Source organism: Sorex araneus, chromosome 5 (assembly GCF_027595985.1).
Source record: "Sorex araneus isolate mSorAra2 chromosome 5, mSorAra2.pri, whole genome shotgun sequence".
Taxonomy (NCBI): domain Eukaryota; kingdom Metazoa; phylum Chordata; class Mammalia; order Eulipotyphla; family Soricidae; genus Sorex; species Sorex araneus.
Genome location: NC_073306.1, coordinates 48,932,821 through 49,002,103, shown reverse-complemented (window position 1 = coordinate 49,002,103; position 69,283 = coordinate 48,932,821). Strand labels below are relative to the sequence as shown.

The 69,283-nt window shown below is 50.7% G+C and overlaps 4 protein-coding genes across 5 annotated transcripts in view; 1 reads left to right on the top strand and 3 right to left on the bottom strand.

The window, feature by feature from the left end:
• The window catches only part of PAFAH2 (platelet activating factor acetylhydrolase 2), a 34,180-nt gene extending 33,380 nt beyond the window's left edge, over positions 1 to 800 (bottom strand). The window contains exon 1 of the mRNA XM_004603461.2: positions 660 to 800. The gene's annotated coding sequence lies outside the window, so the exon portion shown is untranslated. The remainder of the gene's footprint in view (positions 1 to 659) is intronic.
• A 15,661-nt stretch (positions 801 to 16,461) lies between these two features.
• Positions 16,462 to 30,639, top strand: EXTL1 (exostosin like glycosyltransferase 1). 2 transcript variants are annotated; one of them, XM_012931590.2, is made up of 11 exons: positions 16,462 to 17,876; positions 23,461 to 23,551; positions 23,815 to 23,922; positions 24,921 to 25,040; positions 25,544 to 25,676; positions 25,872 to 25,978; positions 27,021 to 27,110; positions 27,747 to 27,833; positions 28,063 to 28,223; positions 29,123 to 29,297; positions 29,446 to 29,737. In XM_012931590.2, the coding sequence occupies exons 1-11, from the start codon at positions 17,104 to 17,106 to the stop codon at positions 29,602 to 29,604; spliced, it is 2,004 nt and encodes a 667-aa protein (XP_012787044.2). In that variant the 5' UTR covers positions 16,462 to 17,103; the 3' UTR covers positions 29,605 to 29,737. The 2 variants fall into 2 exon arrangements, with proteins under 2 accessions (XP_012787044.2, XP_054994596.1); XM_055138621.1 differs by lacking the exons at positions 27,021 to 27,110; positions 29,123 to 29,297 and having other exon boundaries at positions 29,446 to 30,639.
• Positions 30,640 to 32,795: 2,156 nt separating this feature from the next.
• Positions 32,796 to 41,339, bottom strand: SLC30A2 (solute carrier family 30 member 2). The gene is made up of 9 exons (XM_004603706.2): positions 41,332 to 41,339; positions 39,158 to 39,358; positions 38,313 to 38,533; positions 37,290 to 37,436; positions 36,031 to 36,184; positions 35,181 to 35,352; positions 34,231 to 34,336; positions 33,658 to 33,792; positions 32,796 to 33,170 (listed from the first exon to the last, which is right to left on the bottom strand). Exons 1-9 carry the CDS (start codon positions 41,337 to 41,339, stop codon positions 33,025 to 33,027), a joined length of 1,290 nt encoding a protein of 429 aa, XP_004603763.2. The 3' UTR covers positions 32,796 to 33,024.
• Positions 41,340 to 47,708: 6,369 nt separating this feature from the next.
• Positions 47,709 to 66,965, bottom strand: TRIM63 (tripartite motif containing 63). Its single transcript, XM_055139857.1, has 9 exons — positions 66,706 to 66,965; positions 65,769 to 65,941; positions 62,409 to 62,577; positions 61,073 to 61,168; positions 57,841 to 58,074; positions 57,236 to 57,258; positions 56,628 to 56,752; positions 53,703 to 53,774; positions 47,709 to 47,755 (listed from the first exon to the last, which is right to left on the bottom strand). The coding sequence occupies exons 1-9, from the start codon at positions 66,862 to 66,864 to the stop codon at positions 47,733 to 47,735; spliced, it is 1,074 nt and encodes a 357-aa protein (XP_054995832.1). The 5' UTR covers positions 66,865 to 66,965; the 3' UTR covers positions 47,709 to 47,732.
• Positions 66,966 to 69,283: the final 2,318 nt, after the last annotated feature.

The following is a 69,283-nucleotide window of genomic DNA, read 5'->3' as shown; positions in this document are numbered from 1 at the left end:
ATGGAGGAATCAAACCCGGGTTGGCTATTACATACACATAATACAAATACATTTGATTTGTGAGCCACACCCAGGGGTGCTGGGGGGAAAGGGCTTATTCCTGGCTCTACGCTCAGGGATGGCTCCGGTGGGGCCCGTGCTAGGCAGGCAAGCGCGTTACCTGGACTCTGGCTCCAGCCCCTGTCGGCTGCCCTTTATAGGAGACAGTGAGCCCCAGAGAGGTTGTCCCACCAGCCCAAGGTCACCCGGGAAGGGAACTGCGGGCAGGACTGCAGCCAGGTCGGCTGGCTCCGAGTGCGCGGGCTGGGAAGAAGGCAGGGCGAGAGGCGGCCAGGGTTAGAAACAGGGAAGCGAGGGTGAGAGGAAGGCACGCAGCAGGTGCGGGCAGCCCGGAGACGTGAGGCGAGGCTGCGGGCTCAGGCGTAGGCGGGGAGTCCCCAGACCAGGGCGCAAGGTGGAGTCCGGTGAAAGGGCTGGAAGACAGGGGGAAAGTGAAGGGTGCTGTAAGTGCTGGGAGTGACTGAGGAGCCAACAGATCGGACGAAAAAAACGAACGTGGAGCTTCCGGGACTGAGCCGAGGGGGCCCCAAAGCGGGCTGGAATACGCCAACGTCTGCAGACCTCGCCTTCGAGTGGGAGTTTTCTCCAGGCAAACTTACCCAGCCAAGGGGACTCCGCGGGGGCGGCCCACACGCTCAACGCTAGGGAAACCAGAGAGTCCCCGGGCCGCCGAGGCCCGTCGGTAGTTGTAGTCTGCACAAGTCAGTAGGGCGCGACCCGGCGCGGGCCGCCCCCGCGCCCCGAACAGTAACTCCCGAGCTGCACCGCGGGGCCTGCACGCTGCCACCCTGACTACAAATCCCAGAGTCCTCCGCGGCCCTCGGGGCGGAACCCGCTCTGGGCCCCGGGACGCGGTACGAGCCCGCCCCCTGGCGGTCAGAGAAGCCGCGGCCACTCCTGCAAGGCTGGCGCAGAGGGCACTTCTCACCCAGTAAACAACCCTCGCCTGCATCCTCAGATAATTCCCCGTCGACCGTGCCTGGACTAGACGAGCCTTGGTTTTGCTTTTTGCTTTATTCTGTGCGTGTGTGTGTGTGTGTGTGTGTGTGTGTGTGTGTGTGTGTGTGTGTGTTTCCCCACGCCCCACCTTGCTTTATTCTTTTTTTTTTTGAGTGTTAAAGAGATACCCTTTTTTAAAAATTGAATCACTGTGAGCCGCAGTTACAAAGCTTTCATGTTTGAGTTTCAGTCAATGATGAAACACCCATCCCTCCGTCAGTGTACATTTTCCACCACCAATGTTCCCAGTATCCCTCCCCTCCCCTTTATTCTCATAAGGAGGCAGTCCTAGGTCTGAGCTTGTTTTGTTTATCTTCCCCCTTACCCCACTTAGTTTTCCCTGAGTGTGGCCCATCAGTCTCATTAAGGGCACATTTCCTACTAACCTGTACTTGATAACTAGTTTTTCACTGCTGTCCAGTGGCTCACTGGCCCTACAACAAGGAGAAACCTGAGAGATGAGAAGATTACCTCCATTCCCACCCTCTTACCACCCGCACCCCCAGCCCCATCACTTCTATACTGGCCTTCTCAGAGCTGTTCTGGTTGATGAATAAGATGTTTTTCCTAACTTGAAAGTTCTTAGAATATAGTGGAGGATTCTGACAAATTAATAATTATAGCATAATGATGGGCTGGAGCAGTTAGGTGTTTGCCTTTCATGCGGCTGACTGCCTTTCATGCGGTTCGATTCCTCCATCCCTCTCAGAGAGCCCGGCAAGCTACCAAGAGTATCGAGCCCACACGGCAGAGCCTGGCAGGCTACCCGTGCGTATTGGATATGCCAAAAACAGTAACAATAAGTCTCTCAATGAGAGATGTTACTGGTGTCCACTTGAACAAATCGATGAGCAATGGGATGACAGTGACAGTGACAGCATATTGATATGTGATCTACTATGGGGACCAGACGGTGTGAGAGACTGGAAACGGGTACCTACCCAGGTTGGGGGAAAGGGGTGGTGTCATCAAGGCTTCCATATAAACACTGAGAACTGAGGAATAGGATTTACTCAAGAGTACAGGGAGCGTGAAGAAGGTTTAACACTGGCTGGAATGGATTGTGAGGGATGGAATGGAGACAGTGGGACCTGGAGGGAGGCAGGATCCTGTCCTCAAGAACCCCAAAAATGTGCATAATAAAATTAAATTATAGGGGTCAGGTAGGGCACTTGCCTCGCATACAGCCAACCTGGGTTTGATACCATATATTCCTCTAGCCCACCAGCAGTAAGCCCTGAGCATGATCTAATGTGAGGGGAAAAACTGGAGAAATAAAAGAGTTAAAGTGAGAAAATTCAATTATTAAGGCAGTTCACAAATTTAACTTCAAACTCATTTCATCATGATTTCCTATGATTGACCAGTGAGGTCCCAACTTATGCCTGCTGTTTAAAAGCCACCTCTTCCAGGATCCCCTTATCTCCCCAGAAGTGTTGTTCAGGTTTTTCCCTGACAGGAATCCCCTCTCCTCTGACAGGAAACCCAGCTACATCCTCAGGATATGTCATGTTCTGCTTCCTTGTCCTCCACGAGAAACAGTGCCCTGTCTGGTGAATGGTCTAATCCAGTTCTTTTGTTTGTTTGTGGTTTGTCTTTTGTTAGTTTTTGTTTGTGACAGCACCAGGGGATGCTCAGGGGTTACTCCTGGCTCTGCAATCGGAAATTACTCTTGGCAAGACTCTGGGGGGCATATAGCGTGCCAGGATTAAACCCCAGTTGGCCACATGCAAGGCATGCGCTCTCTCTGGTCCGAGATACTATCTTTCCCGCCCTAATCCTGTTCTTTATCTAGCACTGTAGCACCGTAGCACTGTCGTCCTGTTGTTCATCGTTTGCTCGAGCGGATACCAGTAACGTCTCCATTGTGAAACTTGTTGTTACTGTTTTTGGCATATTGAATGTGCACGGGTAGCTTGCCAGGCTCTGCCGTGCGGGCGGGATGCTCTCAGTAGCTTGCCGGCCTCTCTGAAAGGGACGGAGAAACAGAACCCGGGTTGGCCGTGTGCAAGGCAAACGCCCTACCTGCTGTGCCATCACTGTTACCTTCTTTATCTAAAGTTCCCTAAATCCTTCTTGATCCTTCCCATCCTAAGGGACCTTTGCCTCCTCTCCATTGCTGAAATGTTTGTGTGCATCCACAGGCCTTAGGCCTTCCCAGTGAGTAGTCTTAACTCTCCCTAACTCTCCAACAAACTGAGTCTCTTGTACTCCCTCAGCTGAGTACCTCCACATACCCAGGAATTCTCACATCTAAAAACAAAATGTGTTAGTGGTTTATCACAGAAAATACTAGCTTAAAAGAAAATGAAAATGGAAGCAGAGAAATAGTACAGAGGACAGGGTCTTGCCATCTTGCACGCTGGCCGTCTTGCACGCAGCCAACAGTGTTTAGGCTTCACTTCAGCTCTCTCGGCAGTCACCAGTGCGAGGAGTCAGGATAAAGTCATCAGGAGAGAGGCAGGGCAGCTGCTGTGGTAATTAAGCTCTGGATTTAATTAAAGCTGTGGTTAGTGGGAACAGTGATCACAGAACATAAAAGGCTTAGCACAGATCAGAGTGGCTCCTTTTTGGCAAATTAAACAGTGTTCTGTGGCTGGCCCAGACCTCCATGACTAACCAAGAGCTCCTGGTCGTGAGAGGGGCAGCTGGCAAGTGCCAAACCAGGTCAGACCAGGCCACACAGGGGACACTTGAGTGGACCCAACCTTTAAACTTGCCAGAGAGAGAGTCTATTTTACCTTCACTGTCAGTGTTAGGAAAACCCACCCAAACTCTCTCTCATTACAAAAGAAAATACTCCAGTTCCATTTCATTGGGGGTGAGTGGGGTGGGGAGCACCCCTGGCTCTGCTCAGGGCTGACTCCTGGCTCTGTGCTCAGGGATCACTCCTGGCAGTGCTTCGGGGACCATCTGTGGTGCTGAGAGTGAAACCTGGGTTGGCTGCATGCCCACTGTACTATCTCTCTGGTTTCATTCTTTCCTTTGAAGCGAGTATTTTCTGTGAGAAACCACTAAAGCACTTGAAGTTTTTAGCAAGCAATTGATTTTCCAGGCTTTTCATCATCTCACCCAGGGAGGGTTCTCTTGATAACATTCCCACTCTGGCCTGCTTCCAAAGTTACTTAGGTATTTGAGAAACTGGTTTGGGTATTTTTTTTTCTCTCCCCTTTACTACCTAAGTAGGTGGACAACACATTTTTTTTTCAAAGTATAATATGCATGTAATAAAGTGTGTTGAGTGCACTAATAAATGCACAACTTAACCTTTCTTGAAAAAAACATTTGGATACAACACACACTCACCTAGCTGCAAATGTAGAATATTTCCTGAGAGTTGCCTCAAGTTCCTTATCAGTTTATAAACATCCATCCCATCTCGCAAGGAAACCTCTATTATAATTTTCTTTCTATCATCAACTATTTGGGTGGGACAACATTTTATAATTTTTTTTTTTGCTTTTTTTGGGTCACACCCAGCTATGCTCAGGGGTTACTCCTGGCTTTACACTCAGGAATTGTTCCTGGCAGTGCTTGGGGGACCATATGGGATGCCGGGGATCGAACCCAGGTCGGCTGCGTGCAAGGCAAATGCCCTACCTGCTGTGCTATTGCTCCGGCCCCAACATTTTATAATTTTTGACAATGATATTTTGTGGGAGCTGGAGCGATAGCACAGTGGTTGGGTGTTTGCCTTTCACCCAACCCGAGTTCGACTCCTCCGCCCCTCTTGGAGAGCCTGGCAAGCTACCGAGAGTATTGAGCCTGCGCGGCAGAGCCTGGCCAGCTACCCGTGCATATTGGATATGCCAGAAACAGTAACAATAAGTCTCTCAACGTTACTGGTGCCCACTCGAACAAATAGATGACAGTGACAGTGACAGTGATATTTTATAAGCCAGAATACGTCAGTGGACAATACCTGGGCCAATGCCACAAGCATGAGTCCTGGGTTAAATCTCTAGCACAACAAAAAAGCAACAAAATCCACCAGAAGTATGAGATAACATAGTCCCTAACTGAGGGGGTGAAGACAGGCAGAGGGGCTGGAGTGATAGTGTAGTGGGTAGGATGCTTGCCTCGCGCGCAGCTGATCCAGATTCAATCCATGGAATTCCAATGGTCCCCCAAGTCCTGTCAGGAGTGATTCCTGAGCACAGAGCCAGGAGTCAGCCCTGAACCTTGCCAGTTGTGGCTCCAAAACCAAAAACAAACAAAATTTTTTTAAAAAGAATAAAAGGCCGGCGTGAATGCTCTCAGAAATAGGGACAACATGGGCGTTGATTTGCCTCAGTGTCCTCATTCCTGCTGGCCTCCCCATCAAATCAACACTGCACTAGTGCCCCCTTCCTGCCATCACTTTGCACCCAGACAGTGGCATAAGCCTGTGACCTCTGCTTTCCTCTTATCTGATAAAATACTGCCTCTCCCAGCAGCCAAATAATCTTGTCCACCACAAGACTCCTGGTGTTTGCAGTGCTGTGCTGACACTCCTGTCACAAGAAGCTGTGATTTTGCTGTGATGTATATTTGGCATCCCTGATGAGAGGCCAACAGCTTTGAGTTCTGTTTGCTGTAACTGTCTGAGACACATCCCTAGTTCACTCTTCCGATGTCATCATAAAGGACTCTAGGAGCTGATCCTTTCAGATTAAAGAATTAAAATAGGGATGCTCTCATAACTCCTAAATAAAACCATTTTACCTCACTACAAAAAAAATGAATGAAAATAAGTAATATAATGCCTGGCACATAGTAGGCACTCAATAAACAGTGGCCTTTTCTTCCAAAAGGTAGAGCCAAAGGTCTAGCTGAACTGAGGTTAGAAGATAAGGTCTGGTCCCAGCTCTGCCACTCTGGAGCAGGGAAAATACCTAGAGTGCTAATCCTCCTCTACATCAATCTTCCCTCATCAGGAATCTGAGTGAGGACACTTCCTGCTCTTCTGAAATCGGAGAGGCCGACAAGCTACCGAGAGTATCTCGCCCGCATGGCAGAGCCTGGCAAGCTACCCATGGCATATGCCAAAAACAGTAACAAGTCTCACAATGGAGACATTACTGGTACCCTCTTGAGCAAATCGATGAGCAAGGGGATGACAGTGACAGCAATAGAAATAAGGTGATGAATGGGGTGGTGATTTTCTCAATTATAGCAATCTTTATTACGTCTTAAGGACCCTGAGTCTGACCAGGATCTTGAGGTGAAGCCCAGTGCCCAAGAAACAGTCCTTTCTCTCCCCTTTGTCTCCTCCAAACCGATTTCTGGGCCTGATTCCTGACGCCAGCTCCCACCCCATAGCTAGGCAGCTCCTCAAGGAGTGAACAGAAAGCTGTGTTTACTCTGCCAAGAGTTTCCCTGGGGAGGGAGGAGAGGCCAAACAAATCTCCTTGCTCTGGTTTGGGAAAGCAGGCAGTTAATTACCTGGAGTTAGAGCCGGGGCAGCCTGCTAGGTAAACATTTGCCAAGTTGGCCCCACTGGTTAACCTCTTGGCTCCCAAAGTTGAGGTGGCAGTGTCTGGGTCTGGGCTGCTGAGAAGGATCAGGAACTTGGGGGAGGGTGGGCCTGGCTTCTGGGGCCTGACAGAGAGGACCTGATTCAGAGGAAACCTTTAAAAAAATGCAGTAGGGGCAGGAGAGATAGTACAGGGGTAGGGCATTTGCCTGTACACAGCCAACCCAGGTTTGATCCCTGGCACCCCATACTGTCCTTTGAGCCCACCAGGAGTGATTCCTGAGTGCAGAGCCAGGGGTAAGCCCTGAGTGCTGCTAGGTGTGGCAAAGAAAAATAAAAACAAAACAAAAAAAACCTAATTATTATTATTATAATAATGGAACTGAATGCCTGGGTTAACATGCATTTTACTTGACTTATCTAGTCTTTCTCTCCCCTGTTGGTCACGGAGCAGGGCAGGAGCAACTGCATCATGCCTGGTTCCTGCTTCACATTTTGTTTTACTTAAACCGTTTTGTTTTTGTTTTTCTTTTCTTTCTTTCTTCCTTTCTTTCTTCCTTCCTTCCTTTCTTTCTTTCTTTCTTTCTTTCTTTCTTTCTTTCTTTCTTTCTTTCTTTCTTTCTTTCTTTCTTTCTTTCTTTCTTTCTTTCTTTCTTTCTTTCTTTCTTTCTTTCTTTCTTTCTTTCTTTCTTTCTTTCTTTTTCTTTCTGCTGTTTTGGGTCACACCCAGCAATGCTCAGGGGTTACTCCTGGCTTTGCACTCAGGAATCACTCCTGGCGGTGCTCGGGGCACCATATGGGATGCTGGGAATCGAACCTGGGTCTGCCACATGCAAGGCAAACGCCCTACCTGCTGTGCTATCACTCCAGTCCTGATCATTTTGTTTTTCTTAAAACCCCGGTTCTCCTCCCTGGCCATCTGTGAGGGAAGGTCATTTGGGCTGAAAACTCGGCCTTGGCAAATAGTTTCATAACCGCTATTCACGGTCTGTAGAAGCCACCCAGACACAAGCAGTGTGGGTAGCTGCCAGAACGTTCTGAAAACATGTCTAGATCACCTATCTGTAACTGCTTGTTTGTACTATTTGAAAGTATGTTTTCTTCTGAATAATGAAACTTGCAATATTTACTTACGTTTTTGTTTGAATTTGTAAGCAGCAATAACTATAAAACTAGCAACTTTTCCCTTGCTCAGGGTCTTGTTTTGGCCTGCGTGCCTGAAAGCTTGACCCTAGCTAGCTGGCTTAATAAACTCCGCTTGTGTGTTACATTACTGGCTGAACTCTTTGTGCAGATTCGGAGGGGGAAATTATCGATAGCAGACCCTAACACCCCAAGTCTCAGTCCATAGAAGTGGCCAGGCTGAAAACTCAGCCTGCCGGCAGTTTCAGGCAGGGACATTGTCTTGTATGGGTGAGGCCTGGCCGGATACCCGCCTCCTTGATTCCCTCTGGCTCTGGAAAGCTGAATTTCCCACAACTGTGCTGATAGCAGAAATCCACCTCTTTGGGAGAAGGGAGCCCAGGGTCTGGGCCTGTCTGACTACGCATGGCTAGGAAGGAGGGAGTCTTGGGGGTCTATAATTATTCATATGTTGCATAATTATGTGGCAGAAGGAAACAGTTTTCTCCCACCCTTTGAGGTTCTTTGGCTGGTCCAATAATTGACATAAGACAGAGCAACAGGAGTAAAACAAATTGGTTCCTATGGAATATGAGGGTCAAAGGCAAGTTGGACACGATGCAGTGTATCTGCCATCCTGAGCTCAAGGAGGAAAATGTGGGTTCCAATTTTTTGTTTTTGTTTTGTTTTGTTTTCATTTTAGGGCTGCACCTGGTAGAGCATGGGACAGTCCAGGTGCCCTGACAGAACCCAACCTCCCTGGGGTCTCCACAGACCAAGGGTCTGGCTGCAGAGAGGAGGAGGGATATTGATGGGAAGAAGAGCCGAAGTTTGGTAATCAGATGTTTGCTCAGCCATGCAGATAGGTCATGTGGATAAGAACTTATCTCTGACTAGAGCACTCTATCTAGGTCAGGCTCTCATTACTAATCCTTTTAGGTAATTGAGCAAGAGATAAGAGTTTCTCTCGAATCTGTTGCATCTTGATTGCCTTGAGGTCAAAACAATCCACATGCCAAAGGGCCTGTTTTGCTTCTCTTCACCTATGCAGTTTCCAAGCACCCTCCCATGTGCCAGTTCATTCAACAGCCCCATAATAAACCTGTGGAACAGGTACGGGCCCCCTGTGATGCAGTGGGGGGAAGGAGAGAGAACACAACACCACAGGTCCTGCACAAGCTCTGCATGCAGGAAGCCTGGGGTTGATCCCCAGCCCCTCATGCCCTGAGTAATCTCTCAACACCAAGCTGGGAGTAACCTCTGAGCACTACTGGGTGTGACCCAAAAATCAAAATCAAAACCAACCAACAACAACCAAATAAAACATCCTTGGGCTGAAGCAATTGTACAATACGTAGGACGTTTGCCTTGCACGTGGCTGATCTGAGCCCGGTCCTTAGAACCCCGATGTGGTGGTCTGAGCCCTGCTAGGAGTGATTCCTGAGTGCAGAGCCAGGAATGAGCCCTGAGCCCTGTCAGAAGTGGCCCTCAAACAAAATAAAACAAACAAAAAACCAACACCCCACATCAAATCCAAGCCATTAGCACTGATTATGTGAACTTGGGGCAATCCTCACCTCTCTGAACCCCACTAAGTTTACCTGTATAATGGAAGAGGAGCTTCCTCTCACCACCAATGGATTTGCTGTGAGGCTGACAGGAAATTGGGGTGTCTAAGCAGCTCACAAGTTCCTGGCACCTGGTCAGTGCTGGCACCGCTCTTGGATTCCCCAGTTACAGAAAAGGAAAACGAGGCTAGTCGATTCTCAGGTTCTTCCAAATGTTAGAACGATCATCATACAGCTACAGACAAGCACATGTCAAAACTGAATTTTTTTTATTCAAGAGGAAACTTGGGACGATGAAGCCAATTTAGAGGACAACCACCCAATCCAGTCAAGGAAACACCAAGAATATTGGAACACGATTGCTATCCAGATTCCAGTAGGGCATGACCTGAAACCTCTGTGACTTCTACTGGTCAAGAAACCAAGAAGTTTCAGTTCCACTGTGGCTCAGAGGCCAATCACACTAGAGACACAGTGATAGGTGGAGAGAAAGGAACTGTGTTGACAATATGAAGCAGATTTGGAAGACGGGCCCATTACTTCACAGCAGCTGTCATAACTGCATGGTCACAGGTTTTTCTAGATAAAGAACAGGGAAACACACTTTTTTCAGAGTGGCAGGTTACAGTTGGCTGGAGAGCACCAGAATGAACAAATCTCCTTGGAGTCACGCTTCCGGTGTGAGTACAAATAGAAATTTCTCACTACGTTTTCCATTCTCTTGCACAAGATTAGGAGACATTATTTACATTTTCAAACATTTTTGGTTTATAATATTGAATTCAACTCCTAACTTCTTTGGGCAGTCTTCAACATTTGTATCAATGGGGAACAAAAACATTTGCATTTTATCTGTTTTATACAAATTGGCATCTTAGTTCTCACATTTAAAAAAATGTTTGGGCCCAAACACACAGGGAGTCACTGGGCACTCATTAGATGCTCCTTGAGGAAGGCAGAGTTCACATCTCTCCTCACTCTGCCTCACTTCCAAGGTCTGGAGGCTTTCCTTAAACCAGGTCAAGTGTTGATTAGATGAAAAGGAGAAGGATTCACCTTCCAAATGGTGTACTTCTGTAAGAATTCCAGATCTTTTTCCTTGGGAAGCTCTAGTCCAGCCATGTTAGGAGGACGATAAGAAATGGAAGGCCCAATGATCCAGAGACTCATTATGAATCTCTTGGAAGAGAGAATAAAGCAGCATGCCATAGCCATAATGCTGGACCCCGTGCCAAGGTGTTTTATTTGGGGCAACTCGGAGGGGGGCAGGTGAGTTTCCCTCCCCGCCCTAATGGAGCCCGCCCCAGCAGCTGAAAGCCTCCAGGACTCAACTGCTGCCATTCTCACGGCCACTCTCCAAACGCTCAGGCCGAGTCTCACCCATGAGTGAACCTATTCCTGAACCACGCGGCCACATCTCATACCTCACACCACTAATATTCCAAGAGTAGCACACAACATTTGATGGGGTTTAAAGTAGAAGGCAACCAATCTTAGAGGGAAATATGTCTTTACAGATATATATATGTAACCTGCCATACACACACACACACACACACACACACACACACACACACATACACACACATATATATAAAAGCAGACAAGGCTCAACCTTTAACAATATATTATAGAAGGGCTTAATCTTAATGGACCATGGGTGAAATAACAATCTTTGCACACTTTCCTCTAAGGAAACATTTTTTTTTTCTTTTTGGGTCACATCCAGTGATGCTCAGAGGTTACTCCTGGCTCTGCACTCAGGAATTACTTCTGGTCTTCTCTCTTTCTGAAGAGAGACGGGGATACAGCAGGAAGAACGCCAAGGCAGAGGGGAACCCCAAGGCCTGGTCCTGACAGCTCAGGTGGGTGGTTTGATGCCCCTGTGTCAGGGAAGGGCAGAGGAAACAATCGTGCCTGCTCTGTGCTGAGTCCTGGGCACTGCTTATCTCATCTCACCCTCTTCCTGCAAGCCTTCAAGGAAGGTGTAGTATCTGCGCTCTGCAAACAGAAAGAAGTCCAGAGAGGTTAGGTAACTTGCCCAGGAGCTCAAGTTTGTTGAGAGCACTCGAGCTCTGCTTTAACCACAATGCTACCTAGTGCCCAGGCCCCTTCTTGGAAGACTACAAGCTAATTCTTTATGGCTCAGTCCAGAGAAGGAAGGCGGGGTGGGGGGTGGGTGGGAGAGGCAGAATCAGAGTTCAGAGGAGGAGCACTTAATTTATTTATTTTTTAAATTTTATTGAATCACCATGAGATAGTTACAAGCTTTCATGTTTGGGTTACAATCACACAGTGTTCAAACACCCATCCCTCCACTAGTGCACATCCTCCCCCACCAATATCCCCGGTATATCCCCCTTTCCCACTCTCCCCCTGCCATGAGGATGAGCACTTTAGAGCAAACTCAGTAATATCAGTCCCATTTTCTTCCTAAGTGCCTTGGCTGACATGACACCCGGTACTTCGGCAAGCTCAGGCTCCCGATTCTCCCTACCCCAGGCAGCCTCGCCCCACCTTCTTGGCTATGACAGTCACTGCAGAGCTTCCAGAAACCCCTATCCTTAGATCCACCCCAAGGCCTGCTTCAACCATCTCCTGCCTCTTCCCAGAAGCCTCCCAGACATCACCGGAGCCCAGGTTTTTCTTCCACTCTCTGCTGTCCTCTCCCTTCTGCCCTGTCCCTTGTTCCTCTCTCCAAGCTGCTTGCTTTTGCCCCCCTGACCAGAGCCCAGTATAGAATGGGAACTCCTGGTGGCTTTGATGATCCTAAATTGCTCAGCAGAGGCCCCGGGGCCCTTGGCAGAGCCCAGAGATGTATTTTTAGGGTGAGTCTCACTTTCTCCAGTCTGCCAAGGTGCCCTGCCTTCTTCACCCAAGCCCCAGGGTGACTATGTAAATTGCAGTTCAGACAAGCCCTGGACTCAGATGGAGAATCTGCCCTGCAGGGAAGAAGGTAGGAGAAAGCGTGCATATGAGGGCGTGTGAGCGAGCATGCATGATGCATGCATTCATGCTTGCGTGTGTGTTTAGCCAAGTTTGAGGTGGGTGTGAGCCAGCCAGGGTTCAGGGGAGGGGAAGGGAGAGTGGGAGCAGGATTAGAAGTCACCTAAGCTCCTTACCAACAGACTCTGCCCTCCCACCCTCTCAGCTTTTTCTCCATCCATCCATTCATGCACTCACTGGCACATGTCATAGCAGTTCTGGGAAGGAGAAGGATGAATGAGACATGATCACTCGTCTCAGAACCAGACAGCTGATTTCCCCAAATCAACCCCCTTCTACAGAGTACCCTGATGGCTGGTACTCTCTGCCGGCCACTCACAGGAGTCGGAAATCTAGCTACTCCTCCCCACTTCCCTCCTGCCACCCTCCTCCAGACTTCAGCAGCTTCATCATGGCTCATGCCTGTGGCCTGTCTGACCCAGCAGGACTCCTCTCTTCCCGTGTCAGCCACTTCCCTGGGCTCCAGGTGCTGCTGTGAGGACACAGTCAGACTCTGACTGCCCTTGACTGTGACAGGCACACCCCCCCACCCCACCCCCCACTCCTGCCTGCCACCCTCTTCCCTGTCCCATGAGCTCTGGGAACTCCCAGAACTGAAATACCCTTCTCTGGGTAGACACAGTTCACTTCCTCACCTCCTTAGGGTTGTGATCCACCAGCTTTTGTAGGGGGCCCTGATGGTCCCCCCTTTTTTTTTTCTTTGCTTTTTGGGTCACACCTGGTGATGCACAGGGGTTATTCCTGGCTCTGCACTCAGGAATTACTCCTGGTGGTGCTCAGGGGGACCATATGGGATGCTGGGAATCGAACCCGGGTCAGCCGCGTGCAGGCAAATGCCCTACCCGCTGTGCTATTGCTTCAGCCCCACCTGATGGTCCCCTTTGAGAGTGCAGCTCCTCCACCCTGTAGCATCTAGTGCCAAACCACAAGGAGGGTCACAGAACACTCAGCAGTGCTCAAGGCTTACTCCCAGCTCTGAGCTCAGGGATCACTCTGGATGGGGTTTGGGGGACCATCATGAGGAGCCAGGGATTACACCGGGGCCGGCCACATACACACACAGAAGATCTTTTATTTGCTTGTTTCACCACATTTCCCCTTTCTGGATGGACTCTAGCAGTTGTGGGATGAGCTCAGGAAAGACTTGTGAGGGTGACAGACCCTTCACAAACTGCCCCTTCTGTCACCCCTGCTATTTCCTGTCAGGCAGCCACAACACCACAGCGATTTTCTAAATTATACCTTCTCATCCTTCGGGTCATCAGGTCCATGAGGCGGGGGGTGGGGGGGGTGGGGGGTGGGGTTCACTTTCTGGGAAGCCTAGCGATGCCTGTGGGGTTCCTAGGATGCCTTACATGAGGTAGGGAGAGAGGTGACGGCCTCGAGAGGAAATCCACCGCTTTCTCTCTGTTCACCTCTGCCACCCAGGAACGGTTGGGGAAATCCAGGGCTGATGAGAGTCAGGGTGAGCCTTGATCCCTGCAGGAAAGGAAAGTCAGTCCCGAGCCAGAACCAGGTTTGTCGTCTTTCTCAGAAAAGAATTTCAGGAGGAGATGAAGAGCGAAGCACAACAAGTTTACTGGGAAATAAAGGGAGCTAAGGAGAGAGCTAAGGGAAGACGTGTGCTCAAGAGAAAACACAGGCTTCTCCAGAGCAAAGGGAGCCCCACTAGTTCACATCTCTAGAGGGGAGATTCGAGCAACCTGAGATGTGGGCACCATGTGCACGGGCTGGCAACACATGGACCCATGCCCCCTTCGTTCCAAACTGGCTTTTAAAGGGTTTTCCCCAAGCTGCCCTGCATGGGGTTTTCTACCTAGATTAGAGTCCATTGCTAGGGTGGTTGCCAGGGGGAAGGGTTAGGAGCAGTTGAAAGTCTTCTATGAGATTCCTTTTCTGCCCTTTGTTCCTCTCAGTAGAGGGCCCAGACTTTTCTGAGCCTGTGCTAACACCAAATAAAGGTCTTATCAGGCCTTAGTTCCCATGGTTCTAAGGCAGCCTTGGGCCAGTTGGTTTTGTTATGTCCCAGGAACTCGATGCCAGAATGCTCCCCTAACTCCCTGCCTGCCTGCTTCTCTAGGTCACTGGTCTCCTAGGTGAGGCAGCCTCCCCCGCTCCCCTTCCAGGTCTTTGGTCTCCTCCTGTCACTCTGTAATTGCTAACACTGGCCTGTTCCTTAAGACTGAGCTGGGGTGGGGCTGGAGCAATAGCACATCGGATAGAGCGTTTGCCTTGCACACGGCTGACCCAGGTTCGATTCCCAGCATCCCATATGGTCCCCTGAGCACCGCCAGGAGTAACCCCTGAACATCTTTGGGTGTGACCCAAAAAGAAAAAAAAAAAAAGACTTACATATCTCCTTGACACCTCCACAGGAGGCAGTGGCCAGTGAATGTGGAGCTCCACTAGGAAGAATTAAGGGTGGAGTGAGTAAGTTCTTCCTGCTCTTCAGTGTTGTATCCCCGAGGCCTGCCACAAAGCCTGGCCCACTCTGAGTTCTCAATAAAGGTTCCTTGGGAAAAGGAATGAGATGAGTTTAGGGAACAAGGATGAGGTAGAGGCATTTCAACTGAGAAAAGGGCCCTCACCCAACCTGAGGAGAGTCGGGGAGACATTTTTGTTGTTTGTTTGAGGACCACCACCTAGTGATGCTCAGAGGTTACTCCTGGCTCTGCACTCAGGAATTGCTCCTGACAGTGCTCAGGGATGCTGGGGATGGGTTGGCTGCATGCAAGGCAAATGCCCACTTTACCCACTATCCTGTCATTTGGACTCCTAGTCAGGGAGATTTCTGCTGATTCTCATATGATGAGGGAGGAGGTAGAAGGGCAGAGGAGACCTTCAGATAAGAACAGCCACCACAGGCACAAAGAATCCTCCACCTCCTCGCCTCACATGGTGCCTGTGGGGAGTGTCAGCTAAATCCTTAAAGATAGTTCTTATATTGGGGCCGGAGCGATAGCACAGCGGGTAGGGCGTTTGCCTTGCACGCGGCCGACCCGGGTTCGATCCCCGGCATCCCATATGGTCCCCCAAGCACCACCAGGAGTAGTTCCTGAGTGCAAAGCCAGGAGTAACCCCTGAGCATCGCTGGGTGTGACCCAAAAAGCAAAAAAAAAAAAAAAGATAGTTCCTAAAAAAAAGATGACACTGGCCATTTTGAGGACACTCTGAGGTGATTTGTGCCCCGCCCTCAGACTGGCTGACCCTGGAAGGCAAAGCATTCATGTGGTAGCCCTCACCTCACATGAGCACTCTCTGAGCCCAGAGGAGTGAAGACAGGTGGGGTTGCCACCTGTGGGAACCCCCCCAAGAGTCAGGCCTGGGTTTAACTATCTCCTGGCAGACTCATTACCCTGATCTAAGCGAAGAAGGGACAGAAGTCCCCGTCACTAGTGAGTGTCAACTCCAGCTAGGTCAGCTCCTTGAAGCCTCCCTCATCACACTGGGGCTCCCCCAACTAGCTCTATCATTTCTCAATACACTGAAAAGCGAGTTGCACCCCAGCAAGCACTTCCACAGCTTGGAACAAGATGAAGACCGACTGCAGAGCCCCGGCAGAGGGTGCACCTGAGTCCCAGGCGCCAGGAATGGGTGTGAATGGGGGTGAGATTGGGCGGGGAGGGCGCTGGAAGAAAAAGGGAACCAATGTTGAAAGTAGCAGGGAACATTTTAGCTAATCCGCTCCGTGTCTATTTCTCATCTGCTCGTTTGTAGATTTCCGAGTTGCCCAGCTGAGGCCGCCTGAGAAAGCTTTAAGGTTTAGGGTGGAGCTGGGGAGCCCTGAGGAAGCTCCAAGAATTAGGGTCCAGAGCTCCAAGGATCAGGACCCCTGACCCTTCTTAGCTGAGTCAAAGTAGGAAGACACCCCCCACACACACCCGCTGTGAGCGTCACTTTCCTCATCTCTAAAGTTAGGTGAAGCTGTCACAGCTCCTGGTGACCAACTGTGAGGCGGGCCCCTACCAGTTGCCCTCATTGACTAGCAGCAGCCGAGGTTTGGAAGGGGTTAAGTAGACACCCCGCCTCTGGGCCAGGAGCGAATCGGAGCGGCGTGGGCGGAGCCAGGCTGCAGCTCCCAGAAAGTGATCTGGAAGCGCCAGAGGCTGCCTGCAGAGGGAACCCAGAAGATACCAGCCCGCCCTGGGGGGTCCTGGGGCTGGGTCCGTGGCCTTTGCGCCCTGACAGCTCTAAGTCAGAGGGCCAGTTGCGGGGGTGGGGTGGGGGGAACCAGGGAGGAGGAGGAGTTCAGCTGTCTTGGACTCGCGACAGGGTGGGGAAGGACCAGGACCCACCACCTGCCTGGACCCCACGCAAGGGGCACTGGCTGTGACCAGGCCGTGGCCTCAGAGGACCCTACTAGTCCACTAGGGACATAGGGGCTAATTTTAGCTCTAGTCACAGGGCATCTAGGCTAGGAGTTGTGCCAGCAGGCACTGGGTGGCCCAGGGCTGCTTAGGGGCTGCTCAAGGCAGGGGGTGATTTGGGGAGGCCAAACCAGCGTCCTTCCAGCGTGGAACCCTTCCAAGCCGCCTTCTGCAGGCACCCCAGCGAGCCCCCCAGCACCTGGCGGAGGGCCCTCCCCTGCACTGAGGGTAAGGTCAGGGGGTGCTGCCAGGAAGGCAGAGGATGCCGCCTCACGGTCTGACAGGGGTGGCAGCAGCCTGAGAAGAGCTGGGGCCAAAGGTCCTGAGTGTGAAAAGCCAAGGCCAGTGGGCTGGGTGCTCCAGCCCTTCATGCTCAGCTGGTGACCCGCTGCTGGACTGACACAGGAGCCTGTTCTCCAGACCCCCTCGCTTCTCCCCGCAGTGCCATGAGGGTGCTGAACTAGAAGTTTGCTGCCAGGCCCCGTGGCCCACTCTGGCCACAGCGCAGCCCTGCGGGGGTGGCCACATGCGCTGGCGGAGAACAAAGTCCCTCTGGCTGGTGCTGTCTGTCTCCTGGTTCATCGTCCTCCTGGGAGTCTTCCCCCTCCTCCGCCTGGCGGTGCCTGGTGGGCCTCGGCTGGGGCCCCCTGCAGACTGGCCCCGTTGGCTGGACACAGATCTCCTGCAGGCTTTCTCTTCACCCGGGGAGTCTCTGGAAGATGCCCCCAGACGTCCTCCCACACCGCATCGTGACAGCTGCAATTGGGCAACTTGCTTTGACACCTCCAAGTGCAGGGGTGGTGGCCTCAAGGTACATGTGTCCCCCTCGGCTGGTCCCATCTCTGAGACTCATCGCAGGATCCTGGCCTCCATTGAAGGCTCCCGCTACTTCACAGGAAGCCCGGCTGAGGCCTGCCTGCACCTCCTCCTCAGCTCGGGGGCGTGTGCTGGAGAGACCGATCCAGTGCCTACACAATGGAATGGAGGCAGGAACCGCCTGGTCCTCAGGCTGCACCCGGATCCCTGCCCCCCGACGCTCCAGCTGGGACAGGCGATGGTGGCCCAGGCCAGCCCCACCGTGGACACCTTCCGGCCCGGCTTCGATGTGGCCCTCCCGCTCCTACCTGAAGCCCACCCACTGCGAGGTGGGGCTCCTGGCCAGTTGCGGCAGCACAGCCCCCACCCCAGGATGGCTTTGCTGGCCCTGGCAGAGGAAGGGGGAAGGTGGCGCCCTGCAGGCATCAGCTCCTCTGCCTGCCCCTGGAAAGGGCACTGTCAGCAGGACCCTGGATCAGAGCAGTGAGTGGATGCTTCCTGGGGGGTGGGGGAGGGGGTGGGTGGGAAGGGTCTGGGAGAATGACCCAGAACCCAGCAAGGTTTTCTAGTCTACATACCCCACTCTCTGAGGTTTTTCTTTCCCAGCTGTGACACTTGACAGAGCCTCTAACTGTCCCCTGGGCTTCAAGAAGTTCTGATCTTGAACTCTGCTCATCACAGGTGATTTACCAGCACTGGGGGAATTTAAATCTCAGTTTTCCTGAAGTGCCTGGGAGGGGAGAAAACCAAGCCAGGTGAACTCAGGCTACAGCTGCAGGAGTCAGGTTGGACAGCAGAGAGCATTAACACCAGCACGAGATGATTCACCTCAAGGGGTATCCAAGGCCCTCTTTGGCGGTCTCTCCCTCGGGGATCTTGAGAAACAGGAATCATGAGTCACTCTTACTCTGTTCCTCTGATTCTAATCCCTCCTTCTCTAACATCGTAACCAGCCCTCCTAGAGTGCCTGCTCCGTGCTATGTACTTTTGTAAATAATCACTAACAGAATAATACTAATGACTCACATGTAAGCGCCTGTGTGCTGGGCACTGAAGCACAAAGCTCAGAGAGATTCAGTGAGTTGTCTGAGGCCACCCAGTCAGTACTTGAATCGCCTGCAGCAGGTGAGTTTTTAGAGTTTGAAAGGAGAGTATATGGTCCAACCCATCAAACACCTCAGAGAGAGGTGGTTCATAGGTCACAGAGAGAAGCGGTTCCGTGTCTGCATTGGAGGATTGGGGTGGTGGGCTCTCAAGGAAGCAGCCTTTGGTCACAGTCACTAGGTCAGATCTGGGGAAGGGTCCCAGTAAGGTTCCCATGGGGTGGGGGATTTCTGAATCTTACAAGAGAGGGCACTGGCACCTCTAGGGGTCTCTGAGAAGCTTCTCACTTAAGCATATCCCTTCTGAGCGCTCCAAATCCTCTACACCCCCAGGAGGCCAGTAGTATCTCAAGGAGTCTCCTGGCTGGGCAGGTGAGAAGGAAAGTCCTTTGGAGGTTGTCCAGGTTGCCTCACACCCAGACAGTTCTTTCTCCATCTCCTGGCTGACCTGAGTTGGAAGCTGCCACTCTGGAATCTCGTCTGACTCCCGCCCTCCCTCGGGCATCTCCCTTTGCTTTGCTAGAACAACCCAGGCTATTCTGAGCTCTCTCCCAGGGGCCCTCCTCAGGGCCCTGCTCCATTTTTGCCTCTACTTGGGCCTTCTGCGGCTTCCCTCGGCTCCAGGGCACCTGTGGGAATGGAATCCTCTCCTTCCAGAAGGCAGATGGTCTCCAGGCGGCCACAGGGCAACTGTTGCACACCTAAAAAGCACGGTGCACATTTTAGCAGTCATCTGAAAAACTGGGGATTCCCCTCAGACACCTCAGAACTCACCTTTGGTGACACAGTCACCATACCCTGATTCACTTTTCTGTTGTTGGTTGTCTTTGTTTTTTTATTTTGCTTTTGTGCCACACTGGCAGTGCTGAGCTTATCCTGGATCTGTATCACTGTATCACTGTCATCCCATTGCTCATCGATTTGCTCGAGTGGTCACCAGTAACATCTCCATTTTGAGACTTGTTGTTACTGTTTTTGGCATATAGAATACACCACGGGGAGCTTGCCAGGCTCTGCTGTGCAGGTAGGATACTCTCGGTAGCTTGCCAGGCTCTCTGAGAGGGGCAGAGGAATCGAACCCGGGTCGGCTGCGTGCAAGGCAAATGCCCTACTGCTGTGCTATTGCTCCAGCCCATCCTAGATCTACATTCAGGAATCACTTCTAGTGGTGTGGTGCTTGGTATTGAACCCAGGTTGCAAGGCAAGCGCTTTAACCCTATACACTCTCTTCAGTCCCCTGTTTTATTTGGAGGGGGTTACACATGGCGGTTCTTGGGGGACTCTGCAGTTCCAGATATTGAACCTGGACTTCCCACAGGCAAGGCATGTGCTCTAACCCTTTGGACAACCTCTTTGCCCTCCTGCTCACTTTTCTGATAAAAAAAGGAAATCTTAGCTATTCTTTCTTCCAGTAAGTTTTTTCAGTTGATGTCAGTTATAGCCAAATACAGTTGATTATGGGCAAATTGAGAAGCTATTTCATCTTGAACTTCCCTGAGAAGCTGAAAACTGGGGAGCAGCACACACTAGGTAGGGATTCACCGTGTGTCTAGTCTCAGAATGGCCCAGAAACGGGCAAGGTTTTCTAGTCTATATACCCACTCTCTGGGGTACATTTTCAATACGTTTCTTTCCCAGCTGTGACACTTGACAGCCTCTAACTGTCCCCTGAGCTTCAAGAAGTTCTGATCTTGGACTCTGCTCATCATAGGTCCCTGGATTTACCAGCACTGGGGGAATTTAAGCCTCAGTTTCCCTGAAGTGCCAGGTTGCTTCCTGAAGCTAGCCAGGATAGGCATGGAGCAGAAGAACTAGACCCAAGGTGGCCTGAATAAACAAGGGTTGGCCAGAGGAAGGGGTGATTCACAGTCCCCACCTCTGCCCCACATTCATTCCGCTGGCCAGAGTAGGGAATGGGCCAAGCCACCATGGGGGGAGAGCCCTGAGCCTTGTGCTCTGCAGCCACTTCCATAAGGCAGGGCTCAGTCTGCTCAAGGGCACTGCAGGGAAGGACCCCCATTTCAGGGAACAGGAAGATGAGGCTCAGAGGGTGGAGGGAGCTGGCCCAGCTCCTGATTCACCATGGCCCCCCACTCTTCTGATTCTGACTAGGGGGTGGGGAAGGGAGGAATGGGGCTCAAACCCTGCCCTGCTGGCTCTGAAGGCCATGTTTTCCCACCTTGGTTGAATAGTCTCCTGTTCCTTTGGCATAAGCGTCCACCCATTTAAGTAGGTATTTATTTATTTTTATGAATGGGGAATTCATTCACTGGGTACTCAGTTCCAAAGGTACAAAGGGGTCTTCAGTAAAGGCTCCCTCCCCGCCCTCTGGCCGCCAGCAGTTGCCCCAGCTTCTCCTGAGACTATGCTTATAGGCTGTGGGGGGCTCTGTCTCCCCCACCCCCACTTTGTTCTTGACTTGGCAGGTTTTAAAGTATCCTGGCCTGTCTCCTCTGGGCCCATGTTAACGTCTTCTTTGTCAATCAGAAGAAGAAAGATGCTTTAGGTAGAATAAAATATTTTCATAGGTAATATTAATATGTTCACTCTTATACCAACAGTTATCAAATGTGACTACATGTACTATCAAGTGTTTTTACTGGGGGGGGGGGGGTGCCCTAGGCACAGGGAACTTAGTTGTCTATGGCTAGGTCTGGTACAGACCTCGGCCAGGGGTGGAACCACACTGACACACTGAGATACCCCTCAGAATCCGTGGCAAGCACCGTGCATGTTCACAAGCCCTAAGAAACTTCATTTGCAATTATCTCAATGTCCTTTTTATCACACACACACACACACACACACACACACACACACACACACACACACACACATGCTTATTTACCTCAGTGAATGGAGGACTCACACCGTGCCAAATTTCGCCTCAGCCAGTTCCATGGTCAGATTTGTGCAGAAACTGACCTTTGGTCAGTCCTGGATCTGTCCTCTATTGCACATGGAACAGTCACTCTGGGACTCTGTTTTGTTGTTGTTATTGTTATTGTTGTGTTGGAGACACACTGTGAAGCAGGAGAGGCTGTGCAAACTGTCTGCCTAGCTCTTCTTCAGAGTGTGTGTGTGTGTGTGTGTATGTTCTCTTTAATTTTTTATTTTTTTGGGGGGAGGGTTTTTGGGCCACAACTGGTAGTGCTTAGGGCTTATTCTGACTCTGTACTCAGGAATACTCCTGGCAGGGCTGGGGGTACTATATGGGGTGCTGGGGATAGAAACCAAGACAATCGCATGCAAGGCAAGTGCCCTGCCATTGTTCTATTGCTCTAGCCCGTTGTGTCCTCCGTAGACCTCAGTTTCCTTCTCTGTGAAGGAGGAATCTTACCAAGTCACACCCAAAAAGCAAAGCAGATGCCCTACCTGTTGTGCTATCGCTCCAGCCCGCGTTTGATTTTTAATTCATTTCTGATGGTTGCATGTTCAGAAATCTTTTACTGTTGCCAATTTTTTTGTGACTCCCCGGACCTCTCACATTCAGTTATGTGATCCCATGTGAGAGTACTACCCATCATTTGGGAAACAAGATGACCAGGAAACTAGTTCCTGCAGACTCTAGTTTCAGTGCTCCCCAACCCTGTCTGTGATCTGGACCAGAGCATGGGTTTCAGAGCCTCAGTCTCCCCGTCTGTACAGGGGGTTGCTTAGAGGCTGACTCATCACGCCCAGGCCAGAGGTCATAGCAGAGAAGGGTCCTGGGACCCTGACCCACTCTGAGCAGGCCTGTGAGCCCCGACCCAGCTGGGTAGTGGGCCCTGGCTCTCTGGGTGAGGGTCTCAGGGAGGTGCTCTGAGGAGGCTGTGAGTCCAGCCCAGCCCCCAGAGGCACAGGGAGGAGCCAGAAGAACAGAGGAGGCCTTTCCTGTGGGCAAGGGGCCTCAGGAAGCTGCTGCCTGTGTGGTTCCAGGCTGGGGGCCCAGCCCACCTCAAACAGGGAAACCTTTTCAGTCGCTGCTCTGAGGCTGGGGGCAGGGCGGGCACTAAGGCATCCAGGTGAGGTAGCAGGCAATGGGCACAGTGGGAGGGCTAATGGGGCCTGTCCAAGTCAGGCCAGCCCAGACACCTCAGGTCCTAAGGCCTCCATTTTGCAAATGAGGAATCTGAGATCCTGAGAAGGGAAGGGAGAGTTTACCACAATCCTGGAACGCTGGAGTGCTGCCTCCCTGTTGGGGGTGCTGGGAGGCTTTTTTGGGGGGTGTTTTTTGAATCATACTCAGCGGTGGTGCTCCGGGGCTATTCCTGGTTCTGTGCTCAGGACATGCAGTACAGGGGATCACACCAGAGTCCCCAAAGTCATTGCATACAAGGCAAGTGCTGTACCTACTGTGCCATTTCTCCCGCCCGAGGCTTGTTTGCATGTGTGTCCATGTATGAGTGTGGCAGTGTGTGTGTGTATCAATATGTGTGTACCGAGTATTGAGCTGTGTGTCAGTGTGTCAGGCTGTGTCAGTGTGTATGTTGATGTGTATGTGTGTGTGTGTGTTGGGCTGTGTGTCTGTTGGTGTGTGTATGTGTGTGTCAGTGTGTATTAGTGTGTGTCAGGTTGTGTGTCAGTATGTGGGTATTGGTGTGTGTATGTGTGTGTCAGTGTGTGTATATCAGTGTGTATGTGTGTGTCAGGCTGTCAGTGTGCAGGTGTTGGTGTGTGTGTGTGTGTGTGAGTGTATGTGTATTGGGCTGTGTGTCAGTGTGTGGTGTTGGTGTGTGTATGTGTGTGTCAGTGTGTACATAGGTGTGTGTGTTAATATGTGTATATGTGGGTGTATGTGTCGGGGTATGTTGGGGTGTGTGTTGGTGTGTGGCATTGTCAGGGCATCAGTGTTGTCAACCTGAGCACACCGTAGTGGGGTACACTGTGAATTTGGGAGTGCTGGCGTGGGCTGGGGAGCCAGGCAGGTGAGGGGCAGCTGTCTCAGACTTCATGTATGTGGGACCCCTTCCTGTTTCTCCTAGGACCCACCCTGGGGCTGCGCTGCCCAATGCCACCTTCTGCCTCATTCCTGGCCACCGTCCTGCTGCCTTGCACTTCCTCCACGCCCTGCAGGTACACCCCCACTTGCACATTTCCTGTCCTCTGAGCCCCCTCACACAAAGGAGGGGTGCTCTGAGCTCTGGGGAGACAGTAAGCTGTCCCCTCTTCATTCTGGAACTCAGCTGTGTCTGTGGTCCCTGCCCCCTCTGCAGAGCCACCCTCTCTCCCCCAAAAGGTCACTTTTCTTTTTGTCCCCATTGTCCCCAACAGCAGAGACTTCTGACTTGGAATTTGGGGGGCATTGGGCTCTCTAGTGAACCCCCTCCTGCCCCTAGGCTGGCTGCATCCCTGTGCTGCTCAGCCCTGGCTGGGAGCTGCCCTTCTCCGAGGTCATCGACTGGACCAAGGCAGCCATCGTAGCTGATGAGAGACTCTCGCTTCAGGTAGCTCAGGCCTGCCTTGGGGTCGAGGCTGGGCCCATGACATGGTGGGGGGCCACGGGACCTCGGCCCTCGGCTGCTTCAATCCTCATTCCCATCCTCATATATGTACATTGATGGATATGCCCGTATTCCTTCGTCTCCCTCTGTGTTCCCCAGAATCAGAGGGAGACAGGTCTGCCTGTGGGTTTTGAGAGCAAGCTTTGCCTCTTTCAGCCTCAGTTGAAAATCCAATTGAGGACCTGGAGAGAAAGGTCAAAGGACAAGAGGGCATGCTTTGCATACTGGAGGCCCGGGTTTGACCCTTGACCCCTCCTGGCACCCCCTGAAGTGACTTGGACTGCCAGAAGTGACCCTTGAGCACTGTTGTGTATGACCCCTGAATACTGAGTCAGGAGTAGCCCTCAGCATTGCCAGATGTTGCCCCCAAACAAACGTACCCCAGTTTAAAGGACAGCCACAGAAAATCCGGAGTTTGAGTGCCTCCTTGGCGGGTGGGGTGGGAAAAAGGAAACTTCACTGTGGTTTTCCATCTGATGAAATTTATTTTGCCCATCTCTGGAAAACAAACATCTGTAGGAGTCTTGCCTCCTCCGAGAAGGGAGAACAGCACAGGAAGTTAACCGCTTGCATTTCCAGAGCCTCTAGAATGTGCTAAGCACTTCACCGGCACTCTGGTCTTTGCAACCACCCTCCCGGCTGGTCATTTTGCAGATGCAGAACTAGACTCAGAGAGGTTCAGCAGCCCGTCATAGCCACAGTTACTAAGTGGTGTTTCACCCAGCTCTGTGTGACCCTTGAACTCTTGGCTGCTGTGCCCCTTGGGCTTGGGCCGAGGTGGTGGTGCTGGGGGGTGAGGGGGGGGTAGTGTGCTGCTAACCCATGTGGAGAACCTCAGGGAGGGGGCTTCTGCTTCCTGGACAGACCCCAGCTCCAGGTTGTCCCCACCCAGACAAAGCTCCCCACCCCATGCCTTCCCTTTCTCTCTTGCTGTCCCCCAGGTCCCGAGTGCCCTCCAGGAGATGCCCCCCACCCGGGTCCTCTCACTGCGCCAGCAGACCCAGCTTCTGTGGGATGCCTACTTCTCCTCAATCGAGAAGGTCATCTATACCACATTGGAGGTGCGGGTCACTCACTGAGGGGAGCCCAGCTCTCGCCTCATCTCTATCTCCTCTCCACGTCCTGCTCTCAGAGTCCCGTTCTTGCTTGGTTTTGGACCTCTCTCCCCTTAGAAATGCTTTCTGGCTAACCCCAAGGCACAGCTCTGAGGTCTTGGGCAAGTTCCTTCCCCAGTTTTGGCCTCAGTTTCCCCACTTGTAGAGGATCAGCGGTGGCAAAGAGATTTTAATGGATGTGCCATTTCCAGTTGAGGGCAGTGGTCCCCGGGGGCACCATGGGAAGGATTCAGCATCTGGGAGGAATGGTGTGAGCAGGTGGGACGGGGGAACCTGAGTCCACCATGTGCCTCCTCTGCAGGCCAGCTTCAAGGGCAGCCCTTCTGCGTGTGCTCAGCCCAGATCTCTGCGGCCTGCGGGGATGGTGTGGGTCACACTAGGAACTCCCTTTGCCCTCCTCTGGCCTGGCTCCACTGGCCGCTCTGTCTTCACAGCCCTCTCTTCCACAGATTATTCATGATCGGATCTTGGGTGCCTCTGCTCACCCCTCATTGCTGTGGAACAGCCCTCCAGGGGCTCTCCTGGCCCTGCCCATCTTTTCTACAAGCCCCTTGGACTTCCCCTTCTACCACCTACAACAGGGTATGTCCTAGGGAGGGACAGCTTGAAGTCACCTCATCCACTCTTCCCCAGTCTGCACCAGCCTCCACCCTAAGGAGCCTCCAAGGCCATCCAGAGTCCCCAGCAACCCTCTTGGCTCCCAGGGTCCCCAGATTTTCATTCTATAGGGGGGTTCTGTTCTCTCCCACCTAATGCTCTTGTGTCTCATTCCTCTAGGCTCTCAGCCTGCAGGCAGATTCAGCGCCCTGGTCTGGATGGGGGCTCTAAGCCAGCCCCCCCTGAAGCTCATCCAGGCGGTGGCAGACTCCAAACACTGTGCCCAGGTCTGTCCCCTTGTCACCTGAGGTCCTTAGATCCAGAGTGGGGATGAGGGACATGGCAGATTTCTTGAAGACTTCTAGTCAAGACATTTGGGGGGCGAGGAGTTCAAAAGAATTTTCAAGTGCCCTTGATTCTGTTTTTCTTTCATATTTTTATTTTTGGAAGGTCATACCCAGTGGTATTCAGGGCTTGCTTTTTGTTCTGTGCCAAGAATCACTCCTGAAGGAATTCGGAGGGCCATATGGGGTGCTAGGGATGGAACCCCGGTTAGTTAGGTGCAAGACAAGTCCTTACCCACTGTACTATGAGCTCAAGTCCTATCTTCCTTTTAACTCCTATTTCTTACTCTTATACCTCATCACTATCCCTCCTTCCATGGAAATGATGAAGCTACCTAAAAAGGAGATGCATCTTGGGCTGGAGAGATAGTACAGCGGGTAGGACACTTGCCTTGCATGCAGTACACCTGGGTTCAATCCTCAGCATCCCATTTGGTCCCCTGAGCACCACCCAGGAATAACCTTTGAGTATCGCTGGGTGTGGCCAAAAATCAACTCAACAAACAAAAAGAAAAATATATGCACCGTGGGGAGATATTTTCCCAGATGTCATTTCCTGAACACCTAGTCCTGAACTTGATGAGGATTCTGCCCTTGGGACTCAGTCACCAGGCATTTCCTGGCCCAGAGACTGTCGACACTCAGAGAGATTCACAACTTAGGTGGAATAGCTCCAAATATGGAACATTTGAGCTGGGCCATGAATGCTAGAGGAGCAGGGGGAAGAGAACATAAATCTTCACAAGAAACTGGGGGTGGAGCATGGGGGTAGTGTCCAGGCCAGGGACCAGCATAAGAGACTCTCAGGAAGCTAGCTTCCTCACTTCTGGTCCTCCAGAGGCAAGAATATGGCAGCCTTGGAAAGACCCTGGTTTCAGTTGCACCCTCTGCTCATTCCCCAAGACAGACACTCTCCCTACTTCTCCCACTCACCGCACTTCTACTCTGACCACAGGAACCCTCGCTCCCCGCCCTTTCCTCCTAGATCTTGGTTTTCTGGAGCAGTGAGATGCCACCTCCACCCAGGTGGCCAGAGACAGCTGTGCCCTTGACTGTCATTAATGGACCCAGGAAGGTGAGGGATGAGGAGGGCTGTGGAAGGGGTGGACTCACCTCTGAATGCTGGGAACTTGGGAATGGACCATGGAGTGCTGAGCTTTATGGGTCTGAGATAAGACTCCACATCAACCTGGCCTTGAACGAGTCAACCAGTGATGTTGGCTGCAGGCCTCCGAGAAGTGCTGCTCTTTCACTGGGGCACCTGATGGCAGGGTGTCTGCTGTGGGAGGCTGGGAGCGGACTGCAGTTCAGCGGAGAGGAAAAGGGAAACCTGGGAACCCCAAAGAAACACATACTGGTTGCAGCATTGCACTGGGCCTGAGGAGAGCAACCTTGGAGAGCCAGCGTGGGTGTGAGTACCCACAGGCTGTGGGTTTGGGGCAAGCTCCACTTTCTCTCTGGACCTGTTTATTTCAAACAACAGTTATAAATACCAGCATCCATGGTTGACATGAGCATCTAATGTGACATCAGTCACATCTAAGATGCCTAAACTAGAAGAGGCCTTAGAAAGCAACCGCCCCATCTTACCCAAAGGGAAACTGAAACCCCCAGAAGTAATGGAGTTGCTCAGGGCCCAGCAGGGGGCCAGGCTCACTGGGGACCTGGGGAAGGTCCACACAGCTGAGTGGCCCTCCTGGTCTCCCTGCAGGTCAGTGAGCGCTTCCTACCCTACAGTGCCATCAACACTGATGCCATCCTCAGCCTTGATGCCCACAGCACACTTTCCACAAGTGAGGTGAGATTGGGGCCCTGGTCACTCTCAGCGACCTCCTGCTTTTGAAACTGCTCAGAGAGTCCACTGTTCTCCTCAGGTGATGAAGAGAAGCAGCCACAGGCTCCTTTGCATCTACTGTTTTGGTGACTCCCAGTGGGGGGATGTGCTTCTTCCCTCTCCTCTTTCCTGGCCACCCTCTTGCCTTATTTTTGACTGTTTCTCCTCATATCTCATTTAACTACCTTCTCAGGTAGACTTCGCTTTCGGGGTATGGCAGAGCTTTCCAGAGCGGCTGGTGGGCTTTCTGACCTGGAGCCACTTCTGGGATGAGGCCCGGGGTGGCTGGGACTACACAACGGAGAAGGCCAATGAATTCTCCATGGTGAGCACCTCAGCTGCCTTCTACCACAGGTACGGATGGGAGCCGCAACACTGAGGGCAGAGGGCCCCACAAAACGCCCCCTTCATACCAGGTGCCAGTGGGGGTAGGGGTTGGGAGAGAACAAAGCAGTCAGCTTAGAGTCAAGATTCGGGATCCAGGGTCAAGCCCCAGATCAGCCATAGCCCACTTTATGTGATGGACAAGTCTCTTCCCCTCACTCCAGACTCAGTTTCCTTATCTTGAAATGTAATCACCTCACAGGGAGAGTGTGACCACTGATACTAAAATGACACAAAGTACCAGCCCACAGAGGGTGGACAAGAGGGACCAGTGGTGGGGTTTTGTTTGGTTTGGGGGCTACATCCAGCAGTGTTCAGGGCTTACTCCAAGTTCCACACTCAAGGATCACTCCTGGAGAACGTGGGGGATTGAATGGAGTCCTGGGAACCAAACCCAGGTCAGCCGTACAAGGCAAGTGCCCCATCTCTTGCTGTACAGCCGATCCAGACAGTACCCACTATACTATCTTTCTGGCCCCAGAACTGGTGGTTTCAGTAGCAGAGAGTATGGAGGTGTTTGGGTTTGTTAATTGGGGCTGGAGATAATAAAAGTGTTTATGCTTTATAAATGTGTGCTGGAATGGGGGCCAGGTCTGACCCAGGCTTTCCAGAAGATACCTGAGGTTTCTTGGTGCAGCGACAGAATTCTGAAGACCTTTTAAGAAATAGGCATTCCTTAAAATACAGAAATCCTGTATTTCTGTCCTGGTTGCTGTGTTTCTGGCTGGTGTTCCCTGAAGCAGCTGGGCTCCCAGGAGCAGGGTTTCTGGTTTGGGGTTCGGGGTTCACAGGAATGAAGTCAGAAGAGAGGAAAATGAGGCTGAGGGAAACTCCAATGCAGCCTCTGCATGTTCTCTCCACCTGCCCAGGTATTATCACACCCTCTTCACTCACTCCCTGCCCAAGGCTCTGAGGACCCTGGCAGACCAGGAACCCTCCTGTGTGGATGTCCTAATGAACTTCCTGGTGGCAGAAGCCACCAAGCTGCCCCCCATCAAGGTGCCCTATGGGAGGCAGCTTCCCCCAGAGGCGAGACCTCTGATGGTAAGGAGAGGGGTGTGGGTGGCACAGGTTTGGGACCAGAGAAAGTATTTCTTACTAGTTAATCCAATTTTTTTTTTTGCCTCGAGGGCGGAAGCGGGGTTGTTTGGGACAGAGACGCTCTCACAGGTATTTCTCCTGCCACTCTTAGGAGCCTGGGCTGGAACCGCTGCCCAACTGTGTCAACCAGGCGGCGGCAGGGTTCGGCCGCATGCCCCTGGTGTCCTCTCGCCTCCGTCTGGAACCAGTGCTCTACAAGGACCCGGTGTCCGTGCTGCGTAAGAAGTATCGTGACCTGGAGAAAACCTAGTAGGAACTGGCGAAGACCCCAGCCTTGCTTCCAGGGTTCACTGCTCTGGTCTGAGGGTGGGACGCTCAGATCCTGGGACATCTGGCAAGCCAATCAGGACACCCAGTTGGCCAATACTCTACGTCCCTATTGGCCCACTGGGTGGAGGCTCAGTCCTTTCAGCATCCCTGCGGCTAATAGGTTTCCAGGTACAACTGCCCGCTCCTGTTCCTCCTACCTGGAGGGGTCTTTGCTTCCCTGTGAAGCTGATTTCTACTTGCCTTTCAGATCCCTGCCTCTTCTAGGGACTTTATGACTTCACCCCCACTTCGGATGGGCTTGTTGGCACTATACTGCTGCCCTTCAGCGTCCAACATCCAACCCAAGCACTGGCCTAGATGGGAGGTCAGGGTCGGGTGGGTTCTCTGGCCCGACAGGTGCTCCACAAGTATCTGACAGATAGATGGAAGAGACATTAGCTGTGTGCGTGGCCCTATATTGACAGCGGCAAGAGTGTGGACAGGGTGTGCAGAGACAAAAATGTCCTATACCCAGGATGGGAAGTCAGTTGCCTACAGATGCCCTGCCTTACCAGGTGCAGTCGTGTGCCCCAGTGTGACGGAACAGGGAGGCACTGGGAAGCCAGTTTCATGGCTTGGTTTGCTTGGCTTGCAACTGGTGACTAGGATGGATTCAGGCTCAATCACAACTCTTCATTTCCATCCTGGACCACTAGAGGTCAGCGCAATACCGCGTTCTCACCCCCACCTTGAAAGGGAATGGAATCCTAAACACTGGTAAGGATCTGAGGGCAGGCTGGAGAGTTGGTGTGTGCTGCCCTAAGGTCTGGAAACCAGAGGCGGGTGTGAGCATCTAAATGCCCTACTCCACTTCTACCCACGCGGGAGTAGGAAGGCACCAATTCTAGGTGAGCTGGCAGGGAGGAGGGTTGTCCTGGGCCACCTGGTAACGAGTGGAGTAAGGCAGAGGGGACGCTGGGCTCACCCTGGTTCAACTACCTGGAATTGGATTATCACTTCCCAAATAAAGCTTGTGTCTTTGCCCCCTCCTGCTCAAGCTATAAATACCCCAACAGCAGCTGAAGGGGAGGGGTTGTGGGGAAGCAGCCAGGGTTTGTCTGGGAGAAGGGTTCTATGGAGAGGCTGGAGTAGTGGGTCTTGCTCAGGGCCAGGTTGTTAGAGGTTTCTAGACATTTTTCTATTTTTAAGTCATACCCACAGTTGCTGGGAAGTTACTTCTGACTCAGTATTTTGAGGACCTTGCAATATGGGGACTCGAACTTGGGCCTCCTTCATACGTACACTGCACCGAGCTAGCTATCTTAGTCCCTGTTTTCCTGCTCTGATGGCCTGGCAGCTTTGAAAACTCCCATGACTAGCTCATTGGCAGAACATGCCGTCCACCAGGGCCTCTTCCAGGCACCCCACCCCCCACCCTTCAACTTGACCTCTGGCTCCTAGATGACTCAGGGCCTTCTGGGGGGTCAGTCACAGCTGGGCGTGTGGAGAGAGCTCTCCCCTGGAAAGCATGAAACTCCTAGGTGTTGGAGACGGAGGGGGAAGTGGGAGTGAAAGCAGAGGGGAGGCAGTCTGGCCTGCTGTCAGAACAGTGGAAGGCTGGTGAGGAAGCACACAGCTGTGCACCAGGCAACCTTCCCACGGTGGGCAGGGCTTGGATGCCAGGCCCGGCCAGGGGAAAGAGACACCTTTCCCTTTCCCAGTCACAGCTGTGCACCCAGATCACTGAACTGCCATGGCATGGCCATAACACAGCCCAGCCAAGCCCAGGAGCTCTCCCTATGCCAACACACAGCACCAAGCAGAGCCCCAGCCCCTGATCCAGAGGACGGAGTAGGGGAATAGGCCGAAATCTCACACCGGCCTTAAGCAAGTGATTCAGTCTCTCTGAGCCTGTTTTCTCATCGGTAAAGATGGAGCACCATAATGACCGTCTCGCGAGAGGGCTCTAAGGACTTGGTGTGCTGCAAAAGTCAAGGATCCAGGTTCCTGGGAATCTGCCACGAGGTAAGGCACCTTCCGGGTGTTTGATTCCCCTAAGACTGGGGTTGGGTGGTGCACAGCCACCAGGAGTCTCATGTCCTTCCCCTCCCCCCAGACACACAGTACACTCTTATGCCAGCACAAATGACTTCCCACAAATTTTAAGTGGCTCAAGAACTCACTGGCATTGGTCACAAGCAACTCTAGCCGCCAGTGCTGGAAAGGCACAAAGAGGTCATTTCACAGTCAGGCAGAGAGGGGCTGGGGGGAAGGCAAGTGACCAACCTTTCCTCTTGCTGTAGGGCAGGGCAGAGTCAGGACAAACCCAGCACTGCCCAGGACGCTGCAGGTGCTCCTCATTTGGCTCCAGTTCTCACAAGAAATGAGGGGCTGTGAGCAGCTGCTGGTAATGGCAGAGATCCACCACTAGGCCAGGGTCACCCAGTGCTTGAGCCAGGGGCTGGTTTCCCCACTTCATGCTGTCAACACAGCCACCTCTTACTCCGGAATCTTGACACCTGCTACAGGAGCCAGCATCTCCTGTCCTTGTTGATCACCCGGCTTTGTCCTTGGTCCCCAAGTTCTGAAGTTGTCCCCAAGTTCCATCCAGACCAGCAACAGTGCTGCCCAGTCACTTCTGGCCTCAGGTACCATAATCCCTGAGACACTGTGAGGCCAGGAGAAGTGGGTGGGCCTGTGAGGCAGTTAGGATGTGCCCCAAGATGAAATCTGCTCTGACCCGAGTGTTGGCCCAGCACCCGGGACCGGAGAATGAGGGAACCTGCAGGTTCTTCCTAGTCAGGCACCTCCTTGCCCAGGAAAGGGAAGCATTTGACTCCCAACTAAAGTGACAAAGACAGAAATGGGTTCTGAGGCGGAGGGGGAACCCCCATCACAGGCAGACATATGGGAGAGTGCAGGGTCTTCCAACCACCCAGACCTCAGTGCCTCTTTAAGCCACTCTGCAGAAGGCAGAGGGCGAACCTCTGCTCCCCAGGGATGTAAGGCAAAGGCCACACCAGACATGGACGTGTAAAGCAGGCAGGTAGGCAAGGGGATAGATGCGGAGGCTGAGAGCCCCTGTCATTGCCCTCGAGGCTGGTGGTAAAAAAAACATCAGCTGAGATCAGGTCCAATCCCCACCCAGGAGCAGACACAGGAAGTGAAGGAGGGGTTCACACCAGCTTTTCACCTGTCAGGACTGTATCCTTGGATTGCTGTGTTGCTGTGGTCAGATAGGGGAGAACCACCTCGTTCCTGGAGTGGAGCAAGGTTCTCAGGGAGGGGGACCCCTGGGCAGAAACCGGAAGGGAGCTGGTTTCTAACTGCTGGGTAGGGTGAGGGCTGGCCAGGCCTGGTGGGCAGCAGCCCCACCTGGAACAGTTCCTGTTTGTGCCCCTGTTGGTGTCTGGCCGGGCAGTCAGTCTGAGGGGCCTTGGCAGGCCTGACAGTCCTTCATGTCCTCCGAGTAGTCTTCGATCTGGATGGTCATGGTGTGAAAGTGGAAGCTGCCTCGCAGCCGGGTACTAGCCGCCTTCAGCACAGCCTGGGCATCTGCATCCTGAGCTGGGGTGCAGAGGGCACAATGTGTTTGTGTGTGCCGGGGGGGGGGGGTGCTAGAGAACCCGTCAGTCATGCGTGGGCCCTCCAGAACAGTCAGGAGCTCAGGCCTCAAATCCCACCCTCAGCAGACAAGGATAGTGGGCACCAGCCATTGGTGGGGTCCTGTCCTGGCCTGGCTCTGAAGAGCAGCAAAGTGCCGGCTTTTAGGCCAGACATCAGCTTTCAGCTGCTGCGCTTTAGCTGGGAAAGCCTGGGCAAGAGACTTCACCAGCTCACCTGCCCCAGCCTTGGTTTCTTCATCCATACATGGGGCTGTGCTGATGACATGCAATATTGAGTGTGAGACCCTGTTCCACCCCCCCTGCCAACCCACAGCCACTGCCCCATGTGGGGCCAGGTAGAACGAGGGAACCACAAGCATCACCTGGACCGCTGAGGACACCCCAGGCCTCAGCTGCCTCTCCCGCCTGCCCGCGTGCCCGGGACTCACCGATGGCAATGTGGACGGAAAGCACAGGCTGGGCCACTGTGAGCGCCCAGATGTGCAGGCTGTGCAAGGCCTCCACCCCCTCCACTGACAGCAACAGATCCCGCACCGCCGTGAAGTCCACGCCCTTGGGGGTCCCTGGGAAGTACAGGGCCAGAGGCTGTAGGAAACTGCCCCCTACCTCCCAGACAAGGCCAATTTGTCCAGCACTGACCATCTTTTCCTAAACCCCATGTGCCATGGCAGGCCAAGTCTGTGTCCCTCTGCCTGAAAGCAGGTGGGAAGGGCCAGAGGGCACAGATACCACCCAGTGCCAACCTGACAGGGAGGAAGGGTGTGTTCTCCCCCCACCACCCACCCAGCAGGGAGGCTGCTTGGAGCTTTGGGGGAGAGAAGGTACATATAATCCAGGGACATTTCCAGGAACAGTCAGACCCGAGGACCTCCTCTTGGCCAAGACCTGCTGCCTGCACCAGGCTCAAGATCAGGCTCCCCTCCACTGTGGGGGACCCCCATCCCCACCTAGATTAGAGCTGGAGAGCCCCGAGCTCCAGGGGAGCCCCAGGTCTGAGTTACCTTCCATCAGCACCAGGATCACGTCTCTCAGGATGGTCAAGGTGGTCCCCAGCACCAGAACGGAGAACAAGAAGGTGCAGATGGGGTCTACAAACTTGTACTCAGGCTGTAGGAAAAGGTGATGGCAGAGCTGGGGGTCGCCACCCAAAGCCCAGCTTCCCTTCTCCCTCCCCCCAGCACTGAGACAGTGAGAGCTGCCCACAGGAAGACATCGCATGCCCCACCTTCCAGATCCATGCCCATTGGAACAGGCTAAACATGCCACATTTAGGGGCCTAAGCAATAGTACAGCAGGTAAGGTGCTTATCTTGAACGCAGCTGACCCAGGTTCGATCCCCAGCATTCCATGAGTGATTCCTGAGTGCAGAGCCAGGAGAAACCCCTGAGCACTGCAGGGTGTGAACTCAAAATAAACAAAGACATGCCATATTCAGACATGTCCAGTCCCTTGCTCCAGGCACTGAGACATTCACAGACACAAAAGGAATCTTCAATACCATCTGGTCAAGGTCCCCATTGTATAGATGGGGAAACTGAGGCTCAATTAAAGCAAGTACCATACACCACACAATGAGCAGGGGACAGAGCTGGCTCCAAACCTGACGTTTGCTGCTTTCTACTAGGGTGCACAGCCTCAGTAGGTGGGCAATGCCCAGGCTTCAGCAGTACAGGCCTGGGAGTGACTCTGGCTCCATAATTTACTGGCTGTGTGACACTAAGCAAATCACCCAACATCTCTGAGCAGAAAATACCAGCTCTCCCTGCGATCACTGTGAACATCAGAGGAGCTGACACCTGGCTGTGCTGGATTAATGCTCTTTCCCTCTCCCTGCCCTTCTGCTCAGAACTGGGAGGAAACCAGAATCTGCAGAGTCCCAAGTAAAGAGGAATTCCCAGATAATCTAAACAACCCCACCCCTGCCCCAACTGCCCTCGTCCCCAGCGCTGACCTTGAAGTACAAAATATAGGCTGCCACCAGGACGCCCACGCTTTGCAGAAAATCTCCAATCACATGAATAAAGGCCGCTCGGACACTGGGGTTCTGCTCCTGGCTGCTGCCATGGCTGTGCCCGTGGCCATGGCTGTGCCCATGACCGCACTGGTGAAGAGTCAACCCCATTCTACAGAAGCGAAGACAAAGCTGTGGCCTGCCAGCCAGGGAGAAGCCATCCACGCAGGTGGGCTGGCCTCCCGTGGGGCCCAAACCCCAGCTCCCCACACTCTGTATAATCCCTTTGGGGGTCTGAGGCCCAGATGACCTTGGTTCAAAGTGCCCACGAGAAAGATCTCAGCTCAAATGCTTGGCTGAACCTGGGCCCAATGATGCCCGCATGCCAACTCATAGAGCAGAAAGGCACTATAGTAGTCATCCAGTTCAGGCCAGACTGTGTCAAACATAGGGAGGCTGAGCATAGAAAGAAGCTTGCTCACGACCCCGAGCAAGGGGGACAGAGTCCAAACAAGACCCCCCTGTTCTCCAGGCTCCATTGTTGGCACACTGCCTAGAAAAGTCTTAAATTCTGCTCCTACAAGGAGCAGACTCACCCTCCCCACAAGGGGCTGGAAACCTTCCTGGTCATTCCCTGGCATGAGTGGAGGTTGTGTTGTTGGGGCTGACTCTGTCCCTGAGTCACTGCTCCCCAGAACCTGGGCTAAAACCCAGGTGCTCCAGTGCCTGAGAACAGGTGTTTGGAAATCCCAGTCCCCATGGTGTGTTCTGGAGTCTGGCCTGGCCTCCTTCCATGAAAGCAGATGACAGGGGGAGGGGGAGGGTCCCAGGGTACTAAGTCCATACTCACATGATATTCACAGCCACCGCACAGCCTGACGTGATGAGCATGGTCCCACCCTGAATCTCATAGTCTCCGGACATCAGCCGCTCCACTGCCAGGTACACCAGGACTCCAGTCACCACCCAGATGGACAGCACGGAGAGTAGGGCTCCCAGGATCTCTGAGGAACAGATATCCCCCACAGAATCTCAGTCTGGCGACCCTCACCCTCCCTGAGTTCCCCTCCCCAAGTCAGAGCCTGGTTCCCACTGGCTCTGAGGAAGGAACTGATGACCTCACAGCATCTTCTTCCAGCCACTCACACAACAGAGCATGACGGAGCTAGAAAGCATTGAAGAAGAGCTAGAAAGCATTGAAGAAGTCACCTGGGTCAATCCTTTATGTTTTATATGTAAAGAAATGGACTTATGGGGGCCAGAGTGATAGTACAGAGGTAGGGCTTACACACAGCTGACCCAGGTTCAATCCCCAGCATCCCATATGGAATAATTCCTGAGTGCAAAAGCAAGGAATAATCCCGAAGCATTGCCAGGTTGGCCCCAAAACAAAAACAAAGAAATGAACTCATTAAAAATATACTCATTGGGGCTGGAGCAATAGCACAGTGGGTAGGGCGTTTGCCTTGCATGCGGCCGACCTGGGTTCGATTCCCAGCATCCCATATGGTCCCCTGAGCACCACCAGGAGTAATTCCTGAGTGCAGAGCCAGGAGTAACCCCTGTGCATCGCCAGGTCTGACCCAAAAAGCAAAATATATATTTTTGCTTATATATATATACATTATATACATATATACATATACATATACATATATATGTGTATATATACACTCATTGCTCAGCTGGCAAACTGAGGCTTCTGGGAAGGAGAGGCAGGATGATCTCCCTTCAAGAGGGAAAGGCCAATGCAGCCTAAGAGATGAATAAAAAGGCTTTAAAATGTGTAAATCCTCCCGAAGCATTTGCTGATCTTTCCTTATCACCACTGCCTTCCCCCCCAACACCCCCCTGCCCCCGAAACTGGTCCACAGAGTTCTGAGTGCCATTAATGCTACATTCACTTGTTCTGGAAGTTTGGCCGCTTTGTTTTTAAGGAAGGCTGCTCTCCCTCCCTGCAGACTAACCCTGGATTGGTCGCCTCTCTGGCCCTACACACATCACTGGGCCTCACTCTGAGATATAGCCAGTGGGGCCACCTAAGAAACCATGTGTAGACTCCTCCCTCTTCCAACCCCTTCCCTCCCCACCCACCCCAGCCGCTCTTACCAGCTCGCTGCCAGCCAAAATTCATGGTCTTAGTGGCTGGCCGGGAGGACATCCAGAGGGAGAAGAGGCTGATGAGCATGCTGGCAAAGTCAGTGAGCAGGTGGGCTGCATCAGTCATGACCGCCAGGCTATGTGCTAGGTACCCACCTGCAGGAGTAGAACCAGGACAGATAGTGTTTATCAGCTACCCAAGATAAGCAAATATCTGCTTATCTGTGTACAGCAGGGAAGCTGTGGGCTTGGGAGACAGACACTGGATTCAGGATTTCTCTACACCCTGGCTGTTTAACTGTGAGCCAGTGAGACTCAACTTTTGCCCTCTGTGAAATGAGACTCACAACAGCTATTTGGAGGGTGAAGGTGAAAACCAAGTTCAAACAGGACCTGGCAAGGAGATTAGACACGTGGGAAATGTTCTTTCTTTCTAGGTTTTCAGGCTGTTCCTTTCCTACTAGTTGTATGTGATCTTGGACAAATTACTTAACTTTTACGGGCCTCACTGGCACCATCTGTAAACTCCGAGCAGCAGTCACATGGCAGCATGAGGGTTACATGCAAGAGCAGGAATAGTAGTTCCTTCCCCTACCCCCTTACACATGGATTCATTCCATTTTAAGACCTTCAGAGGATGCCTCAAACTGGAGACAGTACTGAATGCTGCTTGAACCTACGATCAAATTCAACTTACAAATTAGGCATAATAACAGATTAATAGCAATGCAATTATTGTAACAATATATTATGTTAGATATATCAATATATCACATAACAATAGAGGTTATGTGAAAGTGATCTCTACCTCTCACAAAGCACATGTCATGCTTTGAGACTGCATCTGTTCTGGAGATACTTTAATCATGGAAGTCTAATGATGGGATAAACAAAAGCTACAGTATATAAAGAACTTAGCATTGTGAGCATTCAATAAATGGGGTTCTTAGAAATAATAGCAGTGGGAATATTCCAGATTAAAGCCTTTTGGGATCACCCAAGCACTCATTTCATTAGTACAAAGGTCCTTACCAATGACTTCCCCAATCATGAACAACAGGCAGATGGCAGAAGCCACGTACAGCTGGCGGCGGGCTCGAACCTTCCCAGGGTCGCAGTCACTGCCAGCGCCCTTCTGGGCATGGCAGTAATGGTTGCTCTGAGAGGCCAGTTCAATGGCCTGCAAATCCACGACAGACTGGGGCAGAGGGACCCAGCCTGCTCCATCTGGACCCAGAGACTCAGAGTAGGACCTGGCCAGAAAGAACGGGAGAAGGGCTGCTCAGCTCTTGAAAAGTGCAAGGCGGCTGCCTCCAGCCCTCTCTCTCTCTCCCTCTCTTTGGGAACTTGGCATCCCCACCGTCCAACCCGAAAAACAGCTAAGAACATTCCAAGTGTGACCGCCCCTGAGCAGCGTGCGGAGAGGGTCCTGGCAGGAACCAGGCGCAGGAGACTTAGAGCCGTGGCCCCGGGGTGTCCCTCCCTCCCTACGATCACTTCCAAGGCCCGGAGGCGGTGGCGAAGGCCCTGGGAATGGGCCAAACGGAGAGACCGGTCCAGCGGAGCGCGGAGAATCAGGCTCCGCAAGAAAGACAGACTTAGATCTCTGGCACTTGGGGGTCACGCGGCCTCCCAGGGCGGGGCTGCCCGGGGGCAAAGTACTGGACAGGGGCGGGGCTGCGGGCGCCGGACTCCCACTAGTGAACAGGGTCCGGCACTCGGAGCCCGGCGCCCACGCTCCCTCGTCTCTCCCCAGCCCTCCAGTTGTGGTCCCAGTTTCCAGCCGCCACCCAAACAAACCATCCACTGCCAGATGGCAACGCGCAGGCACGTCCGCGCCGCTCACATTCGCGCCCTGCCCGGGGCTCTCGCCTTACCTCGCTCCGGCCCCGGTGTCCAGCAGATGCTTCTTCTCCATGACTTCCAAGGGGCCCCGCGCGCCGGGGAAGCCCGGCGGCGCGCGCTCACCTGCTGGGAGGAGCCCGCGCGCCTCTCTCGCCGCCTCGTGCTCCGGCCTCGCGGCGCGCGCTGCGCCCGGGAACGCCGTGGACCGAGCCGTCTGCCTGCAGCGCCCGCCGCTGCGCCCGCGCCCGCCAGCTTTATCCGGCCGCTCACCCCGTGTGAAGCGGCCTCCGGTGCGTCGTGTGCAAAAGCCCGCGACGGAGGGGGAGGGGTGGCCGGCGGCAGAGCACGCCCGGGGCGCTGCCCCCTGCGCCCCTGCGGCCGGGGTGCCGGATGAGAAAACCAAAGCATTTTACTCCAGGACTCGGGCTGACTGTGAAGGAGGCGACGCTTGGGGGAGCCCCCTAGAAGCAGATAGTCCCCTGGATGCAGAATCGGGTTCCCAATGTGTCTGGGGGACTCCTGAGGACTCCTGAGGACCTGATGCAGTTCCACCACAAAGGCTTGACACTCCCAAGACCAGCCGTTATTCGTGTTCAGCCTAGGGGGTTCTGGCTGGGGGTGGAGTGGGGGACAGTCAGACCAATCTTGGACTCGGAAGCCGCGGGGTTCTCCTGTCATGCGCATGCATTAGATAGCTTTTTGTTTTGTTTTGTTTTGGTTTTTTTGGCTTTTTGGGTCACACCCGGCGACGCACAGGGGTTACTCCTGGCTCTGCACTCAGGAATTGGCGGTGCTCAGGGGACCATATGGGATGCTGGGATTTGAACCCGGGTCGGCCGCGTGCAAGGCAAACACCCTACCCGCTGTGCTATCGCTCCAGCCCCATGCGCATGCATTAGAATCTGGAAAGTCGGGTTTGTCTCACCCCCCACGCTGCGCCACGCTTCGTCAGCTGTGGCCGTCTGGGCAGAACAGCCCACCCGCAGCAGCCTTTCTTCCCTGCCAGCGACAGCTCCGCGCCTGGGAAGCACCGCTGGAGGTGCCTCGCTGGGGAGAGCCACGCTCTCCCGCGCTCTCCCGCGTCTTTGCGCTGGCCGGGCGCCCCACCCACGCAACTCCCTTCAGTGGCTGAGAGTCAAGAGCCTGTGCCCCAACATTGTCCACTGGTAGATGCCTTCTGGAGGGTGACGGCTGGGCCAGTCACCTGTCTGGCTACTATCCCCAAAACCCTGTGTGATAGGAACTATGCTCAGGTCTGCCCCCTCACCTAGAAAGTGATGAGGGTGAGTCGCTTATTTGGGATCCTCTGGGGTTAAGAAAAGCTTAAACAGATGCCCGAGGCAGTTTGAAGGGTGTGCCGGCCTCTCCCTGGGAGAAGCTGCCGGATTGCATTCTAGCATTCTGGTGGCTCTGACTGGACCAAAGCAGAAACTGGAGAACGCTTTGAACAGACGAAGTACCTCAGTCCTGTGAGGACTAGTGGAGAATGCGCGGCAAAGACTAAGACTAGCATTCTTAGTTTTCATTACGGTGCTAAAATACACACTCTATTGACAGTTCTCTGCCATTTTCTGTACCTATGATGTATAGGTAGCAGGTAGTTCACTCCATCTCTCTCTCTCTCTCTCTCTCTCTCTCTCTCTCTCTCTCTCTCTCTCTCTCTCTCTCTCTCTCTCTCTCTTTGACTCTTTGGGTCACACAGGCCATGCTCAGGGGTTAGTCCTGGCTCTGCACTCTGGAATCACTCCTGGAGGTGCTCGGGCACAATATGGAATGCCAGGGACCAAACCCGGGTTAGCCATGTGCAAGACAAATGCCCTCCCTGCCTGCTGTACTATCACTCTGGCACCTGGTCACTCCATTTCTGCTGGACATCAAACCAATCCCTCTACTCCCTCTCTTTGAAGCTCTTCTCTAGCCCAGGGTGATGAACATCCTTTGCAATTTTTGTTGTTTCATTGCTAGTAAAGTCCCTCTTTTCTATGCGGTTGTTCTGTGCTTTTTCTAGGACAAGTGCTAGCCTCTTGCCCACATCATTGGAGACAAAGAGGTCCTCATTGTCTCCTGGACAAGAGGAGATTCAGTGTGAGGGGGAACATGGATGCTGCCTGCCTGCATAGACTGGGTCCTCACTGAATCTTTCCCCCTCTCTGGACTTTGGATATAAAAACCTTTTCCTGAGCTTCCTGGAAAGCTAATAACTTACAGGTTCATCGTTATCTGGAAAAGCTATGAGCATGCAGGTTTCAGGTTTCTGCACAAGATCAACTGAATCAGAATCTCTGCATATTTACAGGATTCTTGGGGTTGGGAAAATTCTGCACAGTAAATTCTGAGAACTTTTGCATAATGCTTTTGCAGGTATCTCAGATGTGCATTGACCTGATCATCCACTAGATTACAAGGTCTCTGATAACAGGTATTTGTGCTTCTTTTACATTTTAGTTGACTCTGAGCACTAGTAGTTGCAGATTACCTGTTGGCAGGATCGAAGAAAAGGCACTTCTAGGACTGACTTCTTCACCAGGTGAGCAAAGTGGGGACACTTTACAAATATTTCTGTTTATCAGGGTGAGGGGATACCTGGTGGTGCTCAAAACTTACTCCTGGCTCTGTGCTTAGGATCAGTCCTGGCGATGCTCAGGGGACCATATGGAGTACCAAGGTTTGAATATGGGTTGGCCACATGCAAGGCAAGCACCCTACCCACTATACTACACTCTGGCCTCTACATAGGCATTTTTGGCCATCTCATCTTCATTTAGATGGTTTAAACTGCCCTACGCTCAGATTAGTAAAATTTAAATTTTTATTTTAATTTTACTAATTTACTCCTGGTATAAGGCTGGAGCCATAGCACAGCAGGTAGGGCATTGCAGCCGACCCACCTGGGTTCGATTCCTCCGCCTCTCTTGGAGAGCCCAGCAAGCTACCGAGAGTATCTCGCCCACATGGCAGAGCCTGGCAAGCTACCTGTGGCATATTGATATGCCAAAAACAGTAACGACAAGTCTCACAAGGGAGATATTACTGGTGCTTGCTCGAGCAAATCGATGAACAACAGGGTGACAGTGCTACAGTGCTACAGTGCTACTCCTGGTGTTGCTTGGGGGATGATATGTGGTTCAAGTACTCTGCCCACTGTACTATCTGACACCTAAAAATTTTTTTGAATTTCAGTTTTCAGATTTTTTAATGGATTTTATGTCCTTCTAATGAAAGATCCATGCTAAATTCTCAATAAATGCAGGTTTACAAATTGGATTCAGATAAATGTATTTATTTTATATTAAAAATTTTATGCCAGGGGCCGGAGCGATAGCACAGCGGGTAGGGCGTTTGCCTTGCACGCGGCCGACCCAGGTTCGATCCCCGGCATCCCATATGGTCCCCCAAGCACTGCCAGGGGTAATTCCTGTGCATTGCTGGGTGTGACCCAAAAAGCAAAAAATAAATAAATAAATAAATAAAAATTAAAAAAAAAAAAACACAACAGCTAATTAGAGAGAGAAAACAGAAGGGAATGCCTTGCCACAGTGGCAGGGTGGGGTGGGGGGGAGATGGGATTGGGGAGGGTGGGAGGGACACTGGGTTTACGGGTGGTGGAGAATGGGCACTGGTGAAGGGATGGGTTCCAAACTTTGTATGAGGGAAGTATAAGCACAAAAGTGTATAAATCTGTAACTGTACCCTCACGGTGATTCTCTAATTAAAAATAAATAAATTTTAAAAAATTAAAAAAATTAAAAAATAATAAAAAAAATAAAAGCTTCATGGTGATAGCACAGAAAAAAAATTTATGCCAGTTTTCTTTAAAATTAATAATTTTACATGATGCATTTTAATTGATTTGCAAAAGTTTGATACACTAAAATTTATGAGGTCAACTTGTATTATATACCTGCTGTTTTAGAGGTTCCCCTGTGCTACAGAACTGAGTTAGCAGTTCTCAGACCTCAACATTAAGTGAGGAATTAATTTCATTAGGAAATAGATAGATAGATAGATAGATAGATAGATAGATAGATAGATAGATAGATAGATTTCTTGGGACCAGAGGGATAGTATAGCAAGTATGATGCTTGAGTTTCATGGGGTCGATCCAGGTGCAATCCCTGATATCGCTCATCTTGTGGTATCAGTGCTCATCACGACTGAGCATTGACACCACAGGAATAGCCCAAGAACAAATAAAGAAGCAAATTATATAGATTCTGATATTTGTTCTAGAGCCAGAGTCTGATTCAATGTCTAGTAGGGAGGGATCTGAGAATCTATTTTAAACCTCTGTGTCACTGCATTGTGGAATTAATGTTTTGTTTGGGGTACTGGGGATGGAACCCAGAGCCTCATTCACACAAACTGTGCACTCTTCTACTGAGCTACATCCCTGGCATTTTTTTTAATGATATACAGATAGTTTTTAATTTATTTTTTTCATTTGGGTTTTGGCAGTGGTCGAGGGATATTCCAGGTTCTGTACTCAGAGATCACACCTGGCAGTGGGCGGAGGACCATTATACAGTGCCAGGAATCAAATCAGAGGAAGGAAGGACAGGCAAAGGAAGCACCTTAATCCCTCTCCTATCTCTCCAATTTGTGGTTGGGCTTGGAGAGGCAGATAGGCTACACCTGGCAGTGCTCAGGGCTTACTCCTAGATCTGTGCTCTGATATCACTCCTGGCAGAGCTTGGTGGATTATATAGGGCATCAAGATTGAACCTGGTTTAATTGTGTGCAAGGCAAGTGCCCTCCCCACTATTTCTCTGACCCATTTTCCTGGAATTTAAATGAACTGATCACAAGAGACTGCATTGCCTTCCTTCTCCCTTTGATAAGTGCCAAGGTAGTGAACTGACAAGTCTTTTTTTTTTTTTGCTTTTTGGGTCACACCCGGCGATGCACAGGGGTTACTCCTGGCTCTTGCACTCAGGAATTACCCCTGGCGGTGCTCAGGGGACCATATGGGATGCTGGGATTCGAACCCGAGTCGGCTGCGTGCAAGGCAAATGCCCTACCCGCTGTGCTATCACTCCAGCCCCATGAACTGACAAGTCTTGACCATGTAGTCAGTGACCTAGAGAAGAAATCTGGGGACAGATTGTATACTGACTTGTGTGACTTTGAGGTGATGAAATCCTCAAGCTCCTGTGTTCACCTATGGAGGGATATCTTAGGGGATAAAACTATAAAGAAAAAAAAGGTAAAAAAAAATTAAAAGGAGAAACTGGAATGAAAATGCAGCTAGTAGGGCATTTGCCTTGCACATGGCCAACCCAGGTTCAATCCCTGGCATCCAATATGGTCCCCAAGAAACGCCAGGAGTGATCCCCGAGTGCAGAGCCAGGAGTAACACTTGAGCATTAACTGGTATAGCCCAGAAATAAACAAACGAGCAAAAACAAACAAACAAAAAAACCTACAAAGGGAAGCAAGTATGAGATTATTCAAAAAAAAGGTAGTACAGGGTTACCTCTAGGGAACTGGCTGTCCATTTTTCTTGACGAGTGTGGTAACAACCCATAATTTCATTTTACAATGCTTTTGTGAATAATATTTTAATTATCTACATGTATATGTGTATACATTTTATATCTACAATAAATCTTATGCACTAATGTGTGTAATATAATTTTTATTTTTTTATTTTTTTGCTTTTTAGGTCACACCTGGCGATGCACAGGGGTTCCTCCTGGCTCTGCACTCAGGAATTACTCCTGGCGATGCTCAGGGGACCATATGGGATGCTGGGAATCGAATCCGGGTTGGCTGCATGCAAGGCAAACGCCCTACCAGCTGTGCTATCGCTCCAGCCCCATTAAATTTTTCTTAAAAACTTCTGTGAGGTGCATATGCTGCCCAAGCCTGTGTGCTGCTTTTACCCACATGGTTGAGCACATGTGGAGCCCGAGCATATGTGGCACCCACATCTCCCCTCTTTAGATGTGTACTTTTGTGCTTCCATATCTAATGCTAGGATGTGTGTAAAGGTTCTATCTCCACCTTTGGAGAAGCCCGCATTCTCTCTTGAGCACATTACTCTCTCTCACTTTTTCCTCTTCCAAATAATTTTTTTTTTACTTAAAAAAAAAAGCTTCTCTGGGAAGGCACCTGCCTTGCACATGGCCTGCCCAGGTTTGATGCCTGGAAGCACAGTGTCCCCTAAGCTCTGCCAATATTGCAGAATAGCCCAGCAAAGAGACAAAGACACACTCAGAGGGATGAGAAAAAAATAAACCCAGTTTATTCAGCACAGGTGTGGGCCCAGCGGAGTTGCCTCCAAAGGCTGAGCACCAGATGAGGTTTATACACTTATTATACAGGGATCTGCATTTGCAGCTGGAGAGCGGAGAGTGCAGGTCAGGGTTACACATGACAAAGTGGACGATGTATTACACAAACACATTAGGGCAACATAGTACATCACTTTTTTTTCTTTCATCCCAATGATCAACGATTTGCTCGAGGGGGCACCAGTAATGTCTCCATTCGTCCTAGCCCTGAGATTTTTGCAGCCTCTCTTTACTCATTCTTCCCAGCGATGCCTCATTGGAGGCTCTTTTCATAAAGTTGGTAAAAGCAGGACCAGGATTCAGGCTTCCCCTGACTGTGGTAAAGAGCAGAAAGGAGAACGGGAACCAGACCTCCTTCACAGGAAATCAGGCTTCCCTTTGCATTGGAAGCAAACTTCCCTTCACACTAAGAGTGATCCCTGAGCACAGATCCAGGAGTAAGCTCTAAGGATAGCTGGGTGTGTTTCCCATTCACCCACTCCACTCCTATCCCCACCCCTAACACCCACCCCCTCAAAAAAAAAACCCCAAAAACTTTCAGCTCTTGAGTGTAGATTAGAAATTAGTGTAAAATCTAATTCCCTGAAATTCAAAGTTAGGGACAGAGTTAACCTTGGAAAAACTCCCAGAAGAGAAAATAAGCAAAGATGAGGGTTTAAAGCATTTTCATTTTTGCGAGGTCCGCAGAACACTGGTTCTGGAGAATGTCTGTGAGTGAGTAAACGGAGAGGTGCTGGGTTAAATGCTCAATCCACAAGAACACTAGAGCCTTAAAGATCAAGCTGTATCCCAAACACCAGGAACTTGATGGCCTAGTTGATAGCTAAAGCCAAATAGCTTTCTGAAGAGCAGGACTGCTCAGAGCCCTTATCTTGCTACAATCTTCTAAATATGGAGGAGGCAAATGTGTAGGTCTGCAGGACGCCAGGCCCACTTAATGTCCTGCCTCTAATTCCTTCAGCTACTTCACTCTCTCTACATCTTGGCCCTTGTTCATGGAGAGCCTGGACACTATTCGGCCTGGGTCATCACTTTATGTCTATTTTGTGACTGATCTGACCTTTCCTGGTGTCTAAGTATGGGATCCAGCAGAGCTTCCCTAGTGCCCACTGATGTGGGGGCAGCTGAAACTCCAGCACCCATGTCCAACCCAGCTGGACTGAGGTTCTGTAACTCCACCAGCTGCAAATTCATTGAAGCCACCCCACTTCTGATGGCAGCTCCTCGCTTCCCGAGGGTCAACCTGGATGCAATCTGAAGGGGAATGAACACATTCTAGGAGGCCCCTTCGGTTAGACGCAGGAGATGAAGGGAGTCCATAGACCCCCACTCTCTACCCATGACCTGCTTGGAGTCCTGCTGCTCTCTGTAAGCTTCCGGAAATGATTCCCACCACCCACTGAACACGCAACCAGGTCCAGGTCTCTTGCTGAAGCTGTGGCCAGCTCAAGAAGATAATCCTGTATTTCTTCCCTCCTTCCCTGCCTTACTTTCATTTTCCTTTAGTCTCACTACCCTGGCTCTAAAGCAAGTATGTTTTGCCTAGGGCTCTGTTTTCTGGAGAATCAGAGAACAGGGCATTGAGCCCGTTTTCCTGGGATCCTCTCACACCAGCTTTCCATGGAGATGTCACAGGGAAGTGCTGGGTTAAAGGACTCCTTGGTGGGATGCAGTCTCACCTTAGACAGCTGGAGCACATCCTTCCAGCTGCAAATTTCCTATTTCTCTGAATTCTCCCCTCAAGAAAAAGAAAAAAAAGAAGTCTGAAGAAAACTCCAGCTCCTTTGGTAATAATTGGTAGAATGCTGTGCATTTATTAAAACAATATGTAACACAAACTGAGTTACCCAACTGTCTGGGCCAGACGCTGAAGTACAGTACGGAATCCCTTGCCAGGCCCGTGCGCACTCCACAGCCCTTCACCGAGAGGAAGCAGCACGCTGTCCTCCTGCCTTTGTTCTCCTCCATTGCCCTCTAACAACGACCAGGCTTCATCATACAAAAGTTCCTTTACAAAAAGCACCAAATTGGCATTCATATACAGGTATATACAAAAATCACATTTAAAAAATGTACAAAATACTCCATTTTGCACCAACGTAGAAAAGTGTCCTGTGTGGGGTTGTTTCCAGCACATTTTCAATTCTGGTTTGGCGACTGCCAGGCTGACACAGTGGTGGGAGTCCTACATCTAGTCCCTGCTCTCGGAGCAAAGAGGAAACACACCTTCCCGGTACCCCACCAGGGGCCCCAACCCTCCCGCCCTGGGTCCATCCCCACCCTCCCCGGTCTCTGCATCTAGAGGGTCTCTCCCTCATTCAGCTTCTGACTGGTGACCTGAAAAGAAAAGACAAAGAAAACACCAGGTGAGACACAACTCTGGGAAGCCAAAGCTTACCAAGATGCAGAGATAAAGACCAAATTCAACTTCTACCTGGATCCTTCCATTTTATTTCTTTATTATTTTCTCCTTTATTTATTTTTATATTTATTTCTTTGTTTTTATTTTTATGGTTCAGAGGATTGAATCCAGGGCCTCTCACTTGATGTAGCTCTTACCACTGAGCTACACAAGGCTCCTGGCCTTGTATCTTGCTTAATTTTTTTTTTAAGGATTTTTAATGGGGCTGGAGTGATAGCACAGCGGGTGGGGTGTTTGCCTTGCACACGGCCAACCCGGGTTCGATTCCCAGCATCCCATATGGTCCCCTGAGCACCGCCAGTGGTAATTCCTGAGTGCAGAGCCAGGAGTGACCCTTGAGCATCGCCGGCTGTGACCAAAAAAGCAAAATAAATAAATAAATATTTTTGAATGCACTCTTTGCTTTTTTTTTTTTTTTTTTTGGGTCACACCCAGCAATGCTTAGGGGTTACTCCTGGCTCTACACTCAGGAATTACTCCTGGCAATGCCTGGGGGACCATATGGGATGCCGGGGATCGAACCCGGGTCGGCCGCGTGCAAGGCAAACGCCCTACCCGCTGTGCTATCGCTCCGGCCCCTGAATGCACTCTTTGGAGATACAAAAAGCCATTCTAACTGGACACCTGCAATTATAGTCAAGGACCAGGTGGTCCTTGGTCTCCTCTCCCTAGGTTTTTTAGCTCCTCTGAGACCAAGACCATTCTCAACCCAGTTCAGGTTTATCTAAATGTCAGCCTTCCCTTTTCAAGTTTCCATCAGCCATAGGCTTGGTAAACAGAAATTTGCTAAGTACCAAGCCACTGATCTAGCAATCACTTATCCTAATATTTCTATATCAGAAAAGGAATCGAAATTTGTATACCTTAATTTTCTGTTGAGATGAAATCTATACCCTATATTTTTGCTATATGATAAAGAAGGAGAAATAGCTTCACTGTGTCAATTCTGAAAAAATAATTTCGTCTGCAGTTTTATATCATGGTCTAGGGAGAGACTTGTCTTTGCTTCTAAGAAGAGTCTGTAGTAGTTGTGACAGGAGCAATGGTTACTATATGGTTGGGTAGAAGTCTTCAAAATGATAAGGGAATGGAGTTAGGTCAAAATGCTGCAGTGCATGCACAGGGCCACATGTTGGGGGACCACTAGGGACCCCAAGGACAAAAGACCACCATAGAGAAAATTATTTCTATCAAGTTATTGATGGAAATTTTGGTTGGTATTTTGATTGGAAAATCAATGTACTAAGTGGAACATTCTATAAAAGAGCACAACACATTTTCTTTGATCACAGGAGAAGATTTATAACCTATCTTTAGGTTTTCCAGACCATATCATTGTATTCTCTGGCTTAATAGGATTTTACTACATTGGAAAATCAAAACTTGTTTTTATGATAGTAATCCAGTTTTATTCTACACAAACACCAAGACACCACAGCTTCCTGATACACCTTGATACTCTCAGAAAGACAATGCCAAGGAATCTGACCTGTAGTAGGCAACACTGATCTCCATATCAGGCTTTCAAAGTTTAGTACAGCTATGAATTTCTTACCAAAATGTGCTCTACCTAACATTATACATGAGCTGAGGTCAAATATATACACATATGCAATATTGGGTTAAACAAAGTGAACTGTATTTCTTCTAGACTTCTCAGTACAAGTGACAACTAATTATGACTTTAGTACAGAGGTTTTCAAGACTTCTATTTACTTGAAATCATTTTTTTTGGAGTATCTTACCTATTCTCCAGAACACTTAACAATTATCAACTGTGACCTTTATTCTTAGAAATCTGCCATTATCTTTTTGGTCTTTAATGTTACACTTTCCAGACTATCAAAGGCCACTAGAAACATACATAAATGTCCTTTGATCTATGTTATAAAAATATTGATAAGGACACTGCAAGTCTAATATTATTTTGCAAGTCTAATATTATTTAGGAGCACAGGAACCCAGGCTTCCTTCCTTGTTAGAAGTATGTTTATAATTTCTTTTTCTTTTTTTTTTTTTGCTTTTTGGGTCATACCTGGCAATGCACAGGGGTCATTCCTGGCTCATGCACTCTCAGGAATTACCCCTGGTGGTGCTCAGGGGACCATATGGGATGCTGGGATTCGAACCCGGGTTGGCCGCGTGCAAGGCAAATGCCCTACCCGCTGTGCTATCACTCCAGCCCCTGTTTATAATTTCTTTTTGCCATTTTTCTTTTTATTTTTTCTTTTTGAGTCATACCTGGCAGTGCACAGGGGTTACTCCTGGCTCTGCACTCAGGAATTACTCCTGGTGGTGTTCAGGGGACCATATGGGATGCTGGGAATCAAACCCGGGTTGGCCGCGTGCAAGGCAAACACCCTACCCGCTGTGTTATCTCTCCAGCCCCTGCCGTTTTTCTTTTGTATCTCCAAATCTGAGGCAGTATTGGGGTTGCCAATTTGCTAACTACAGATCATAAATAAATCATATGACCTTTTCCTTACAATTTCAAAGTGTTGCAAAGATAGATCTAACCTGTCTTTGGGGCAGAGTGATAACACAAGGTGTCCCAAACACTGCAGGGCATGACCCCTCCTCCCCCCCAGAAAAATGTCCTTTTAGCCATAGCAATAAAGATAATCCCCATTCAGTTAGTGTAAGAACTGTCACTACACCAGTACAATACAATATCTCACACGCCAAAAGGAAATCTCTGTAGTACTGGGTGGAGAAATATGTGTTGGGTAAATAAGTGGGTGAACACTGAGTTTTTCTCTTCCCTGATGGATTTAGAAGATTGCTTTTCAACTGAATTCCTTATTTTTCTCATGTTACAATTTCAACAGCTCTAATATTCCTGTTTAGGTCGTCTATTAGTTTGAAAAGATTTAAATTGCTTGGATTAACCTAAACATGAATGTTTTCCAGAGTTTGCTTTTAGGTTCCTTTTAAAATTCATCATCTGAAAATATTGAATAGCATTTATAGAGATAATTATGTAGGCATTTACATATCATTTTTCTTTTATGTACATAGGTTAAACTTGATTCCTCCCTAGTAGGAAAGGAGAGATAAAATTTATTGGTTTATAGAGAAATATATTTTGTGAGGGCTGGAGTGATAGCACAGGAGATAGGGATTTGCCTTGCACGCAGCCGACCTGGGTTCGATTCCTCCATCCCTCTAGGAAAGTCTGGCAAGCTACCAAGAGTATCCCACTCACAGGGCAGAGCCTGGCAAGCTAATCGTCTCATATTCGATATGCCAAAAACAGTAACAACAAGTCTCACAATGGAGACGTTACTGGTGCCCGCTCGAGCAAATCGATGAGCAATTGGATGACAGTGATACAGTGACAGTGAATGTACTGTGCTGGGTGATGTTAACGAGAAAAAGAGGGCAGACACTGAATGATCTCCCTCATATATGAGATATAAAGAAGTGTAATAGAGAAATAACAGAGGCCGGAGTGATAGCCCAGTGGGTAGGGCGTTTGCCTTGCATGCAGCTGATCCCAATTCAATCCTTGGCATACCAGGGATGGTCCCTCAGGGGTAATTCCTGAGTGCAGAGCTGGGAGTAACCCCTGAGTATCACTGGGTGTAACCCAAAAAGAGAGAGGAAGAAAGAGAGAGAAAGAGAGACAGAGACAGAGAGACAGAGACAGAGAAATAACAAATGCCCAAAGGCAATAGAAACCAAAAACTGGTTTTTAGTAGGAAGCTTACCACAGTAGGGGAGACAGGCATGGGGGGGAAGGGGGAGAATAGAGTGGGGGGCACTAGGACAATGGTGAAGGAAAGGGGACACTGGTGGACGGTGGGGTGCTGAAATGTTTTAAGTATGAAACTCTACCATTAACGGTATTATAAACCATGATGCCTAATATAAAATTATAAGATAACATAGGGTTTGTCCTTTCAGCCTTCCCACAGAGAACTTAGGTTTACCTGATTACACCCATCACAGTGCTCCCAAGTCACTCCCATTCCTTTGTTTACCTGTAAACTCTTCTTCTTCCCAACTAGTTAATCACCTTTTCCCTAATTAGATTCTGTTAGCTTGTAAGATCAGATTCTTCTAAGAACTTGTATTCTAAGTTAGTGTCTTTTGCATAGTTTACCTTAAAGCAATGTCCTTTCTGTATGGACACAGGAAGACAGTTAATATTATTCTTTGTAACTTGGGAGTTGATTGACTCAATAATATTTACTCCTGGGCATCTGCTTTCTCAACTCAGTTGCCCTTAGTCCTAGCACCCCAAAAGCAGGGTCCCGATGAGGGACGCAATGGACCCAGGGCAAGCTGTGAGCTACCTTGGCATCGGAATGGGCCAGGCTAAAGCACCACAATACTCAACTATAAGTTGAGGGCATGATCATGGACAAATGTTGACATGATCCAAAAGTAACAATGAGACTAGAACCCTGCTGGGGTTAGGAAGATTAACCTGGCCTGAGGACTGTGGTTGGAATATGTAGTGAGATGTCCTCAGGAAGAACCAAAATTTAAGTTTATACCTCTTAGTGTGCTCATACAGAATGACATTGCTAGAAATATTAGAAGTAGATTTACTACTATTTAAATGGATTACTAGCTGAGGAAAGAAGAAAGTGACACACCCTTGTTTGGATTCCACCCTTGAGCAGATTTCCTAGTAATCTGGAGTAATCTCCTTAGATGAGATTTTGTCCTCGAGGAGTATTCTTACCTCTCTTTGTTAATTTGTTAATGTTCCAACCCACCTCTGTGTTACCACCCTCTGTGATTGCTATATAAACTAAGACTATAAGATCTGAGGGGCGGAGAGACAGAAGCAGAAGGGGAATGGAGATTGGAACAAACTGCAATTGATACCGACCAGCCTGGCTCTCGTTCCTTCCTTCACGACTCAGTTGCCCATAGTCCTAGCACCCCAAAAGCAGGGTCCCAACGAGGACCCTGGGTTTGGCAACCCCATCACCTCCTGGGTCTCTGCGTGGCCCTCTGACCCCAGCCAGGACAGGGCAGAGTGGGAGAGAGAGAGGCCCATCTCCATCAGCCTCCCTGGGGTGAGGGAAGTGGCGTGAGACTATCAAATGTGGATGGCGGGAGAGATAGAGCCCTGCTGTCCTTTGTGAACACACATAAAATAAAATTTTTTTTTTTTTTTTTGCTTTTTGGATCACACCCGGCGATGCACAGGGGTTACTCCTAACTCTGCACTCAGGAATCACTCCTGGCAATGCTCGGGGGACCATATGGAATGCTGGAAATTGAACCCAGTTGGGCCACGGGCAAGGCAAACACCCTACCCTCTGTGTTATCACTCCAGTCCCCAATGTAAGATGAATTTTTAACTTACAAATTTTTGTTTTGGCTTTTGGGTCACACCCAGTGATGCTCAAGGGTTACTTCCGGCTCTGTGCTCAGGAATTACTCCTGGTGGTTCTTGAGGACCATATAGCATGCCAGGGATGAAACTCAGATAAGCCATGTGCAAGGCAGGGGCCCTCCCACTCTGCCATCACTCCAGCCACACACGGCACTTCTCAGGTGTGTGGGGTTGCTCCCAGCAAGGCTCTGGGGAACGATGTGGTACTGGGGATCAGACACGGGACTTCCACGTGCCATAGCACATGCTCAGCCTTTTGAGCTACTTCCCCAGTTTAAAATATAATACATGCTAGAGGAGAAAAGGATTCTTTTGTTGTGAAACAGGGCCCACACAGTAGGACTTTACCTTTAATTGGTTTAAAACACATCCTGGGAGGAGGCCAGAGTGCCAGGCTCCTTCAGCATCCCCCTCTGCGCCCCCCACCCCCACCCCAGTCTGCTCTGTAGGAAATCTCTTAGAGCATTGATGGAAAGAGCTCTTGAATGAACGGAAGGATCCCTCACCTTCGTCCTTCCCCTCCATGGGCTCTTCCTCTTCCTGATCCTCTTCTTCAATGAACTCTTCCTCTTCCTCATCTGTGTATGACAAAGAACAACTGGGTCAGGATGGGCCGTCACAGAGCAGCTGCTCCAGGACCCAGTCCCAAGGAACTGTCTCTCTCTCCCACCCTGCCCTGTCATGGCTGGGGTCAGAGGGCCACGCAGAGACTCAGGAGGTGATGGGGTTGCCAAACCCAAGCCACACAGAGCAGGCTCCCTCCCTTCCTGCCTGCCCCTTCCCTCTGTAGCCCCCTGTACCACAGTGGGGTTCTGCCTGTGATTAGAGGGACTTGGAGGAATACTTTGTGCTCTTGATTCAAAGGACAGATAAACATCAATTAAGGAGAATGAATGAAAACTTCTTGATTCTCCGGGATCACAGTCCTTGTCCCCCAGGAATTTCTCAGCCTTTGAGACCCTCTGGTCTAGCATATCCTGTCAACTCTCCTCATTCCTTGGCCTCCAGAGTGAGGGCTATAGGTTGCCCCTTGAGGAGCGGGCACCTACAGATTAGCTCTCAGAAGCTGGACCCTGCACAGACAGGGACTAACTGCAACCTGGGACCCCACTTTCCTATCCTGGACTATCATCCTCAATTTCTACTCCCAGAAAATGTGCCCCTTCCCCACCTCCTCACCCTAGCCTGAGGAGATGCCCCCAGAGTGAGAGTATTGGTCCAGAGCGTTGGGGAGAAGCTCAAAACACCTTTGAAAAGACAGTTCAAAGTCTGACTACGGAGCGAGAGGGGTCTGTGCATCCACCCCTGAGCATGTGTGTGTTTATTTGCCTGGTTTTGTTTTGTTCTGCTGTTACTATTTCTTTGTCTTCGTTATGCCACGAAACCAGAGCCTCACAGAAGTGAGGCATGTTGTGTCACCAGTCTCACCAGCCTCGCGCCAAGCCTGGGCATCACACCCGTCTGTTGTTACATCATTGTAAGTACCATTCCTTATAGCTTCAGACTTTGCCTAGGGCTCAGAGTGCCCGACTGAACCAAAGGGTCTTCCATCCCTGGACCACTGACTGGCTGTGTGGCCTTGAGCAATCCTGTGCTTCCCTTGGCTTTATTTCCGCACAGACAGCTGAGGCCATAGCAGCCTGTGAGCGAACAGACTCTTCAGGGTGGGCAGGAGGCAGGGCAGCTGCTACTCCCGAGCACTGGAGGCAATGTGGGTCCCAGGGGCCCATCTCCTTTCAGATCTGAGAGCTTAGAGGCGACAGCAGAGTCTACAGCAGTGGGTGCCCCCATATTCGGTAGCAATTTAGTTTTGGGGTTCATTTAAGCCTTACGCCCAAAGGGGATATGGAATCCGAGAAAGACTTAACCCCAGCTTCTGAAAGCTGACAGGGGAGCTGACATTAGGGGTGCTAAGCTTTGTTCTCATGCTAGACTCTTGCCTGTTTCTGCAGCCCTCCTCCCCTGTCTGCTTGTCTGCCTCTCTCCTCCAAAGCTCCCCTCCTGCCGCGTTGGAATATTACCTCTCAGACTAAGGTGACAGGCAGCAAACCTGGATGTCCTCTCTGTCTCTGTTACTAGATATTGCCTTTCGGCCATGTGAGCATAGACAAGTTAATCTCACTGTTGTCTTCTTCATGTGACTTCCTCATGTTCCTTATTAACTCCTGATTATTGCTAGGGTTACCTTGTTGCAAATATTATAGGGACTTTATATTATGAAAGAGTAATTGTGATCAGGAGTGGGGCTATATTATAGATAAGGCAAGGTTCCCAAGTATGACAGGTGCTAGCATTTAGAAGCTGAAACCAAGACCAACTTTGTCAATAACTTATGTGTGTCTCATACCTTCCAAGCTCTTCTTTCTCAATAGTTTATTGGAGGCAGCAGCATGATGAAATGGCATGCAGATTTTTAATATATTTGGGGGGACCTCTCAAGCATTGTCAGGAGCCTGGGGGACACTCCTGGTGATACTCAGTTAATTAAGCCAACAGTTCAGGGCTAGTGCCTGATGATGTGTCATTGCTTCTGCCCTGCAGTGCCAGAGATCCCCAGGGCCACCGTGGCAGTGCTTGGGGGCCTCCAGGGCTATACCCAGTGGTGCTGGGAATTAAACTTGAGTCAGGCAAGTGTCCCCAACCCTCTTTACCTGTCTCAAAGTCAATGCTAGCCCCTGTACCATCTCCCCAGGTCCCTATAACTTTTGGGGGAGGCCACCCCCAGCTGTGTTCCAGGCTTCCTCCTGGCTCTGCTCAAGGATCTCTTCGGAGCTTGGGGAACATATGGAGTGATGAAGACTGAACCCAGGCCAGCCGCATGCCAGGTAAGTGCCTTAATATTCTGTAATATCCTCCATACTCTGCCCCCCAACTCCTAGAATTTTTAAAATTAGGAAATTAGGAAATGAAATTCAGAAAGGTGGAAGGATTTGCGCAAAGATACTAAGAGGCAGATCTGGGACTTGAACAGTGGTCTGATTCAAACTGTGAACTGACTCAAAAAGATGCCAAAATTTTTCTGCTGCCTTAAGATGGCTCCATGTAATGGATCCCCACGCAACTGAGTCAGCCCACAATTATGTCCCAGGCACTCTGCTAGGCTCTAGGTACACCCAGATGTAGTATATGAGTTTGACTTCAAAGCTGGGAATCTCCACTACTGCACTGGCCTCCATGAAGGACTCAGTGGGAGGGGATCCTGAAGGGAAAGAAACAAGCGTCCCCATCACTTTTTTTTTCTTTTTTTTTTTTTTTTTGCTTTTTGGGTTACACTCAGAGGTTACTTCTGGCTCTGCACTCAGGAATTGCTCCTGGTGATGCTCAGGAGTCCATATGAGATGCTGGGGATCAAACCCAGGTCAGCTGTGTGCAAAGCAAACTCCCTACCCACTGTGCTATTGCTCAGACCCCAATCCCCACCACCTCTTTACCTGTTCCAAAGTCGATGGCCCTCAGGGTATCTGCTATGTGCTCTAAGTCCAAAGTAAAGTAGTCCATGTTCTCAAAACCCTGCTCTGTCTTGCCCAGCTGGCAACCCTTGGAAGCTTCCACAATGCTGTGAGGAGGGAGGGAGAGAAACAGAGTAACAGTGAGTGAGCTACTGGGGCTCAATGCAGGGTGCCAGCCTCACCCCCCACGAGCATACATGCGAAAGCTCAAACTCAGGCCTAGAGGCTCCCTCTAGAGCAGGCGTGGGGAAATGTTTTCTGCTAAAGGCCATTTGGAAATTTGTAGCATCATTTATAGCATTTATAACACAGGACATACAATGCAGGTGGTCAGGCTACAGTGTGGCAGATGAGAAGCATATATGTCTGTCTCTCGTGTACTGCCAGTCTACAGGATTTCATAAGCTTTACATGGCCCGAAGGCTGGACGTGCCCTCCCTCCCCACCCCTGCAAGGGGGAGGATTTCCTGTCCTGTCAGAAGCAGAAGAGGCCCTGGCAGACATAACGCCAAAGGGGAGCCCACTGGACCGAATTCAGAGGCTCAGGTAGGAGCCACGGCTTGCATCACAGCCCCGGGGGAGACACTGACCTTTTGATGAGCTGCTTGGCACTCTGGCAGGGAGAGTGAAAGAGAGCAGAGGGTTAGGAGGGCAGAAGGGGTAGCCCCAGGAAATCAACAAAACTAGAGACTCGGGGTTTCAGACTGGCTGTTCCCTGGCCCAGGGGTGACCTGTGTGCTGCCCTGAGATAAACAGGACTTGCATCTTGCCTCCCTGTGCCTGTCTGCCCAGACCCTGGTCATCACTCTGGACCCTGTCATTGTCCTGGCAGGAAGTTTGGATTCCAGTATTGATTATCATGCTTCAATCCTGAAGTCTCCAAGCCAAGAAGCATATCCTAGTCGCCTTTTATGCCCAATGATGAGCACAAGGCCCATAATAAATGCCTAGGAAAGTTTAACTGAACTCAAAACTCTTAGAGTTGATCCTTTTCTGCCTCCCCCAATAAGCTCTTCTAGGACAGGGCCGTGTGTGCATCATCTCTGTGTCTGACTATGGCAGTTAAGACTGTAGGGACTGGGACAAATTGTTGCATGACCAATTTACAGATGAAGAAACAGAGGCTCAGGGAGGTTTAAATGGGCAAGTGGTTGAGTGAAAGAGACACTGCCCATACCCTCCCAGTCCTGCTCACCAAGAGGAAGATGGCCCCTCCTGGCTCATCTAGGGACTGGATGGCCGTCTCCACCAGCTTGGTGGACTTCTCCAGCTGCTCCCGGTACTGCTGGATGAGGGCCTCGATGAAGCTGAGTTTCTCCTCTTGCTCCTGTGTGATCTGCTGCAGCAACTCACTCTTCTTCTCGTCCAGGATGGCATACAGGGCATCAAACTTCCGGCTCAACTCTTCCTTCACCTGGTGGCTGTTCTCCTGGTGACAGAAATCATGGTGTCACTTTCTCTGGGTTCTCCTCTGGGTCCCACACTTTCTTCCTGAGATGGGTGAACTAGGAAATCACAATCTAAAACTCAGAGAGATCTTACTGTACTCCCATTTTCTGCAAGACAAGTGAAGGCTTAACTAGAAGGAAGCACCCAGGACCACTTAGCGCACCAGCAACCTTTGGCAAGGTTGATGTTAGAGAGAAAGCCATGCCCTTCCTGAGAAATATAGGGCCAGAGAGAGTAAAATTTGTTAAAGACAGACTTTATATGTGGGAGGCCTGGGTTCCATCCTAGTCACCACATGATCCTTCAAGAACTGCCAGCATAGGGCCAGAGCAATAGTACAGTGGATAGGGCACTTGCCTTGCATGCAGCTGATCCAGGTTCAATCCCTGGCATCCCATATGGTCCTCTGAGGACTACCATGAGTGACCCATAAGCTCAAAGCTAGGAGTATTCCTGAGCAATGCTGTGTGTGAAAAAAAAAACTGCCAGGAGAGACAGCAGAGCAGAGAACCAGGAGGAGCCCCTAAATGCCCCCTCCTCAAAATACTTTTGGGTGACATGGAATGACGCATTTGGGGCTTCCTGGTAACTTCCACTGCTCCTCCATGTCAGTATCAGGACTGGCTTTACATGGCCCCAGCATACATGAAAAAACAGTTGTCCCTGTACTGGCCTCCTCACTGAGGCTACAACACAGATGCTCCGTCTGAGACTCCTTAGGCACTCAATGGCTGAGTAACAACAGCATCTCACCAGATTCATCATCCTGCAGACCAGGAGCGCCTTATAGGTAGTAACAATGTCCCCATCCTTCCTTTGAGTCCGTTCTTCACGCATCTCTTCCTCCACCAGCAAGAGGATGACCCCTTCCCACAGTGAGCCCCAGGTTCCCACCCCAAGTAGAGAGAAAATCATGAATGCTCTTGCAGAAGAGACAGTTCCTTCTGCCCCTACAGTCTTGCTATTCAAAGTGTCATCTAGGGACCAGCAAATAGGGCAAAGTCTAGGAGCTTGGTGGAAATGGAGAACCTCATGCTTCATTTTAGACCTGCTGAATCACGACTTGGATTTTATTTATTTATTCATTTATTTATTTTTATTCAATTTATAAAATAAATTTATTTATTTAATTTAAGTTATTTATTTCAATTTAATTTTTGCAGTCACAGTGATAGCACAGTGGGTAGGGAGTTCGCCTCACACGTGGCCGACCCAGGTTCGACTCTTCTGCCCCTTTCAGAGCCCAGCAAGCTACCGAGAGTATCTCACCCGCACAGTAGAGCCTGGAAACCTACCCGTGGCATATTCAACATGCCAAAAACAGTAACAAGTCTCACAATGGAGATGTTATTGGTGCCTACTTGAGCAAATCGATTAACAACGGGACGACAGTGCTACAGTGCAATAGGGATCAAACCCAGAGTCTGAGGTATGCAAGGCAAGTGCTCTAGAGCTGAGTTACATCTCCTGTTCATAACTTGAATTTTCTTTCTTTCTCTCTTTTTTTATATCTTTCTTTCTTCCTTCTCTCTCTTTCTTCTTTCTCTCTCTTTCTCTTTCTTTCTTTCTTACTTTCTTTCTTTCTTTCTTTCTTTCTTTCTTTCTTTCTTTCTTTCTTTCTTTCTTTCTTTCTTTCTTTCTTTCTTTCTTTCTTTCTTTCTTTCTTTCTCTCTTTTTGTCTCCACATTCAGAGATGCTCAGGGACTATCCTTGCTCTGTGCTCAAGGATCACTCCTGGAAATGCTCAGAGAACCATTTGTGATACCAGGGATCAAACCAGGGTAGTCAGGGTATAAGGTAAACACCTTAACCTCATACTGTCTCTCCTGCCCCACAAGTTGAATTTTAATATGATCCCAGGGTGATATGTATGCACCTTCAAGTTTGAGATGTTAGTATCCAGGAGATAGCTTAAAAGTCTGGAGCTCATGTTTTGTTTTGCATGGGGGAGGCCCAGGTTTGATCCCCAGCACTGTCCTTAGAGCCTAGCCAGGAATGACTCTCAACCCCACCCACCAAGGACTAATCCAGGTTTGGCCTGTGAGTACTACTGTGTGACCCCAAGACCAAAAATAAATAAATTTAAGAAATTAAGTTTTAGGAGCCAGAATGATAGTACAGCAGGTAGGGCATTCACCTTATATGCAGCTGAGTGGGCTTGATCCAAGCCCACCAGGAGTGACCCCTGAGTGCAGAGCCAGGAGTAAACCCTAAGCTCCATCAGGTGAGACCGAAAAACAAGAATAATTTTTAAAAAGTAAGTAGTTTGAGGCGTTTTTGTATACAGCATTTTAGAAAATACTACCCTAAGAACAACTGCTAGGGGCTAAAGTGATAGCACAGCAGGTAGGGTGTTTGCCTTGCATGCAACCAACCTGGGTTCGATTCCCAGCATCCCATATGTTCCCCTGAGCACTATCAGGAGTAATTTCTGAGTGCAGAGCCAGAAATAACCCCTGTGCATTGCCAGCTGTGACCCCCCCCCCAGACAAAAAGGAACAACTGGTAAATAAATACAAGAATTATTGGCTTTGGATTGGAGCAATAGTACAGCAAGTATGGAACTTGCTTTACACACAGCTGACTTCTTGTCCAAGAGATATTTCAAAAGGCTGGAGCTCATTGTTTGCATGGGAGAGGCCCAGGTTCAATCCCAGGCACCATGTATATTACTCTAACCACTTCTAGGAGTGATCACTGAGCACAGAGCCAGGAGTAAGCACAGCTGGATGTGGCCCAGAAAACTAATAAAAGAAATTATTGGCTGGACTCTCTTTGAGGCCAGGGACTGGTCTGTCCTGTTTCCTCAGGTAGGGCCTAGCACATGGCCATGCTGAGAAAGCATTCGGTGAATGAGCAGATTAATGGATTGGTTAGTCCCTCCCAGGCTATCCCTGCTTGACCACCCCAGGATCCACTCCAGGTCACCACCACCGGGGGAGGAGTCCCACTGCCTGGAAGAGCTGTTGATCCCTCACCTTGGTCACTCGACAGGAGTCCTCCAGCTGGGTGATGATGGTCTGCACACGGTCGTTCCCCGCCACCAACATGGAGATACAGTTACTCAGCTCTGTCTAGATGGGAGTGCGATGGGGAGCCAGAGAGGAGAGATAGAAACATGTCAGGACTTGCCCTCCCCAGAGTGAGAGCAAATTGGGACCCTGTTCCCTTTGCTATGAGAGAGGGGGTCTAGAACCCTCTTGCTGCAGTGCAGCTCAGGCCCAGAGCAGACTATCTGAGAGATACTGAATCTCTTATTCAACTGACACGGACCAGAGATACAAGTAAACTGCCCCAAACTCACAGAAAGGGACACACAGAGGAGGGGTTTATTTCTAGGAATGAAGCAACAAAGAAAGAACTGGAGGGGTCAGGATGGTGGGGCTCAGGCTCAGAGGGTCACACCTGGAGATGCACAGGGGTTACTCCTGGCTCTGCACTCAGGAATTACTCCTGGCGGTGCTCAGGGGACCATATGGGATGCTGGGAATCAACCCTGGTCGGCCGTGTGTGAGGCAAACGCCCTACCCGCTGTGCTATCCTCCAGCCCCATATACCCCTCCTTCTATTGTGGACCAGAATCCAGAATGCTGAGACCCCGAGATGGAGTGCCGATACTGGGCGGATCTCTTAGAACAATTTCCCCTGAAGGAAGCACTTTACATCTGTTTATATTTGTGTACAACCAAACCCATGTTTGTGTTTATGCTCAACTAAACCTGTTTATAATGGGCCTCATTCCCCTGAGCAACAGGGATGAATGGAGACGTTACTGGTGCCTGCTCGAGCAAGTCAATGAGCAATGGGATGACAGTGATACAGTGATACAGTGAGACTGTTTATATTTATATTTGACCACACCCTCAGGTATGTAAAAGTCTAATCCAACTAAAGAATGTTTGTTGTTCTCCTGATATTTAACGGTTCTAATCAATAAAAACTGTAAGCTGAGGTTAGCCAGGGCTCTCAGTCCATGAGACTGTTAGCCCCCTGACCTCAGTCTTTTTCTCTCTTATTTCTGTCTCTTTTCTTAACCCTCACAATGCCCATGCTTCCGGCTTGTTCACCCGGGGCTGGTCCCCTGCATCCCTCTGCTTTGGGGCAAGGCGGCTGACAGAGGATAAAGTGCGCTGGGCTCACAGCACGCTGCAGGGCCCGGCAGCCTGGGCTGCACCCAGGGGCTCTCCATGAGCTCAGCCGCCTTACTGGGAAGGCCCAGCCAGTCTCCCAGAGGGGCTGTTCCCAAGCAGCCAGCTCAGCACCTCTGCAGGAGTGAAGTCCACAGTCCTGTGTGGGGTGTGGCCTGGCAGTTACCTTCTGTCCCTGAAAGACGCTCTGTAGTGGGGCCACCTCACAGGCCTGGTGCGCCCCGAACACCTTGCACATGGAGCACGTGGGCACCTCACACGTGAGACAGTAGATGTTGATCTTTTCGTCTTCGTGCTCCTTGCACATGGGGTGGCTGCCCTTCTGCAGGGGCCGGCTGAGGGGGACAAGAGTCAGTCAGAGGTGGTGGCACCTGTCTCTACCCCTGCCTCTGCCACAGGAAGCCACCCCAGATCTATGCCCTGAGCTCCCTGTGGTAGCTGTCCCCAATCTTTTTTTTCCTTTTTTTGTTTTTGCTTTTGCATTTGGATCATACCTAGTAGTGCTCAGGGATTACTCCCAGCTCTGTACTCAGAAATTACTTCTGGCAGTGTTCGGAGGGTCCATATGGAATGCCAGGGATCAAACCAGGGATTATGCCAAGGTTGGCCACATGCAAGGCAAGCACCCTACCTGCTATATTATCCCTCTTCATTTCTTTCTTCTTTTCTTCTTACCTTCCTTCCTTCCTTCTTTCCTCCCTCCCTCCCTTCCTTCCTTATTCCCTCCTTTCATCCCTTCTTTCCTCTTTCTCCCTCCCTCCCTTCCTTCCTGCCTCCCTCCTTTCCTTCCTTTCTTCCTTCCTCCCTTCTTCCTTCCCTCCCTCCAACCTTTCCTTCCTTCCTTCCTTTTTTCATTTTTGCCTTTCTTTCTTTCTTTCTTTCTTTCTTTCTTTCTTTCTTTCTTTCTTTCTTTCTTTCTTTCTTTCTTTCTTTCTTTCTTTCTTTCTTTCTTTCTTTCTTTCTTTCTTTCTTTCTTCTTCCTTTTTTTTTTTACTACATCTGGCAGTGTTTGGGGATTCCTCCCAGCTTTGCAGAGAACACCCCTGATGATGCTGGAGGAATCACATAGTGCTGGAGATTGAACCCAGCCTTCCTGCATATAAAGCATACACTCATTCTGTTGAGCAATCTCTGGAGACATTCAATAAGACAAACTGGCTCGATGCTAGAGCCCTTGACTTACATGGTGAAATACCAGGTTGGCTCCCTGAGGCTTCCCAAAAATATTAGGGTGCAGGAAAGGTGCTCAGGGCTATTCCTAGCTCTGTGCTCAGGGAATCACTCCAAGTAGGGTCTGGGAACTATGTTTTATGCCAGGGATAGAACTAGGGTACAATAGTACAATTAGGTATTTTCCTTGAAAAAAAGTTGTTTTAAAGTGAAGAGGAAATTGGGTGCCAGAAAGGAGAACTAGCTTGCCTGAGGTTGTCCGGCAAGCCAGGGCTGGGCAGGTTAACGTCTGTTAACTCTAATTATAGTCCTCACTGCCTTGGTTCCTGCAGATCAGATTGGGCATGAAGCAATTTCTACTCGTGGCCTCATTCAATTCTATATTTAATCACTAGACTGTAATCTTCAACAAAGCAGGGAAATGTGCCAGTTCTCTTCACCCCGGAATCTAGAGTGCACAGTGCCTGGCATGAGGAGGGGTATTCAAATACAGGTGAGTGTGCCATGGGGGCGCAGCCCAGCACACGCTCTAACTTCCCTCCAGGGCCGGGATATTTCTTCTTTTCTTTTTTCTTTTTTTTTTTGGGGGGGGTCACACCCAGCGATGCTCAGGGGTTACTCCTGGCTCATACACTCAGGAATTACTCCTGGCGGTGCTGGGGGGACCATATGGGATGCTGGGAATCTAACCTGGGTCGGCCGCATGCAAGGCAAAAGCCCTACCCGTTGTGCTATTGCTCCAGCCCCATTCCTTCTTTTCTTGCTTCCCAAACACAAGTGGTCTCTCTTCCTGTTTCTCTCCATCTTTCTCTGTAGAGGCCTGTGTTCTCAGTGTGTCTCTCAGGGTCACAGTCACCTCACACCTGAGATTCAATGGTGGGGTGGGGGGTGGGGAGGTGGGGGTTGCAGGTCCGATCTCTCAAAAAGACTGTGCATTGAGAGCCAAGCACTGGCAGCAGCTCCGCTAAGCTCCACTAAGTTCCCCCTCCCTAACACAACACAGCAGGTGTCTAATAAATGTAAAATGGTGACTATCCTCATAAAGTCAGTGCTTCACCTCTGTTCTTACACTGATCACACCCCAAGCTTTACGATCCCCTCAAGTTCTTAACTCAGCTTCTTCTACACATCTTTTTTTGCAGCTTTTAGCCCCAGACTCCCCACACTGCGACAGAGTCTGCCTTTTGTCACTTTTCTCTGTCCCCAAGGTAGGGAGCAGGAGACACAGAGGTGAGGCAAGAGCTTGAGGGTCTGGAGCCTTCAGGGAGAGTGAAGGTCCAGAGACGAACCCAAGGGACCAAAGAGAATGTTCAGAGATAGACCCGAGGGATCAATAATTACAGTGGGTAGGACATTTGCCTTGCATATAACTGACTATGTTCTATCCCTGGCATCCCAGATGGTCCCCCTACACATCGCCAGGAGTGATCCCTGAGAGAAGAACCAAGAGTAATCCTGAGTACAGCCATGTGGCCCCCAAACCAAAGCTTACAAAATAGATGAACCCAACATCCTACAAGGTAGCTCCAGTCAGGTTAGCCAGTACAGCTTTCCTGGGCCTGCATGTTTTTCTCACAAAATCTGGCTGCTCCCCTTTCCTGGGGCAGGACATCACCAACAGGCAGGTGCTTTCTGCCCCCTTGAGATCATAAAGGCTGTGAGGGTGAGATTAGCTGGACGTCTGGTCCAGTGGGTCTCATTAGATAAAGTCTCCCTGACCACTGGCCTCCATGGAGACAGCGATCATCACTGTGTAGCCTCCAGCACCCCCAAATTCCACCTATGATTAAGTGATTGCTTTACAGACAAGGGAGACTTGGAGCTCGATCATATCATGACCCAGACCCAAGTATTCTACTTCCTCACCAGGAAACCTGGAGTCATTGAACCTGAAGTTCTTTGAACCTCAGCTTCTCATCTGTGAAACTGGGATGAGCAAAGTCACACCTGATCCACAGTGTATCCAGCACCAGGACAAAACTTTCCCGGATGGTGCCCAGCTCTGTGCCAGCCAGCAGAGGCGAGGAAAGCTCTTGCTCTCCTTACAGAGAAACAGACAGTGTTCTCACAGGCTCCTTCTCTGCTTCTCAAGGCCCCAGTGCCCTGCTCTCCCTCTCCCATCTCATCACTGGCCTGGTTTCAGTATCTCCCTGGAGGGCAGGCTACTGTCTGGAGTACTTCCTGTTCCAAGTGTTAGCAAGAGCCTGGCTTGGTGGGGGAGTGGGGGTGCATCAATGAGCCTAAGATACTGCCGGAGGAAGAGGCGATCCGCTCTCCGCTGAACGATGTGGCTCTCCCTGCTGGGGGAACCAAAGCACAAGCAGATCTAGGAGGAACGAGCAGCAGGCACACCCACCCGGAGCACTCCTGCTTGTAGATGTCGATGATGTTCTCCACCAGCAAATTCCGTTGCAGCCCGTACACCCCGTGACGGTCCATGATCACCTCGTGGCGGCAGGAGGGACAGCGGAAGCGACCTCCAGACATGGACACCGAGCCACCCCGGTTGGTCCAGTAGGGATTCGCAGCCTGTGGGGGGGGCCAGGGCAGGGGTGAGGCCTGGGCTCTCTCCTCAGCCCCTTCCCTTTCTCATCTCCTCCCGTCCTTCCTTCCCCCTGCTCCCACCAACCCCTCTTGGCAAACCACAGGGCTGGGAACTCCGGAGAAGCAACTGAACAATTAACAAAGCAGCCCTGTGGGTTCCTCATGGTTATTCTCAGAATGACTCCGGGCCAGCAAAATACCTCTCTAGGCCCCGAGTTGTCGGGTCATGAAGTGGGCGTTAGCATGAGGGCCAGCTCTTAGGGTTGTGACTTGAAAGAGAAAACTGTGCTTCTGGGGAGCCTCGAGTCCTGTTTTCTGGCCAGGACAGCCATTCCTTTCCCAAGGAGACAGAGCTCTGCCAACCCCTCTAGGAGCAGCCCCACGCCACTGTCTGCTCCCCCTTGCCCAGACTGCTGGGTTCCTGCCACAAAAGCTGGCTCCAGCTAGCCTCTGGTTTCTCTCTCTTCTCAGCCTGCCTGCCCCACTTATCGCTCGCTTCAGGCATTTGACTCCTGATTGGAGAGTCAACTGAGGTGCTGAAGCAGGGTGGGGATGAGAAACATGAGCCATGGAGAAGGAACAGCAGCCAGAGCCCCTTCCCTAGCTGCCTCGGCCCCTCCAGAGGCCTCTGTGGGGCTTCCTGGCGGAGGGGAAAGCGCCCTAGGCTAGAGAGAAGGACTTTTGTGCTGGGGAGCCTACTAACCACCCACCAGGAGACCCCCCAGTCTTCAGCCAAACCCTGTGCTGACCTGGAAGATGTCGTTGGCACACTTCCGGCAGAGATTGTGCTGGCAGGGCAGGATGACCACAGGCTTGGTGAACATCTCCAGGCAGATGGGACAGATCAGCTGCTTCTCCAGGTTCTCCATGGGGTTCCCATCCTGGATCAGGCTGGACTTATAATCCATCTGGGTGGAATGCACAGGAGCCCGGCTGGCTGCCTTCTTCACGACTCTAAGAGACTTGGAGGTCTCGCCTTTGTCACAAAACTCCCGCCTGGAGCCTCTTCACCCTCTTCTCCTGGCGCCGGAAATCTATCTTGGGCTGAGGCCCCTCTGATATTTATAGCGGGCCCCTGGTCACATGAGCCCCAGGCGGGGACCAGCTGAACATTCCGAGGCCAAGTGGCTGGCGGGGCTTGAGTTTCCTCCAGGCCCGAGAGACCAGCCTCTCACATCACATGTGGGCATGAGCAATCACTGTTCCCCCGCCGCGATGGGGGTCGTAAACAAGAACAGCCTGTCCAAGGGCGGGCTTGGGGAAAGACAGTCCCAGGTTTTCTCCAGAAACTGGTATCTATCTTCCCATACTGGGCTGGGGAGCTCAGATGGGAATAGCAAGGGGACCCCTGAGGTTTGCAGCTTTAACCAGTCCCCCCTCAGTGATCTCAGGCAGGTCCATCCTCCCCTCTTGAGTTCTGGGCAGTGCCTAAATTGAATAACAAGAGAGTCTCTGATCCTGTCCCTGAACTTCCTGAAATTGGATTGATGTTGGCTCCCTGATCATTCTGCCCCTCCATCATTAGAGCTGGCAGGACTTCCATGAGAGGAAGCCCATCCCCTCATTTTGAAGATCCTGACACCGAGGTGTAGAGAAGGAAAGGACTTCCTGAAAAGTCACTTAGAAAAGAAGTGGCAAAAGGGCTGGGAGATGGTTTAGCAGTTAGGGCACTTACATAGCATGTGCCTGTCCTGGGCTTCCTTCCCAGAACCATTTCGTCCCCAAAGCATCACCAGATATAGCCCCAAGGCCCCCTGGTTATCACTAGAGTGGCCCAGGTAACTACAGATACCACAGGGCCTAAGCAGAACTGCATTCTGGGGGCTGGAGAGATAGTACAACGGGTAAGGTACTTGCGTTGCAGGGAAATGACCTCACTCCAATCCCCAGCACTGTATATGGTCCCTCGAGCCTTGCTAGGAATGATCTCTGAGCACAGAGCTGGCGCATAAGTCCAAAACAAAACAAAAAACAGAACCACAGAGTCAGTCAGCACTTGGACAGAACATTCAGCCAGTTTGCTGAGAATTACTGAAGTGTGGGAGAAGGTAGACTGGACCTCCTGAGCACCACTGGAGAGATCCCTTTGGGAAGGAAGGAAGGAAGGAAGGAAGGAAGGAAGGAAGGAAGGAAGGAAGGAAGGAAGGAAGGAAGGAAGGAAGGAAGGAAGGAAGGAAGGAAGGAAGGAAGGAAGGAAGGAAGGAAGGGAGGGAGGGAGGGAGGGAGAGAGGGAGGAAGGAAGGAAGGAAGGAAGGAAGGAGGGAGGGAGAAAGGGAGGGAGGGAATGAGGGAGGGAGGGAGGGAGGGAGGGAGGGAGGGAGGGAGGGAGGGAGGGAGGGAAGGAAGGATAGAGGGTGGGGCGAGGAAGAAGGGAGAGAGGGAGGAATGGATGGACCAAGGGACGGAGGGAATGACAAAGCCAAGAAACTTAGTCATCTATCAGATATTTTTCTGAGTACCAATCACATCAGATACCAAGGTACCAAGGTGACAGACAAATGAATAACCCTTTTTTCTGCGCCAAGATGTTCAGAGTTTAGCAAGGGAGACAGTCAGAGATCAGGCCTTGTCCATCCAGAGAGACCAGGACCTCACAGAAGGGGGAAGGAGAAAAGGTTGCTGAAGAGAGGAGTGCTGAAGAGAGGAGTGGATAGTTGGGGTGAAGGGACAAGGCCTAGTGAGCAGCAAGGGCTAAAGGAACAATCTGGGCAATGAGAGGAGGGGAAGGGGACCTAGACATCGGGCTGGAGAATTTCAAGGTGAGGGCGCTCCCCCCAAATGCTAATGACTAGTTTTTGCTGTGTACCGGTTATCCAAGAGAGGTGAGGAAGCAATTCCATGGACAAGGACCGCAGGCCCAGAGAGGTCAAGTAACTTGATGAGGTAATCCGGACTTCCAGAGGGGCTCTAGAACCTGTGGAAGTTCTACTGAACTTAAGCTCAGTTCTCCTTAACTCAATCACTTGGTGTCTCTTCTGTTTGGTTTGGCTTGCTTTCAGGGCCACACTCAGCAGTGCTCAGGGCTCACTCCTGCCTCTGTGCTCAGGGCTACTCCTGGCAAGACTTGGGGGACTGTATGCAGTGCCAAGTTTGAAGCCTTAGCCCTGTACTATCTTTCCAGTCCTCTTTCCATCTACTTTGGGACTATGGGGGAACATCCCCCGGCCAGCCTGGCCCTGTAGGAGGAAGCGGAGGGCTGACAAGGCCACCCTCCCTCCTTTGGCCACCATCTGAGATGGTGAGCAACACTGTCCTTCTTTCTGGAAGATGAGTCTCTCCACCACCACTGAGACAAAAACAGAAGCCTGTTCTGGGGATAGCATTCTC

Bases quoted from the DNA above. Each gene is read 5' to 3' on its own strand.
- EXTL1 (XM_055138621.1), top strand. From the start codon at position 17,104: ATGCGCTGGCGGAGAACAAAGTCCCTCTGGCTGGTGCTGTCTGTCTCC. The intron at 25,041-25,543 runs GTGCGGGTCACT...TCTCTTCCACAG, and splicing joins TCATCTATACCACATTGGAG to ATTATTCATGATCGGATCTT. The intron at 25,979-27,746 runs GTCTGTCCCCTT...GTCTCCCTGCAG, and splicing joins ACTCCAAACACTGTGCCCAG to GTCAGTGAGCGCTTCCTACC.
- SLC30A2 (XM_004603706.2), bottom strand. The intron at 38,534-39,157 runs GTAAGGCGAGAG...CTTTCTGGCCAG, and splicing joins GACACCGGGGCCGGAGCGAG to GTCCTACTCTGAGTCTCTGG. The intron at 34,337-35,180 runs GTCAGCGCTGGG...CTTTTCCTACAG, and splicing joins CCTATATTTTGTACTTCAAG to CCTGAGTACAAGTTTGTAGA.
- TRIM63 (XM_055139857.1), bottom strand. From the start codon at position 66,864: ATGGATTATAAGTCCAGCCTGATCCAGGATGGGAACCCCATGGAGAAC. The intron at 65,942-66,705 runs GTCAGCACAGGG...CCCCCCCCACAG, and splicing joins GTGCCAACGACATCTTCCAG to GCTGCGAATCCCTACTGGAC. The intron at 61,169-62,408 runs GTAACTGCCAGG...ACTCCCATCTAG, and splicing joins GCGTCTTTCAGGGACAGAAG to ACAGAGCTGAGTAACTGTAT.